The 71788-nt window shown below is 47.1% G+C and overlaps 2 protein-coding genes across 4 annotated transcripts; one reads left to right on the forward strand and one right to left on the reverse strand.

The window, feature by feature from the left end:
* Positions 1-24158: 24158 nt before the first annotated feature.
* On the reverse strand, positions 24159-35282 carry LOC144097356 (tubulin beta-4 chain-like). 2 transcript variants are annotated; one of them, XM_077630095.1, is made up of 7 exons: positions 34929-35282; positions 34075-34183; positions 32541-32648; positions 28605-28849; positions 28045-28244; positions 24535-24971; positions 24159-24397 (listed from the first exon to the last, which is right to left on the reverse strand). In XM_077630095.1, the coding sequence occupies exons 1-7, from the start codon at positions 34983-34985 to the stop codon at positions 24225-24227; spliced, it is 1329 nt and encodes a 442-aa protein (XP_077486221.1). In that variant the 5' UTR covers positions 34986-35282; the 3' UTR covers positions 24159-24224. The 2 variants fall into 2 exon arrangements, with proteins under 2 accessions (XP_077486221.1, XP_077486220.1); XM_077630094.1 differs by having other exon boundaries at positions 32541-32651.
* Positions 35283-45574: 10292 nt separating this feature from the next.
* On the forward strand, positions 45575-56499 carry LOC144097357 (tubulin beta-4 chain-like). Of its 2 annotated transcripts, none has more exons than XM_077630097.1 (7): positions 45575-45739; positions 46485-46593; positions 48021-48128; positions 51816-52060; positions 52421-52620; positions 55728-56164; positions 56302-56499. In XM_077630097.1, exons 1-7 carry the CDS (start codon positions 45683-45685, stop codon positions 56472-56474), a joined length of 1329 nt encoding a protein of 442 aa, XP_077486223.1. In that variant the 5' UTR covers positions 45575-45682; the 3' UTR covers positions 56475-56499. The 2 variants fall into 2 exon arrangements, with proteins under 2 accessions (XP_077486223.1, XP_077486222.1); XM_077630096.1 differs by having other exon boundaries at positions 45576-45739; positions 48018-48128.
* The last annotated feature ends 15289 nt before the right edge of the window (positions 56500-71788 follow it).

Raw genomic sequence — 71788 nt, forward strand, 5'->3', positions numbered from 1 at the left:
GCAAAGCTGGAAACATCCGAAGGTCCCGGCAAAGGATGAGTCGACTGGCAACAGAACAACTTGTTTATTCTGGCATCGCAAAAGAGCAGCCGGTCAGGGCGACCACGTTACTCGAAGGAAGAAATCGGAGTCTCTCGTTGGCGTCCGGGGCAGCTCCCTTATATACCCTCGGAGTCGAGGGCAAGAAGGAATCGCTCGAGATGAGTCGCACTAGACGGCGACGCACGGACAAGTCGAGACGTGGAGAGACGCGTCCGCCGGGCCGGCGCCGGTCAGACCTCCTCGCCTCCCAGTTGGGGAGCTCCTCTCCCCGCCGCTCCCCGGCTGCCGCGCTTTGACAAGCGTGAGCACCAACATGCACACACACACACACACGCACGACGACACGTGGCACTGAAACCTGCCTGGACGCGCTTGGCGGGAGGCGTTGCGGCAGCGATGAACGGGCCCAAAATGACCGCCACTTTGAACGAAGCCGCGGCGTCCGTTGCATCCGCGCCGGCTATACCGCGCGTCGTAGGCGAGACGTAACAGACCGCCCCGCCGGGAGAAGGAGATCCCGATGGTCAGGGGAATGCATCCGCTGTCCAGAGGGATGTCGCTCGATGATGCTCATAATCGAAACCGGTCGTCCCTCGACGTTGCTTGAGCGCAGCGCACAGAGAAGGCCTCGTTCTCATGTTCAGGATCACACAGGACACTGCAAAGTCACTTCGGGAGAGTTGCCATTTTTGTGCTCGTTCCCAGCAAGCGTTAGAACTACGCCGAAACGCAACCGCTCAGTCAGCAAGCACGAGACAACCCTCACTAAGCTCTGCCAGGCTCTTTCCCCTTTTATACTACTGCCTACTTCCTTACAGTAGTCAAGCAGCACTCAGAATGCGTCCACAAATTGGAAAATTGCACTAGAAAGCACATAATCACTTTGAAACACTAAACAAAAGCAATATGTTAAAAATCCTGCCTCAGGAAGAAAACATCAGTAACCAACAACTTTGAGGCGGATTCCTACGTTAGGGGCTTCGACTTAAGCCATCGGCGTTACCGTTGAGACTCCCCTTTTTGTAACGCACCTCAAAGGAATATTGTTGCAAAGCGAGGCTCCAGCGCAGGAGGCGGCCATTTTTGGGAGATATGGTCTGCAGCCATTGGAGAGGGCAGTGATCCGTCTCAATGATAAACCTCGAGCCGGCTAGGTAGCATGACAATTTCTGAACGGCCCACACGAGACACGCACACTCTTTCTCGGTGGCGCTGTACGCCTGCTCACGACAGGTCAGCTTACGACTAGCATACAGGACGGGGTGTTCCACTTCTCCATTGTCCCTTTGGCACAGTACAACGCCCATGCCTCGCTCACTAGCATCGCACTGAACAACGAACCCTTTTGTGTAGTCTGGCGATCGTAGCACAGGCTGGCTTGTTAGGGCGCTCTTTAGGGCGCTAAAAGCTCTTTCCTTTGTCTCGCCCCAGACGACTGTTTGGGGCTCTGTTTTTCTTAGAGCATCCGTCAGGGGAGCCGCGATATCGGAGTACCTGGGGATGTACCTCCGATAGTAGCCGGCTACACCTAAGAACGACCGAATATCGGTCTTCGTGCGCGGTTGCGGGAAGTCTCGCACAGCGGCCACCTTTATTTCAGAGGGGCGGCGACGACCCTGTCCAATCACGTGACCGAGGTAGACAACCTCGGCCTGTGCTAATTGGCACTTGGGAGCCTTGACTGTCAAGCCCGCTTCGCGCAGGCGGGTTAGCACTGCCCGCAAGTGTGCCATATGCTCAGACCAGGATGCGGAGAATATCGCTACGTCGTCTAAATACGGTAAAGCGAATTCTTCCTGTCCCCGCAACACTTTGTCCATGAGGCTTGAAAAGCAGTATGGCGCGTTCTTCAAACCAAAACTCAAAACTTTAGGACGGAATGTTCCCATTGGTGAAATGAACGCCGCATACCTACTAGCCTCTTCTGTAAGTGGAACCTGCCAATAACCCCTGACAAGATCTAGGGTGGAAATAAACTGAGCGCTACTAACTTTCTCAAGGCGCTCCTCGATGTTAGGGATCGGATAAATTTGATCCTTAGTGATGGAATTAAGCCTGCGGTAGTCGACGCAAGGACGAGGTTCCTTGCCCGGTACCTCAACTAAAATCAAAGGGGAGGTATAATCACTCTCACCCGCCTCAATAACACCGAGCTGTAGCATTTTCTTTACCTCAGCCTCCATAATATCGCGCTGGCGGGGTGACACCCGGTACGCCTTGGATCGTACTGGCTCTGGGGAGGTAAGTTCTATATCATGAGTAAGGACAGAAGTCCTGCCAGGCCTCTCAGAGAACTGACCTTGAAACTCTTGTAAGAGTTGGTGTAGTTCGGTTTTCTGCTCAGCCGACAGCGGTGCTTTAATGATTAAGTCACTAATGACCTGATCAGTGTCTTCCCTGTTCGTCACTGAGCCTAGTCCCGGAAGCTCGACCGGAAGCTCTTCTAACTTGCCCGTGTCGGGCATTTCCTCTCCAGTACCTGGTGCCTTCAACGCTACAGGCTCAATTTTATCCAGTTCTGACGTGCTCGGAATATCAGCTTGCTGCGCCTCCGACCCTTTTTTATTGTTCGACAACGTCGGCCCCGCAACTACCGCCTTTGCAGCGAGCTCCCGAACTCTCGGTCTGGTTAAGGCCTGAACGCTAGCCTCACCAAACAAAAGCCCCTTCTCGCGAAGGAGGTGATCGGACCTGTTCGAAAATAGGTACGGGTACTGGGGGGGCAGCATAGATGACACTACGGCCTCCGTCTCAAGTGCTCCGAAAGGTCCTTCAATAAGCACTTTTGCTACGGGCACACACACGCTGTGAGCTTCCACTGCTTGCTTGATCCATGCGCACTCGCCCGTGAACATATCGGGTTCTACGTAAGAGGGGTGAACTACATCCATTGTAGCTGCGGAATCACGAAGCACTCGGCACTCTTTCCCGTTCACGAGGAAGTCTCGCATGTAGGGCTCGAGAAGCTTCATGTTCTCGTCAGTGCTGCATAATGACAAAAACACGACTTTTGTTTTTGTTTCTGGACACTGCGCCGAAAAGTGACCCGGCTTCTGGCACGTATAACACACGCGCGCTTGCCTCGCCTCGAACCGCTTTCTGCGTTCGGCTTCGGCTGCCGCCGTCTCCTTACGTTCCGTCGGACTGCTTTCACTCGCATCCGCACTACGCGTGTCCCCCCTTGCTCTCATGGGTGTGAACTTCGGCCTCTCAGACTTGGAGCCAAATTCACCCTTTTGACCGTCCTTAGCTCCGCGAGCCCGACGCGTCACAAACTCCTCGGCTAGCTCGGCGGCTTTAGCCACTGTACTAACGTCTGGCCTATCCAAGACCCAGTACCGCACGTTCTCAGGTAACCGACTATAAAACTGTTCCAGCCCGAAACACTGCAGAATTTTCTCGTGGTCACCAAACGCTTTCTCTTCTTTGAGCCACTCCTGCATGTTTGACATAAGCCTGTAGGCAAACTCTGTATATGACTCATTTCTGCCTTTTTCATTTTCCCGAAACTTCCGACGGAACGCCTCCGCTGACAGCCTGTACTTTTTTAGCAGACTTGATTTCACTTGGTCGAAATCCTCTGCCTCCTCTCTCTTCAAGCGAGCGACTACGTCGGCCGCCTCGGCGGGTAACAAAGTGAGCAAGCGCTCTGGCCACGTTTCTCGAGAGAACCCCTGCTTCTCGCACGTTCGCTCAAAGTTAACCAGGAACAAACCAATGTCCTCTCCAAGCTTAAACGGCCGCATCAGGTCAGTCATTTTGAACGATACCCGTTCTCCTGCACCGTGTGCCTGACTTCCATTACGAGCGCGTTCCATCTCTACCTCGAGACGCTTCATTTCCAAAGCGTGTTGACGGTCGCGCTCGTCTTTATCTTTTTGTTCTTTACGTTCGCGCTCGTCTTTTTGCTCTTTACGTTCGCGCTCCCCTTTTTGCTCCCTCTCCTCAATGGTCTCAAGGCATTCCGACAGCTCGTCATCCTCAGCCTCCAACTCAAGAATCGCCCTTAGCAGTTCTGGTTTTCTGAGTTTGTCTGAGACATCAAGACCCAACTCTCTTGCAAGCTCCAGCAATTTCGGTTTGCGCAACGACTTCAAATTCATGGCTGCTCCGAATGCTGCTTTCTCTACTGCCTACTATTGTCTTGCCGCAAACTAACCCGGCAGCAACGACAACACAATTACCAGCTCTGTTTCTGACACTAACAAAAGCCTGGCAAAACTCAGAAGAAGAAAGTCCCGCACTCACCAAACCTCGCAGCCAAGAATTCAGCGCAGTCGTTCCGCTGCAGGCAACCAGTCATCACACAGGGCTCGTTGCACTGCTCCCGGATAGTCGTTGTGCTGCTCAGCATACAGTTGACCGCATATCTTCGCTGCTGGCCTCCGTTGTCGGGATCTCACCGCTGGCAACCAGTTGTTGCATTTGGGTTGCAAGCCCCAAGGGTAGCGTTGGCCTGGCGGCCTGGGGCAAAGCTGGAAACATCCGAAGGTCCCGGCAAAGGATGAGTCGACTGGCAACAGAACAACTTGTTTATTCTGGCATCGCAAAAGAGCAGCCGGTCAGGGCGACCACGTTACTCGAAGGAAGAAATCGGAGTCTCTCGTTGGCGTCCGGGGCAGCTCCCTTATATACCCTCGGAGTCGAGGGCAAGAAGGAATCGCTCGGGATGAGTCGCACTAGACGGCGACGCACGGACATGTCGAGACGTGGAGAGACGCGTCCGCCGGGCCGGCGCCGGTCAGACCTCCTCGCCTCCCAGTTGGGGAGCTCCTCTCCCCGGCTGCCGCGCTTTGACAAGCGTGAGCACCAACGTGCACACACACACACACACACACACGCACGACGACACGTGGCACTGAAACCTGCCTGGACGCGCTTGGCGGGAGGCGTTGCGGCAGCGATGAACGGGCCCAAAATGACCGCCACTTTGAACGAAGCCGCGGCGTCCGTTGCATCCGCGCCGGCTATACCGCGCGTCGTAGGCGAGACGTAACAGGACATAGAAAGAAGCCATCGAACGTTCCCGGAGCTGTGTGTTCGTATATGCTACAACGCCTAGTAATGCTACCTCTGCGTACAGCTTTCTAAAGAATGAGGATGTGACATGCGTGCAACAGCCAATGTAACAGCTTGCCGATGTTGGGGCAGGGTTGAGCTTGCCATCTGCATTATGGGTATTTCTATACCGATGTATTGTTCCCAGCAGCAGTTGGTATTTTTTGTTTTTCCCATAAAGTAACTTTTCGATCGTGGTTGATGTGGGGAGAAATTCAGATTTAGGTCATCTCACGAAATAGGTTTCTGCGATCCAAGGTAAAATGAAGGCTTGGATCTAGGCTTGAGCGCCTGCCTAGAAATCACTTTTATACATCAACAAAGTTTTGTGGGGATCTAATAGTTCTTCCTCTAAGCCGCCGCGGTGGCTCAGTGGTTATTGCGCTCGGCTGCTGACCCGAAAGGCGCGAGTTCGATCCCGACCGCAGCAGTCCAATTTTGATGGAGGCAAAATTCTGGAGGCCCGTGCTATGTTCGATGTCAGTGCACGTTAAAGTAAGCCAGATGGTCGAATTTCCGGAGCCCGTCATTACGGCGTCTCTCATAGCCTGAGTCGCTTTGGGACGTTAATAAACCCCTATAAACAAAACCACACTTTTCCTCTGTATGACCAAAACGGCACAAAGATTTGCCTTGCGACAGTTAATATTTTGATGTGATGTACTTAAAGCCTGCCAATTTCTTCATAGAATGTGGAGTGTCATAGAACAATGGTTTCGCTGTTGCAATACCCTGCGCAGATTCTATTCGGTTGTTTGGCCGTTTGAGGTCATGGCATGACAGCCTCCAAAATGCATATGCTTCTTTTAGTTCCGCAAGGAAATAATAAACAAAGTTGTTGTCTTGTGAAATACAGTCCTGGCCATAATATTACGGAGCACGCTTTGGTGATTCGAACTCTCCCCCCTACCTTACTTAACCCAACTTAGGAGGTACTTCTTACACAGCTTAGCACACGTCAATAGCACGTTCACGTATGAATAGAAGGCACACTCATATCTCCTCTACAGAACACGTGAGAAAATTTTTGAACGCCGAAGCATGCTCCGTAATATTTTAGACGTACCTGTACATCGGTGATAAGTGATCAGCGGTGTTGCTTCTCCCAAAATCCGGTATGCCGTACTCTACGTGATGGTGTTCCTAAGTTGCCTTTATCAAGAATGTTGATGTTTTTAACGTAAATTAAATGCGTCCCCTTGTTTAGTTCGGGATGCAATGAGTGTTTCGAAGAAAAATGATATCGGCATAGTAAAAAAAAAATCAACACTGGAAGGACGCCATTGGATAGGGTACAGATATAACAATGGTGCCTTGTTTCCACGTGACGCTGAGACCGGCGGTCTTTACGATTTTAATGAGCGCCACACGCGTATTCATTTCTAATAATGTGTCTTAGCAACAGTGGTCTGTGAAACAATAGCAGAATGTGGTAATTGAGTTGTGAAAGTTATATGCGTTGCAAGTGGAGTGCTGATAAAAACGAAAAAAAATAGAGGCCCTCAGTAGTGTTTATTTGTTCTGTGTGAATAGCGGTCCACAGAATAGATATCCCCATTGCGTAACACTGTCTGAGTTATCTGAGCAGAAGAAAAACAGGAAAATATCTTTCCGGATGACAGGCCAGAGTACGTGGTTGGTGGAAAGAACTGAGTGTCTCAAAGATGTAAATATTCATCACACAGAGTGTTTGCTCAAACTGAGGCCTAGGTGCCCGGTGCTGACAGCGTAAGCGCATTCGAAGCGAAGCGGTAGAGATCTAACTCGCAGGTTTCAAAGCCGAGCCCTGGGCAATGCTGAATGCTGAATCAAGAGGGGCCCTATTGCGCAAGTTTATCCAGAGCGCGAGTCTGGCTGAACCTGTTCTGAGTGAGGCCCGCTCGTTGAGGCGCAATGCGAGGCGTCTCCCAACAGTCTGAGAACGAATCGTTAGCTGCCAGCTTCACTGAGCAGTTTCATCACTCGTGCGAAGCATCATGGCTTTCAAATAAGCACAAGGCGGTGCACTTTGCGATGTCCTAATCTATTGTGATTAAACTTTATGTCCGCTCTCCGATTCGTGGAACGCCGAGAGTAGAGCATATTTCTAAAGGGGCACTGAGGACAACTATCCCCTGTCTTTGTTCCGTAGTACTGGTTTTCTGGATATGTTGGAGTTGTTTGAGCAGCAAAAATTGCTTCAAATGGCGAAAAATGTGTTTTTAGAAAAAATCTTTCTTTTTGATCCCACACGAATTCGACCCATGACGTCAAGGACAAACAAACTTTGTAATCACCTTTGGTGAATTAATGATGGGTAACTACCCCAAGGAATGCCACAGAAAAAACGCCGGGACACTCTTCTCCTTGTAGACTATCTGATAAAAAATGCAGACTTGATAACGTCGTTCTACACCAGTGAACGCGGCATTCGGTGGCGTTATGTGTATTTCAGTTTATAACCTCTTGTAGTGAAGAAAAGCTGTTTTAACGCGATAGCGTTAACGGCCTCGTTCCCCGGAAAATCCGTCGTCGGCGTTGTCGACGTAGTGAGCGAAAAATCGCGAGCATGTGTATGGCAGGTGGTAGCTGCCGGCTGACATGGCCGGGCACAGATTGGTCGTATGCATGTGTGACGGCATGTGGCATGGACGATTTGGGAGGAGCTGCCAACTCTGGCTTCTGAAATCAGATGGGAGGCTGAGGGAAATCAACACCTTTAGCACCGTGCTATTCCGAGTTGTACAAGTTCCCCTATGCCACGCAGGCACGGTTGCTTGGCTTCGTTATGCGGGGCTTTGTATGAGCGTTAACTCTTTAAAGCTATCGCGTTGTGCCCGTAAGGCGGAGCTTAGGTGTTCCATCCAATGTTTCATAGAAAGTAACTTTGTCGTAAGAACACTGTACTCTATCGATACCAAGCAAGCTGAATTTCTGCTCAGGTTTCCTTTAAAAGGGAGCCGGTAGCACGAGCTGAATCGTTAGTTTTGACGACGGATTTCGTGTAACCTGATACAGTTTCATAATTTCGGGCCAGACTGTTCGCGTCGTGCTCAGTAGAAACGAAAAAAATTAGGGGTCTGTCTGTTTGCACCGCACAAGCACGAATACCTACTAAAGATTGGGGCCTTGGAAAAAAACTTGCTATCCTAGCTCTACAATTGCGCAAGAGCAAGGAAGTGACAATTTCAGCTTGAAAAATCTGAAAAACAATTCGTACGTGTTGCTCGAACCAGCTAATCTGACCTTAATGCCCTGCTGCCAACGGTAGATGTCACAATAATTGAATGTACTAAGCCGTGTGAAGCCTCACAGCATTTCGACGCTACAGTGACTAATGTGACAGATACTCCTACGACCACGCCTGTAGTAAATGTCTGCCCGAAATAGGTGCGCGATATCAAAACTTTTACGTGGTGGCAAGCAAAAGGGCATCACTAGGCGAGCTTTAGTTGAAAAACGGTGTCAAGCTCTGAGGGATACCGTGTCTGCTGCGCCGGTATTTGATACCGCCTCAATCGGTTCAGTGGCTGACTCCTAGGCAGGTTTTTGCATGTTATTGAGATCTTCCGAGGGCCATTTTGAAGCGTTCGGCAGCATAGCATGACCGCTCACCCAATTCAATGGTAACAAAGGCGGTGACAATTGCCCAAGGCACGGCTTGTATGCACATAGTGATCACCTGACCACGGGTGAAGAGCTCCATGCCGATGGCGAAGGAAGGTGAGCGCGCGCCCGAAGCAGCCCTGCGAAGAGCGAGTTACAAGCCACGCGTGTAAGCCCTGCGGGTATCCTCCCTGAGAAAGCTCTCCTTGTAAAACTAGCGCAAAGAACATGTTTCATTTCATTTCATTTCATTTATTTACCCTCAGGGCCGTTAGGCGTTAAAGAGGGGAGTGGGAATAACATATAAGTACAAAAAACAAAAACAGCAGCTAAAAATTTTGAATATAGTTACAGCACACACTGATTTAAGATTAGTAACAGCACTAGCAAAAGGCAGCATTACACAAAACAAACCACAAAAGAAAACAGCAGCAAATAAAATTAAACATAGATATAAACAGAGACTTATATAAAATTAGTAACAGCGTTTCGAAAGGCAACAGTATCGGTAATTTCAACAATATCGTGGGGAAGGTGATTCCAGCTGACACAAGTTCTGGGTATGAATGAATCGTGAAAACATCTCGTGCGACAAGGAGGGACCCAAACTTTGTGGCGGTGATCCATGCGTGCTGAAATATATGATGGTCTTTTTAACAACCTCTCTTTAAGATAAGGATTATGATAAATTTTGTGAAAAGTACATGATGAAGCTATTGACCTGCGATGGGAAAGAAGCGGTAGAGAAAGGTTAGCTTTCATGGCAGTTACACTACTAGTACGATGATAGGTGGAAAGCATGAAACGACAACCGCGGTTTTGAACTGATTCTAACTCAGAAATGAGAGATTCAACCCCAGGGTTCCACACCGATGAAGCATATTTCAATTTAGAGCGGACCAAAGTTTTGTAAAGTAAAAGTTTTAATGAACTCGATGCATATGAAAAATTTCTGCGAAGGTATCCAAGGATGCGGTTAGCGTTATTTATAATGTAGTCAACTTGAGGTTTCCAAGACAGGTTAGACGAGACATGAACACCCAGATATTTATAAGACGACACAGTTTCAAGAGTGATGCCATTAATGCAGTAGGTAGAGTGTGTAGTAGACAGACGAGAAATGGGCAAATGCTTGCATTTAGTAATGTTTAGCTTCATATTCCACAGGTTACACCAATCCAGTACCTTATTATTATCTGACTGAAGAACAGCTGCATCATTATTGTCATTAATTTCGCGGTAAATAACACAGTCATCGGCAAAAAGACAAACGGAAGACGATATAGTAGTGGGTAAGTCGTTTATATAAATGAGAAAGAGGAGGGGCCCAAGAACGGACCCCTGAGGCACACCAGAGCCAACAGGCGAGGAATCTGAATTGACGTTATTTGCTGTTACGAACTGACTTCGGTTTGAAAGAAAGCAATACAACCATGCAAGTAATGTGGAATCGATGTTAAGGCTGTTTAGTTTAAGAAAAAGAAGCTCATGTGAAACCTTGTCAAATGCTTTAGAAAAATCCATAAATATAGAATCAGCACGGGACCCGCGATCTAGAATGCAATGCAAGTCATTTGTGAAGCATATGAGTTGCGTTTCCATTGAAAATGATTTACGGAAGCCGTGTTGGGCATTACTGAAAACGCAATTCGATTCTAAAAAGGTATCAAGATGAGAGTAGATGACATGTTCCATGATTTTACATGGAATGCTGGTGAGCGACACAGGGTGAAAGTTATCAGGGCAATGTTTATCGCCAGACTTGTGCAGCGGAATCACCCTCCGAACCTTCCAGTCATTGGGAATACAGCCTGTTTCCAGAGACTGGTCAAACAGTTTGGTAAGGATCATTGAACTGTACATCTTTGTATTAATCACAAATTTCGAATTAATGTTATCCACGCCACAGGAGGAAGAAATCTTAAGGTTCTCAATTATTCTCAGGATGCCAGTTGTGTCAAAAAGAATTGGATCCATGGGAAAAGCATCCAAGACCGGACACTCCTGATTGGTAAGGCAAACATTGCCAGAAAAAGCAGCAACAAAAACACTATTAAGAACACTAGCGCATTCATTAGGTGAATATGCAACGCCGTCAGAAGATGTAAGTAGTATTGACGAACTATCTTTCTGGTTCACAGTGTTCCAAAACTGTCTAGGGTTATTAATCAGCAGAGCAGGCAAAGTACTGTTAAAGAAGGAGTCCTTAGCATTTTTCAGAGCTTATTTGTACTCAGCGGCCGCAGAAAGGTAACCGTCCCATCGTTGTTGCGAATTCGATGATTTGGCCGAGCGAAACAAACGTTGTTTCTTATTGGATAGCCTTTTTAAAATGTTATTGAACCACGGTGATTGGCTATTACGCCGCAAAAGTCTTAGTGGCACAAATGTATTAGTGAGACGTTCAACAGTGTCCCTAAACAATTCCCAATTAGTTTGGACAGAACGCTGTGAAAATTCTGGTAAATAACTCTTTAGGAAAAGAGCTAATTCACGATTAATGGCATCATAGTCCGCCCGTTTGTAATCTCTAATAGACTTGAAAATGCTCCGGCGATTAGGAATTTTAATTTTTACATCGAAATGAAGCAAGGAGTGATCACTAAGACCAGGTAAGTACGAGATTGAAGGGATAAGATCCGGCGCGTTGGTTAACACAAGGTCTAATACACTGGAACATGATGGCGTGACTCGAGTTGGCTTAGTAACTAGCTGCGAAAGGTTGAAATCCAAACAGGTTCGCAAAAAGTTATTGCATTCGGTAGAAAAGGGGCGAGGATACGGCGATGTATTAGCCCAAACGATGCTGGGATAATTGAAGTCACCAGAAGGAAGGATTGCCGCACCCGGATAACGTACTGAGATCATGTTAAGAGCATCATGCAAATCTTCAACGAATGTTGCACACGAAGACGGGGAACGGTAGCATATGCCCAGAATCAGTTTCCTGAAATGAACACGAAGTTCAACCCAAACCAACTCTAAGTTGTTAGAAAGACTAATGGGCGAAGACAATATTATAGGCGATGGCTATTAAAACACCTCCTCCACTTCTGTGACCTCTATCAGAACGACAAACATTGTAGCGCTTCTTGCAATCGAACAGTTCCTTGCTCTCTATCTTTGCAGAGAGCCACGTTTCGGTCAGCAATACAACATCGGCATCACATGAGTCGATGACAGAGCTTAGATCTTCCCGCTTTGGTATTATGCTTCTGATGTTTGTGAAAAGAATTGAAAGCGCTGTCTTATCTCCAGTCGCCCGTCCACTGCCCCTCCCGTATCTCTATGGCGAAGCGTGTGGCGAGCCAGAAGCAGAAGCAGTGCGATAAGGGGCCACTAAAGATCCCGGTGGGCCAGCTAGCTCGAAAATGCTATCGCGAATAGAGTCAAAGGCGTAGAATTTGTTGTTACAATACAGTTTGTTATACCTCAGCTTATACTTAAAGTCAGCATCCTTCGCGAACTGCACAAGCTTCTTTCGAGCGACACGTGTCTGCAAAGAATAATCTTCACTTACAGTGACCTTTTTATTTATAAGTTTGGTAGACTGCACTATGATTTGTTGTTTTGTTTTGAAAGACCGGAACTTCACAACAATCGGACGACACTTTTTATCCGAGAACACACCAATCCAGTGTGTTCGTTCAAACATGTCATTCGTAAGAACAGGATCAAAGCAGCCTGAAACAAGGTTCAATAATTTTTCTTCCGTTTCATCCCACGTTTCGGACAAACTGTCGGGTACGCCGAAGATCAGAAGATTATCCCTGCGCTGCCGGTCTTCCAGCTCAGCCTGTCCAAGACGTAACTTGTTATTTTCATTGACAAGCTGATCGGTTAGCTCACGCAAAATCCGCAATTCCCCATGCGCCACATCGCTGGCGGATGATTTAGATTCGACTGCCGACAACCTCGCGTCAATATCGGCAATGTTACTAATCATAGATTCCTGATTCAGTTTCATTTCACTTATAGAGGCTATTAAGTGTGACTGCTCTAACTACATTTTAGCGGTCCTTGAATTAACGCCTTCTAACAGAGTCGTTAAGCTGTTTCTGCAGAGAAATATCAACAGCGCTGTCTTTGGACCGCGTAGCAGCGCCAGAGCCCGCCCCGCAGCCAGGATTAAGCTCAACATCCCCCGACACCAAAAGTAGTTGACGAGAAACATCGAAGCACTGGGCGAGCAAAATCAGCAGCACTCCCGGGCGTGGGAACAGGAGCAGGCACATATTGCTCGATTTCTTAGCAAACATGGATTCCTTATTACCAACCTGCATGAAGAAACGCATTCCGTGAAGCAGCCGCATGACGACGCTGTCCCCACGCCCAATGAAAGGCGCAGGCCACTGCAGCCTGTTTTTATCCAGATGGAAAGGTGATGTCGTGGACGATGCGCAGGACTTGTACGATGGAGCCATAGTGTAGCAGGGTTGCCAGAGTTCTCCAATTTCCACGCTGCCAACTTGAACGTCGACAGTCACAGGCGTAGCCGGAATGGCATCAGCCGGTGCCATAGGTCCCGCGCTGAGATGAAGCATTGCCGTTATCTGCATGAAGAAACGCATTCCGTGAAGCAGCCGCATGACGACGCTGTCCCCACGCCCACTGAAAGGCGCAGGCCACTGCAGCCTGTTTTTATCCAGATGGAAAGGTGATGTCGTGATCCTCAATGAACCGGCTTCATTTTTGGCTGAGTGGTGGCAAAGACGACGGAAACTCTCCCGCGCACTGTGCTTTTGGCGAACAATCGTCGTCTTCCGCCGTAGCCTATGTAACAGCGGGACAGAACGCTTCGGTTAACGCCTAGGTGGAGCTTGAGGACAGGGGCTTCTTTAAATGACCAGGGCAAGCCCTGTTCTTTCTTTTTATTGCAGAGCGGGTTCTGGTGAACTTTTATCAACAGCTAATACAGATAGTGGCTATTTGTTCGTACATGCCTGTTCATTGATTTCTGGTCATCATATTGAACCAAACATGAATGCGAAAACATAAACTCAAATATTTTTTGTATTTGTGCTCTCTTCAACTAAAGTTAAAGTACATTTTGCTGTATTAATTTATTAAAAGGAAACACTGGAGTGCACGAGCTCTATTTTATTATTATTATTATTTACAGCGTACCCTGAAGCGCCGAAGCATTGCAGCAGGAGAGTGGGTACAAATAATAAAAACAACACAAATAAAGAAACTGTCAAACAGTCAGCATATGAAAAAGACATTCGCAATTTTAAAACCTGTTATGCAATACACAAGTATAACATTGGACGGAATATTCAAATAATTACAATTTATCGATAAGTCGAGCGAAGTAGACACCATCAGCTGTGACGACCTCTTCTGGTAAAGTACTCCATTAAGATATCGTTTTTGCGAAGAAAGAGAATTTCATGTAATTTTTGCGACATTTAGTTTCTCTGGTTTTGCAGCAGCTGTGATCCCTCCTACTTGAGAGGTGGTGGGAGGAGAGGCTGGATATATTTAAATTTGTTGATACGAGGTGAGTTATTATAAATTGCATACATTAGTTTCAGCCGGTTTTCCTTCCGCCTTCTGTCAAGAGGCTCGATTTCAATGCTAAATTTCATTTTTGTGACACTAGCTCCTCGGGAATAGTGTATTAATATTAACCACTCCAAATGATGTGAATACTATCGATTTTATTGATGCTGAATTTTTGATGGGGGTCCCACAAGTTGAATGCATATTCTGAGTGTGGTCTTACTATTGCTCGGTATTCCACCATTTTCAGTGTTTGAGGGGTGCCACGAAGATTTCTAATACCGAGGGTAAACATGCTTGCAACTTTTTTTGTATTGTTATTAATATACTGATTAAATGAGAGATCCTCAGAAAGAAGCACTAGTAGATGCTTGACTTCGGGGACTTTGCTAAGTACTTTATCACAGACAGGACATTGGCTCTGTATATTGGCACGTTATGACACACAGTACAGAAATAGGAGTTGCCTTCTATCTAATCTAGTTCTTAAAATAGTGCCGATGCTTCTCAAGAAAAGAAATCTATTTAAAACAAATAATTTAAAAAATATTGTGACTACCTTTTCAAAATTTTTGCTGTGCCAATGTTTGCTGATGAATTTATTCTGCGGGCAACACTTCCGCAGGCAACTTGATGCTCGTTCAGCAGAGTACCCTCGATGGCAGTCACGTTTTCTTAGGTCGCGCAGAGTACTACGACCTCACTTCCCCCCAAATGCCTCTAAGATCTTGGCTCTTGCTCTGTTGGCGTCTTTGAATAGTATAGCAGTACATATTGATCATACCACTAGTTCCTCCTTTATCGGAGGCATTTTTAGAGGTTTGCTTCCAGACGATGCTGCTGAATAACTCAGAGGATAACATGCAGACTGTGAGCTTGAACACTGTTGCTAAATACGTTTTTATTCGAACTGAACTCAGAAACTTTCACTTCCAAAAGTTCCAGGAACGTGATTTGATATTCAAGGTAAAACGTGGCCTGCACAATAAACTCGAGGCCACACTTAAGCTCCGTCTTTAAGGATTGACGAGATAGCTTTATTGAGTTAATGCTCATATATGGGGAAGTCATTCTCTACTCGACATCTATCATCGTTGGGAGTCCTCATATGACTCCTGGCGCAGTTGTGTAGCGGTTAAGCGATGCTCGACTGCCCCTGCAGATGGCTGTTTCAAGAACAACCATTGGGTGCTGTTGCGGGTGAAACTCTAGCGGCGATTCATTCAACTGGCGCCGGCCACGGTGTGCAGTAGGCTCACAATCCGGTGAGCAGGTCGCCACCTCCCACGGTGGGCAAGTTGTGATGGCATCACAAGGTAACATGAGTTATTGGCCGGGCGCCACGTTCCCCATGCGTGCTCCGTCCGCTCAGGCTGCGAGGCCTCAAACGGTCGCCAACGCCCACGGCGGACAACTTTCTGACGCTAGTGTACCAACGCTCTCTCCTTAAAATGGCGACCTGGCCGCTCACTTCGTCGTTTTGAAAGCTATTCTTGAAACAACATGAACGGCGAAGGAAAACTGCGGCGCTAGAAAAGATCTAGAGAGGAGTAGCAACATTTTTGTTTTGTCGACTTCGCAAGTTTGCACTGGCGTGGGAGGTGTAGTCCCATCAATTGAGCATGAGCGTTTGGCCCGGAGTTGGTACCTGGGTCGGTGGGGAGCAAGGCAGCCTCCCACTGTTCCGCATTAGAAAAAAGAAACATGGCTCCAATCTACGGTGTGAAGGTGGACACCCAATTAGCCATTGCGACGTCACTTGTAAATTCACACACGTGGCTCTACAAAAAGCGAAATGTACTTATAATAACCTTTATTATTTCAGAACGACATTTACGACCGCTCTATAATCAATATATATATATATATATATATATATATATATATATATATATATATATATATATATATATATATACTGAGATTTTCGGTTCTAACTGTAGTGACATTCTTTTCTAAGGTTAAATCAATGCATGAACCGTGACTGGTGGTTGGTTGAGTTGCATTGGTAAAATGGTGTTTCCATTGTTCACACGCGCCTTATCATGCACCACGTGGTTTTGATGCATGCTTAGTGTTTTTTCTTAATGAAGACGAGTACTGAGCTGCACGTGTGCTGTGTGTCAAATTTCAAAAATAGACCCTTTATCATTTTTATTTTGTTTTCATTTTCTTATTTTTATTTCTATGTCCTTTTTTATTTTTATTTTGTTTTTATTCTTTCTTTACTTTTGTATTTTCATTTTATATTTTTAATGTTTAAATTTTGTGTTCTTTCTTTATTTTTTTTACATTACGACTGCTTAATGATCAGTATGATATACGATTTCTATACTGTCGGGTACTTTTCCACACGGAGTATCATTAACTTTTAGCCTGCAGTTTTTTTTGCTCACGACGCCGACGACACGAGCATTTCCTTGGACGGTAGACGTATACAGCTTCGCTGTAAGACCAAAGCCCGGTGAAGGGCTACTCTACTCCGATAAAATTTGGAGTAGAGTGGCATTTTGACCACATAGATTAAAGGAGAAGTAAAGCACGGGATATTTGTGGGTACAGTTATCGCGGGATGCGGCAAAGAGTTGGTTTGGAGTTGCGTATTAGTACTAGTGGTGGTGGTGGTGGTGGTAGTAGTAGTAGTGGTAGTAGTAGTAGTAGTAGTAGTAGTAGTAGTAGTAGTAGTAGTAGTAGTAGTAGTAGTAGTAGTAGTAGTAGTAGTAGTATCTGTGGTAGTAGTGGTAGTAGGTGGTAGTAATACTAGTAGTAGCAGAGAGAGGTCTACCCAAGCAATAGTGCATTTTGATGTAGTGGTATGTAAACATACGATCTCTCGCTGCCCGAAGAAGAGGCGGACCACAACCCGGAAGGCGAAATCTCGAGCATAATTGTGAGCCATATCGTTAACAGTACGGGATGAGTGCGCAGGGACCCAGGTACGCTTACCCTTAGTAGATAGTGAGAAGATTATGGTTCTACAAGTTTCTTAACGCTGTTTGAGAACACGTTTTCGTTTTCAGTATGCGCGGTTTGAGTAATCAAAGCCACCGGTTCGTTTTGCAGCCTGTAGGTGAACATATATATGTCGATGTCAGTAGTGGTGAGCAAGTTATGTTTTCTGCGTGTGAGACAGTTTTAAAACTTTCGTACCCCTCTTTGCGGTGCCACAGCATTGGCTGGGCTTTTTATTGCCACAATTTTCTGCGCTATCGCACTGTTTGCTTTATGAACAAAAATTCGGTTTTCTTACATCTCGCTGCATTGCGGGATTCCCCGGCTGATGGGGAAATTGTCATTCGATTATATTGTTACAGGGAAATGCTATTAAAATTTATTTACAAGTGTGGGGGGTAAGAATAAAGAGTTCCTAGCAGGGAGCACCAACACGAACAAGGAGCCTCTTCTTCTTCTTCTTCGTTTGTACTTTCACGCGAGAGGCCACTTCGTCTTCCACTGCATGCCACTTCGTCGTAACAATATCTTCTAGATACCAGTGCTTGCTGCGACACGACCGAAGTGTGCCACTTTCTAACTAAGAATGGGAAGCATAATATTTCAATAGAAAGGCCCGAATGCTGGGTTGTGATGTGGTTTTGAGTGTTTTTTTTTGATGAACGGAATAATACTTATCTTTCGGCATTGCATTACTTTTCGAAAAAGCGTCATCCTCATCGTTGCGGACATTTTCTCTTGGCTGAGTGTTTGTTGAAACAAAGTTCAATGTAAAGCTCTTAGAAGGAATTTGAAACAGCGCGTGCGCGCTGTTGACTACACACATTTAGCCCTGTCAAAATTACTCTAATACCTTGTATTTGAAGTGGCTCCTTAAGCACTGATGCTATATGCCATAACAAAATATTTTACTCAAAACGCAAAATCTCTATATAAACCACTTTTCTTTTCGGCCTTTTTGAAAAACCACTGCGCATTTCCTTGCGTTGGTTTACACTGTTGTACTTTAATATGGACGGTTCATCGGAAATAATGAAAGGCCAGGTATCAATCGTTGCGCGAGGCTGCGTTTTGCTTTGCGCATTTCACCCCGTACTTCAAAAAAGGCAACTCGTGAAAAAAGTTGTCCGATATTACAAAGAAAATCTACGTGTTAGAACGAGAAGTTAAGAATATAGCGTCAACTTTTTTTTTCAATCATAATGCACTTTTTTTTTTGCGACAGTGTAGCTGCCGGCGTAAGATGAGCACGTAATATAAAAGCTGGTGTCAAGTAGTGTTGAGGCAGATGTTTGGAACGGTCTCGAAGGATAATGCTTTTATTAGGTAAACTTCATGGTAGCGAATCGATAACATCTCCTTGAAGGCACCAGCGCACACGCGAATGACTAGCACAAACATACACTGCGTACGTGGTTTTTAAATTAAACCTAGTGTCATCTTGAGATCTCTGTCGTATTTACTGCCGAATGGTTGGCGCGCTGCCCAGGTCGATGACTAACTTCGGGGACTGGCATGAAAAACAACGTTAAGCTGGGAATATCACATAGGTAGCTCAACAAAAGCCATGAGCCGCCAGCATGCGAATAATGTGATCGACCCTGCGTATCACAAATCACCAATGCAACGACGCCCCGCCACGCACGCACCCGGCGACAGCGCCCTATTCAACACGGAGCAAGCACGAGTGTGAGGAGGACGGTAGATGGAACCAACTTTTTTTAGTTGAATTAATGCCCCGCAGACAGGGTAAACGCCCTCCCCGCCCCCTATGCCTTTCTTTATCGGCAATAATTTATAGAACTTGTTTGCGAAATTTTGAGCTGGAAAAGAAAATTCTCTCTTTCTGAGACTGACAATAAAATTTTACAAAACCTCGCGCAGATTATATCTTCTATTTGTGCCTACCTTTTGTCTGAAAGCTCTCAGAAAACAGAAAATTTGTCTACTTAAAGCTGACTGGCTTTAAACCCGCTACGTTTGAGGCGACTGAAAGAAATCTTCGCTTTATAGGTATCTAAAGAGCCAGTATATATGTGAATAAACGCACTGACTTAATATCAGGGAAAAGTGGCATCCTCTTCAGGCTGAAACTTCACGGCTGCATACGCTTTTTCTCCCCACTGAATTTCGCATTAGGTTTCAAGGTGCATTGCCATAATCTTTGAAAAAACATAAATGTCTAATAGCCATATCGGGCTTTATGAAGGTTTAAAAGAAGTATGAAGGAAGCCGCCGCCCACAACGCGAAGCTCTAATGTGAAAAGGAGCGGTAATCAAGTGCGCTGCTCCTAAGGCTTTGAAAATCAGACTTTGCAAGAGCCATAGTGCATGCGTGCTCGGATTTAAGCTTTTGTCTTCTTATCTGCTCAATTATTCGCGTACCTTCAAGCGAGCTTCTCAATCAGAAAGACAGGGTTTTGTTACAAATGTTTTGGCATCTGACGGGATGAGGAACTGAAGAAATATTTCGAATGAATACACATTGCATTACATCTGTATAGTGGTAAAACATGCCAAAGTCAACCAAAACAAGACTGCTGCACAATTTTGATTTCAGCTTAAGCCTTACAGAAAGCATTTTAAATCAGCCGTACTTAAAAAGAGGCAGGCCACTGGCTCTACATGTTTAAAGCTTCAATATTTGACATTTCATCACAATATACAAGTATGGACTATATTTTTGTTCCGAGATGTGCCCGGAATAGAATGTCATGTGCAACATACTTTCAGTAAAGGGTTCTCTTCATGTTTCCGCAGTTGATCTCTCGCTATCTCGTCGCCTCGCTGGTCGGATGTGCACCCCCTTACTTACTCTTATCTTTACTGTAAAAACTTCGCTCACCTTCGCTCACCTTATTCAACCAATTACATAACAAAATAGTTTCATATTTCGTACCAAAATAGTACTACAACCAGGAATGTTGTTTTTGAAATAGGAGATGCAAATTATGCCTACGAAACGCAAAACGGGCCCGTGTGTAGTGCGATGTCAGAGCAATGTCAGTTCATGTTAAATGTCTCCAGGTGGTCGAAATTATTCCGGCGACCTCCACTACGTCACCTTTTTCTTCCTTTCTTCTCTCACTGCCTCCTTCATCCCTTCCCTTACGGCATGGTTCGGACGTCCGCCGAGGGATGTGAGACAGTTACTGCGCGTTTGCTTTCCTCAAAACGAAGTTTCAATTTCTTTTTTTAGTACCTTACTGCAAAAACCAAATTTCAACGCTAAGGCGCCCGTGTGCTGTGCGATGTCAGTGCACGTTAAAGATCCCCAGGTGGTCGAAATTATTCCGGAGCCCTCCACTACGGCACCTATTCTTCCTTTCTTTCACTCCCTCCTTTATCCCTTCCCTTACGGCGCGGTTCAGGTGTCCAAAGATATATGAGACAGATACTGCGCCATTTCCTTTCCCCAAAAACCAATTATTATTATTATTATTATTTTGTGAGTTAGCCGAGGCGGAGAGCCTCAGTGGTTACAGCTGCTGAGCTCTAGCACGCGGGATAAAGCGGCCGCGTTAGCACAGCGTAAAGGCAGAGTTTCCCGTGTGCTGTACGATGTAAGCGAACGTAAGAGAACCCAGCCGGTAGAAATAAGTCGAGACCCCTCCATTACAGCACCTGTTGATCTGTGAAATCTTTCACTCCTTTTTTCATACCGACCTACATGACGCAGCTGAGGTGGGCACTGAAAAATGACAATTACTGTCCCTTTTCTTTCTGTTATCAATTTTCTTTTTTTATTTTTATGGTTCTTTTACTTTCAACCATGGTGAAACTTCAATAGTGCTACAAACCTTTGTGTATCATGTGGGCAAGTTGAAACGATAGATCATTTTCTCCTCTCTTGCCGGCGGTTCGCCGTTCAGAGAAAACAGTATTTGGAGGTCCCTCATTCGAGGTTAGGACCACTGTCCCTTCCAGTTATTCTTTCGTTCGGTGCGAGTGCAAAGGGATTCCCGTTAAGCAGTGTCTGCGGCTACCTTCATGATTAGATAAGTGCAACTGATCGATTACCTTGTTAGCTGTATACAAAATTTTGCCGCAGGTCCAAGAATGCTCGATTCTATTCCTGGTAATTCATATTTCTTTAATTCATTTGACTGTTCCAATTTTTATATTGATTTAGTCTTCTCACGCCTTTTTTTCCTCGCGCAAATACCTCATTGGGATTATCTACTGAACCTTGGTCAATGCCCCTGCGTGGGTATGTGCCGTGCTTACTAAGGAGAAGAAGAAGAAGAGTCGCGACGACCGTGAGGACCCCCATAGATTTGTCGTAATGTTTTCCCTTCTGCTGTAGCATGGGCTTACGGCTTGCGCTAGAATATTTACAAAGGCGAGAGCTACCCCATACACGATCTGCGCTGAAAGGGGATTGTGATCTATGACCAACCGTAGGAGGTTTTTGTTTGTCTCGAAAAGTTCATGACTCGTGCCCATTAAAGGGTATCAGCTCAGAATCCGGCGAAGGCCAAGTACTGCGCAAAAAGTGTACCTTATATTACGAATGAAAGCATCGCGGAACGCCGCAAACTTTGTCTTCCTCTTCTTTGAGTGAATCATGAGGTTGCCGTTAAAAAGTGAACACTGATCAAATTGTTTGTTTATGCAGTCGAATGTAAGTAAATAAATGGTATTTGACTCATTCATTCGTTGTGCTTACCCAACTGAAGCTTTAGAATTTGCATCCCGTCGGAGTGACTTGTGCTTGTCGGCGAATAGAACGAGGGAAACGCTACTGACGAGAATAATGGGCGCAGTGGACGTCGTGATGTCTAATCTGTAGCATATTACTTGCCATGGGATGCTCAATGTTTCTTGCACATGAGGAAGGAATACGTTTATTTATAAGTGTCATCCCGAAGGCCGGGGGCTGCTATAAGGGGAGGGGCGGAAATTCTGTAAAATGTACCATTATTTCTAATATACATTCCACAGGTAATACATGCTTAAAAGTTGAAATTTTGCACTTTGCTGACCACCTATAAATGAGGACTATATTGCATTTTTTTCTATCAGTACCGCCGAATGTGACACAAAAATCGCGACGCTTACCCTATTGTCATGTTTTGTGATACTTGAGCCGCACCAATTATAATTATATGCGCTGTTTGCACTCCTGACTCTGGTAATCAATGTAATGGGTGTGGGCATTCTAGTAATTTTTTTTGCAGCCAAAATTGAGCACTGTGGACTATACACTGCGTGCGGGCTCTATAGCGGACATTACGGTACGGCGATAAATATGAAACGAGTTCTCGCCGAATTTCGCGTTATATTGCCACGACCGGGAGGACATTTGAGCGCAAAAGTCCTTGCAGCCGCCGACGGCAACAGACGGCACAGATCACGGGACAGTAATTTCAGACTCCCAGACAATCAGTCGTAATTACGCAAGCGGTGGCCTCATCAAGAATGTTTTCCAAAGATTTCGTCATGAAGGCACCAGCTGAGAACCATATACCATGACATGGGCCCCAGGACACGCCGCACCCACCGGGATCCAAAGCACAAACGCCACAGCTCGCGCACACACTAACCGAGCGCTGGGTGACGAAGTGGGAACCCATCCAGTAATGCAAACGCGAGGATACATACTTGAGCCTCTCAGGGCCAACAGGAAGCGCTTCCCTACCCTCTATGCGAAAATTGGAAGGGACACTTAAGCTCCGCCTGAAGGAAATGACACGATAGTGTAATGGATTATTTTCCGTACATACAAAAGGTCATTCTCTACTTTGCATTCAAAATTACCTGGGACTTCTCCTACCCCACCTGGCGCTATGGTGCAGCGGTTAAGCGATGTACTACTGCCCTCCGATGGCAGCTGTTGCCAGCGATGGGCCTTGTGCAACCCAGGGTGCTCTTCCCGAGCGACCAATCATTAATTTAGCTGCCACCTGCCACGGTGGGAAGTACGTGGGAAATTTGCTCACTATCCGGTGGGCAGGTTGTGGTGACCGCAAGGTCACGCGACCTAGGTGGCCAACCTTCCTGCTAGAGTGCTCTCTGAGCACCACCTGCCGGATTCATGCTCGTGATTTTCGCTCACAAAACCAAAAACTCCATTGTCGACACTGGATTTTCGGGTGAACGGGGCCTTTAACGCTATAGTGTTACGAGCTGGTGATGCTGACGCTAAACTGCTATAGAGACAAACAGCTGTTTTCCTCAGCCTCTCGCCGGAAATATCGCTCCCATTTTTTGGTGGAACGTGCTTAGCCCCAGTTAGTGGTTACCGCAGAACTCAACACATGCGACGTTGGTAGAGACGTGAGGGTTGAGGGCCGCTCACACTAGCGAATCGCCTAATCTTTTCGCGACGAACCTTTCTGCGCAGCGTCCCAGGTTAGGGCTATGCCGCTCTCAGAATAACGAGATGTGGGCCTGATGGCTCGATCGCAACAGGTTCAGGAGCTCCGAGAAGCGCGAGTATTGCTATCAAGCAGTCTCAAACACCAGTTGCTTTCCGGTCGGTATCTTCTCAACGTGCTCTCTCTCCCTGAATGAGGACGGCCTCTCATAAGTTTCATGCTAAAAAACGTTAAAATGTGAGAGTTAAAGATGACAGGTCGTACGAAAAAAAACCCAGTCACGTGACACTGAAGGTACCGAGCGCAATGGTATTCTTCGTATTGCGCTGTTACATGTTCTAAAAACCGGCTAATCTCACTCGAGTTTCCACAGCGCAGAAAAGATGCCTCATGTACACCCAGGACCTTATGAGACCAATAGCGGCTTATCAAAACTTGATCACCTTGCGACCGCTATAAGACTGGTTCGGCACGTACATTTTGAAGCGATTTCAGAACTGCGTCGCAATGCCGAAAACTCCCGAGACGCAGCCGGTAGCAGAGCGAAACTGCCAGTGTAACGCCGGTAACAGATTTTTACAGATGTGCGCATATTGCAATAGAGTAAGGTGTCGTTACATCTCGTGGCCATCCTTGTGACGCAGTCCGAACCTATGACGTACTAAAGAGTACAGGCACCTCGCTCGAAAGGAAGGATCGATGACAAACATCAACTTTACTCTCAAGCGAAAGAAAAAGCACTGCCTGTACAAAAAAAAAAAACTAGGCCTCTGCTTGGGTCTCTTCGAACTCTCCCTCATCATCAGCTGTGGCCTCCTGGTACTGTTGGTATTCGGACACCAGGTCGTTCATGTTGGACTCTGCCTCGGTGAACTCCAACTCGTCCATGCCCTCTCCAGTGTACCAGTGCAGAAAGGCCTTGCGGCGGAACATAGCTGCACAAAAAAAAATATATATCAAGCAGGCGGGGTCACACTACATTAAATACGTCGATCCACACAATAAGCACAAACAAGCTTTAAAAAAAAACATTTGCTTTGAAGAACCATCTTCAAATCACAGACGTAGTTACCGGTAAACTGTTCGGAGATTCGCTTGAAAAGCTCTTGAATGGCTGTGCTGTTCCCAATGAAAGTAGCCGACATCTTCAGACCTCGAGGCGGTATGTCACAGACTGCAGTCTTGACGTTGTTCGGTATCCATTCCACGAACGAGCCAGAGTGCTTGTTCTGGATTTGTAGCATCTGGTCATCCACTTCCCGCATGCTCATTCGGCCTCTGAAGACTGCAGCCACTGTCAGGTAACGGCCCTGGCGGGGGTCGCAAGCAGCCATCATGTTTTTGGCATCGAACATCTGTTGCGTCAGTTCCGGCACTGTCAGAGCCCGGTACTGCTGGCTGCCTCGGGAAGTGAGCGGAGCGAAGCCAGACATAAAGAAGTGGAGGCGCGGGAAGGGCACCATGTTCACGGCCAATTTGCGAAGATCAGCATTCAGCTGTCCAGGGAACCTGAAAGAGCAGTGAAAAGCCTTGATAAATGTGTACATAAATGCCAGTATAGGAGAATTCCGATTGCGTCGTGCAGCAACATAACCATATAAAATGGCTTGATGTTGCACAGCGGGTTTATTTAGGTTATTGCATGGAATATTGCGGTATTCCGGTATTCAGAAATTTCGTGCAAACGATTTGGATGTGCTCGAGACCTATCACAAAAAATTGCACTGATTTTCTGCCTGTTCGGAGTCTATAGAATACTGGTCGGCCAATATATTCAATTATTCCGACAACTCAATTTAGGAGGTACTTCAACGGACTTTAAAGCTGCTTAGGAGGCGCGAATGTCTTGGACCACATTGTCTTGGACCACAGTCGCAATTTCATATAATTTTTTTTCCTTGACTTTTCCAAAGCGTTCGAGCGGGTGTCGCACCAAAAATTAATATACAAACACAAGTATTTAATTGGTGATGGTCCCGTCCTACAATGGATCAGCAGTTTTTGTTTGAACGTTAAAAATTTGTAAAATTCGACGGAAATACCTCCGACATTATTCCCGTTTTATCTGCTGTCCCCCAAGGATCTGTACTGGCGCATCTAATTTTTTCTATTTATTACTCATATAAGTAACGAAAATGAAGCAAAAAAGGGACTGTTTGTAGATGATTGCATTCTTTATCATAAAAGTAAACTTCAGTCTGACCAGATCAAAATAAATAGCGCTTTGCATAAAGTTTTTCAGTGGTGCCATGATTGGAGTATGGTCATTAACAAAGACAAGACTGTTTCTATGTCCATCACAAAGAAAAAAATTCCGCTTAAGTTCACTTATGGTTCTGAGCACTGCGCTACGAACTGCTAGGGAATACCGATGTATCCTTATCTCATCCGACCTGAAGTGGACAACGAACGTTCAGTATGTAGCAAATAAGACAATGAACGAACTGTTTTTTCTCAAAAGAGCCTTGGAAAACTCGCCTCCCGAAATAAAGCTTCTGGCATACACTACGCGTACCCGCCCGGTATTAGAAAATGCTAACATTACACGGTTCGCTTATACAGGCACTAGCGTAGCCGCACTGGAAAGTGTGCAGCGAAAAGCTGCGCAATTTATCTATAACCAGTACAGACCCACAGATTCACCTACTGAACTTTTGCATCGCGCAGGACTTCAGCCTTTATCTATCCGATCGAAACTGCACCGCTTGAAATTCTAGTTTCTTCTGCACAATTCATTTAAGCTTAACTCTGAAGTCTTCGTCAATATAAGCCACTCCAGAATCACCCGCCGTAAACATGCTCTCACACGTGATGATTTTTTGGTTGCAATAACACATTCTATTTTTCTTTTTTTCCGCGAGAAGTGCGCGAATGGTATGCACTTGACGCTTCAAATTGTAATGCAGCCAACCGTCCTCAAATTTTTGGAGCTTGCCGAGCGGTGTATATTGCCACAAAACTGACTAAATATTGTTAAAATGTTGGTGATATAAACTTTGTTCTCTATAACTAATTACCTCGAATTTGTTAGTTCTTGTCTTGCTTTAACTAGACCCATCCTTTTCATTGTACAACTGCTTACTGTTTAACTGTTTTATCAGGACGTTATGCATTTTTTGAAGGGCGCTCACCCCTGTAAAAACCCCGCTTGGGGTTGACAGTATATCGAAAAAAAAATGAAAATAAAAAATAAAATATAGATTATGACTAAGTGCAGTTTGAGCCATTTAAATTAATAAGAAAAAGAACCATACCGCCACCGTTACTGTATCGTGGGTATCATTTAAAACGGCCAAAATAATATGCGAAGCCATTCAGGCAAGTGCAGATGCGTTCACGCGGCTGATGGGGCCAACGCTGTCGCTCAACAACATAGCTAAGTTTCCCCCTTACCATCGAGGAGATCGAGCCTAGCTCGTCCACTTCCTGCATATATACGGCGTCTTCTAGAAATATTCGCACCTTACACGACAACCTGCCTTGTACTCGTTGCTGTAAACATTCGAAAAAATATGGCAAGGCCCTCACCATGTATGAACCGTATGTCACCTCGAATCACGCACGCCCTTTACCACGCTGCTTTCTGAAAAAAATATTGTTCATCTACGATGCAGAACTCTTGATGAAAACCCAACATAATTTAGCGTAACTGAAGAATCAAGCATATTTCTTGAATTGATTTGAATGGGCCTGCATAGTTCCTTCGACCCGACGACATCCGATGTGATGACAGCGGCAACTTCATTTACCCTCTGCCCGGTAGCGTAGTACCCCATGGCAGCGAAGTTAATTATACGATTAGACCTCTATGAATTGGAATCGTTGGCATAGATACTAATCTTGTACTACAATGAGACCAGCCACGGTACGACAACTGCCTGCCGTCCACAGGCCAGCATACTGACGCAACGCTTACAACATAATCGTCGCCATGCTAGCCTTCTACGCTGACACTGAAGCACCTGTATAGATCTGTGCAGGTCTGCAAGATATGTAACACCATCGTGCAGCCCTTCGCCACGCGGAGTGATCGTACGGATGTAACGCTGCCAGGTACCCGGTCATGCTGTAGTTTTCCTATTAGAAATTTGGTTATTTTACTGCCCAAAAAACAACTCGCTTTTCGGAGAATCTGCGTGCTTGCTAGCCTGACTGCCGACTCAGGGACAACTGCGGTGAAGGGCTGCGCGCCTGTCCCGAGACATGCACGACTTACATAGTTGTCCCCATAACAGACTGCGGGGCTGTACACCTATGCAGCTGTTTGTTTTTCGAATTTTTGACCGATGATCATATTGCGCTTGTGCCGCCGCGGTGGCACCGTGGTTATGGCGCTCAGCTGCTGGGACGAAAGACGCGGGTCCGATCCCGGCCGCGCAAGTCGAATTTCGGTGGAGGCAAAATTCTGGAGGCCTGTGTACTGCGCGATGTCAGTGCACGTCAAAGAACCCCAGGTGGTCGAAATTTCCGGAACCCTTCACTATGGCGTCTCTCATAGTCTGAGTCGTTTTGGGACGTTAAACCCTCATTATCCAAACCAAACCATATTGCGCTTGTATACACGCGGAAGCTGAGCACTCACCGAAGGCATGTGGTCACACCAGACATAGTTGCGGAGACCAAGTGGTTGAGGTCTCCGTACGTTGGAGTAGTGAGCTTCAGCGTCCGGAAGCAGATGTCATAGAGCGCCTCGTTGTCGATGCAGAAGGTCTCGTCGGTGTTCTCTACAAGCTGATGCACAGAAAGGGTAGCATTGTAGGGCTCGACGACGGTGTCCGAAACCTACAGAAAACGGCAGAAGGACCGCGATGACCAGGTGCAGGTAGGCATAAATTAAAATTATACGAAGACAAGAAAGTAAAAAGATAACATATTTGATGTAAAGCTTCGGTCACCGTTACCGTGAACACGCGAGCGAATTCTGTTCGATGTTATTCTGATACTTTCTTGCGCGATTCGAGCGATCATCACCGCTATTAAGAAACCGAAAGTAGCAGATGACGCGGTACAACAACACGCGCCGCGAAAGCGTGTAAATGACGTGGTGCACAGGAAGGACATGAACCCCTGTTCGTGTTAACGCCGATCAGCGCTGTAGCACAACTAACGTCTAAATTTGTTCTGATGGGTACTGTCACACACCTTTGGAGAGGGCACTACACTGTAGGTGTTCATGATGCGATCGGGGTACTCTTCACGGATCTTCGAGATGAGCAGTGTGCCCATGCCAGATCCAGTACCTCCGCCTAGAGAGTGGGTCAGCTGAAATCCCTGCAGGCAGTCGCAGGACTCCGCTTCCTTGCGCACGACGTCGAGCACCGAGTCCACCAGTTCGGCACCCTCGGTGTAGTGGCCCTTAGCCCAGTTGTTGCCCGCACCTCCCTGACCTGAAGAGGTAACATTGTCAGAGGCGTACACTTGTGAAAACTCTATTATGAAGCTAATCAGTACTAGAATCAGCAATTAAGGAAAGCCATGCACTGGGCGAAATGCACACAGCAGCCTGGAACGCGGAAAAAAACTAGACTTATGCTTTGTGGTGGACGTAGCGAATAAAGGGATAAGCAACGCACAACACAGTTGAAGTTAACAGCTTGTTCAAGTTTACGATAATGTTGCGTGTGAAAGAAGTTGAAAATATATGTTCACGTCTGCAAACAATTCAACAAGTCATGGCTTGTATTGTACTCGGCTACAAAACCCAATCTCTCCAGCGAGTCACTATGTAAACGGGTGACAAATGACGTGAACACCGGGGCGAGAGAACCTCCTCCTGTGCTCATATCCTGTATTATATCTGTCTGTAATCTTTTGTTTTATACCGGATGGTCCCCGCAGGGGGCCACCTCGCTTCCTTGTGTAATGCGCCACCTATCCGTTTTGCTGAGTGATGTGGTGTTGTGTGAAAGGCGGATGGAAGCTTTTGTAGCGAGAGCTACGCTAGGGTATAGCCGGCCCATTTCGGGTAAGCGTGTCTAGTCACTACTAGTTGCACCGAGCCATAGGTGTTCCGCCGCTGCGCCGCGCCGCACCTTTCCTAAAAATTCGATTTTCAAGTAGCTCTTTCGGTTTTTATTCTTTCCATCCCTCCTTTATCCCTTCCATTATGGGCCGGTTCTAGTGTCCACCGAGACACATGAGACAGTTACTGCGCCCTTTCTTTTCCTCAAAACCAAACAAAACAAGTGAGCCGCCGGCGCTCATTTGGTTCATTGGTGTTTACAACGTAGAAGCCGTTCATTTTTACGAAAGGAAACGCGCACAAGTGGCTCCCTGGGTCAGTGGACACCTCACTTTCGCTTTCGTGTAACGTGGCGGTGGCATCCAAGTGCAAAAACTTAGTTTGGATTAGTTCAGTTAATCCAGGGTATACAAAGCGAAAGGTGTCGGCGTTCACTGTGTTCTTCGGCGTTGAAAATTTTCAAGACGGCATTGGCTTTGAACAAAGGAAGGGCGCATAACTGGCTGCCTGGGTATGCGCGCGCCGCATTCGTGCTTTGACGCATGTGGCAATGGTGAGAGAGAGGTGTGGCCTGAATGCAATAGTGCTGACAGCGTTGTGTCTGACATGCGGCAGTGAAGCAATGGCTAGGCCGCAGCGTTCGTTTGGTTATCAATATCTCGCGATCAACCATTAATTGCATGCCACCTCCCAGGGTGGCAGGGAGGGCGCGCTGCCCATACAATGTGGGGAACGCATTCAAAGCAGTCTTTTGCAGTAGACACCAAAGCCACGTACATGAAAGCGAGATTTAGGTCTCCACTAACCCACGGAGCCGGCTGTGCGCCGTGGTGGCTCAGGGGTTAGGGCGCTCGGCTACTGATCCGGAGCTCTGGAGCACTAGGGCATATAATCAGGCTTGCGATGATTATATCCCCACTAGATGCATGCGAATGTCCGGACCCCGCAGAGTATCTGTTACGGGTCCAAATGGACTTATTTTTGGAAATGTGGCGGAGAGTTTGAAGGATGCTTCACTCCCGCCATCGGTTGGCCCGGTATTGCACTACCTCCGGGATCGGCCTTGTCTTTAGCGCGTCTTAACTATCCTGTCATTCTATCCCATCTTTCAACTCTCCTACTATCTGGCACGTGGTAGCGATTGTGGCTCGGCTAGAGCCAGTGAGCAGGTCTGTGCACTTTCCTTTTCTTTCCTCCTGGCAACAACAGACAGACAGACAGATCCGGAGCTCCCGGGTTCGAACCCGACCGCGGCGGCTGCGTTTTTATGGTAGAAAAACGCTAAGGCGCCCGTGTGCTGTGAGAGGTCAGTGCACGTTAAAGATCCCCAGGTGGTCGAAATTATTCCGGAGCCCTCCACTACGGCACCTCTTTCTTCATTTCTTCTGTCACTCCCTCGCTTACTCCTTCCCTTACGACGCGGTTCGGGTCGCCAACGATATACGAGACGGATACTGCGCTATTTTCTTTCCCCAAAAATCAATTATTTTTATTATTACGCCTATCCTTTCGTGAAAATGAACGGTCTTTTCAAAGTTGTCAACGCCAATGAACTATGAACACCGTCGGCTGACTAGTTTTGTTTGGTTTATGAGGAAAGGAATTGGCTCAGTATCCGTCTCGCATATCTCGGTGGACACCCGAACCGCGCCGTAAAGGAAGGGGGTAAAGGAGACAGGGAAAGAAGAAAGAGAAAACTCAAAATTGAAAGTTGGATTTTGAGGAAAGGCGTGGCACTGCGCAGCGGCGCAACACATGTGGCTCGGTGCTACTAGCGGCGCAAGCACAGTAGTGACTGGGAGCAAACGAGAGAGAGAAATATACGCGGTGTGGCGCGCGTTGTGACGTTATGTGCTTCCTCGGAGCACCGCCATGGCGAAATCGCAAGTTTGCGGCCAGTAAAGGTTTCGTTTTAAAACCCCCTTTGATTGCCTTTCGCACTTTGAAATGCAGCGCGTCCACCCTGCCTCTGTCTCAGGTGGCAGTTGATGATCGCGAGAGGTTGATCACCCAATGAACGCTGCAGCCTATTGCTGCAGTGCCACGTGTCGACCACGAAGTGCTAATGTATGCAGCCCACATCTCTTCACCATCGTCACGTACCTCGAAGGGCGAGCGAAGCGTCCACTGACCCGCGGAGCCAGTTTACGCACTTCTTTAAGCGTCTATAACGGTGTCAACGCCAAAGAACACATTGAACGCAGACAGCTTTTGCATTGTATATCCTCGATTAATGGAGCTAAGAATAATTAGTTTTTGGGGAAAGGAAATGGCGCAGTATCTGTCTCATATATCGGCGGACACCTGAACTGTGCCGTAAGGGCAAGGGATAAAGGCAGGAGTGAAAGAAGAAAGGAAGAAAGAGGGTGCCGTATTGGAGGGCTCTGGAATAATTTCGATCACCTGGGGATCTTTAACGTGCATTGACATCGCACAGCGGCAGTGCGAGAAAAAAGGGAGGCTTCCTTGATGACCTTTAAGGATTGGCTACAAGTGCTACTTAAGGAGTTACCAGTAAATCTGTAAAAAATAACATGTTTCATAAATGTACATATATGCAAGCTGTCCTCAAAATGTTTACCTCAATACCGCACTTGTGGCCTAGTGGTTTGAGCAACCGCCTCGCATGCGGGAATTCGAGGGTTCGGTCCCCAGGGCCGCTGGGTACCCACCAGTGATATAATAGGCACAATCTTCCTCTTGCCTGACGCTCGGATTTTCTAGAGTGAAATGCTTCGGAAATGGGTCTCTGACCCCATCTTACGTTTTATTTTCATTTTATTTTTGAAATGGCGCATGTGTTGCCTCTCTCGTTGTATGCTCTTTTCACGGCACACTATATTCTTGATGAACCGCCAAGCTTGCGTCTCAATCTTGGTGGACTAGGTTTCGCAAGGAATTAATGAGAATGCCCATAGATCAAACTCGAAATACTTGATTCCGTGGCTGTATTAAACTGACTGCCACTCGGACTGGATTATAATCAGCGAGGATTCGCTGTGCGTACAGAGATGTGCGCACAAATTTAGCCAGTTGTGCGCTTTTAAGATTAGTCTATACTGTGCGCTCTTGTGGGTGTGTTTATGTAGTAGGTTTTAAGCCGAGCAGCCCCTTACCGAACACAAAGTTGTCCGGCCGGAAGAGTTGTCCAAAGGGTCCCGAGCGGACGGCGTCCATGGTTCCCGGCTCCAGGTCAACCAGGATGGCCCGAGGCACGTATTTACCTCCTCAATGAAAAAAACAAAACAAATATCACTTAGGGGCAACAAACATACCGTACAGTTATTACAAGTACCCGCGTCACAACAAAGCCAGTTATAGAAGCAATGAAAATAGAGCGCGCCAACTGAAGATGTCATAGCAAAATAAAAGCGGCACTACTGGGACCTTGCGCCACCTCCCGGTTTTTAAATAGCAGATCCAATTATATTTAATCACAGATTTCAATAACTTTCAGCAGAAAAACACAAGCTGAAATGTTGATAGATAATTTGAGATGGATCAAAATGCTGTTACTACATTAAAGTCCTGTTGCAACTCCTCTTGCGATTCTGTTCCGTATTACGAAACTTACAGTGTAGTATATGGGATTAATTTTCCGAATACTGTACATGGGCTGTGATCAACGCGGTAGTGCAGGCCTCTGGATAAATTTGCACCACCTGGGGTTGATTTACGCGCAATAAGATCGCAGAACACACGGGTCTTTAGAATCTCGCCTCCATAGAAATGCGTCTACCGAATCATGGATTTCATGATCAAGCCCCTTCCAAATGAAGCACAGCGGCGGTATTATTAGCAAACATAGTTAAAAACGCCTTACAAACTCACTGCAGCAAGAGGAAACGTTGGAGAGGGGAGACTTACTATGTCCTCGTCAAACCTGACGAGGGAATTCAGAACTCGGGTTTGAACCCGACCGCGGCGGTTGCGTTTTTATCGAGGCAAAACGCTAAGGCGCCTGTGTGCTGTGCGATATCAGTGCACGTTAAAGATGCACAGGTGGTCGAAATTCTTCCGGAGCCCTCTACTACGGCACCTCTCTCTTCCTTTCTTCTTTCACTCCCTCCTTTATCCCTTCCCTTACGGCGCGGTTGAGGTGTCCGCCGATATATGAGACACACTGCGCCATTTCCTTTCCCCAAAAACCAATTATTATTATTCAGAACTCATTCTGGTTGTTAACATTCATTGCCTATGAAAAAAAAAAGCCTTTGATAAAGAACCTTCAAACTAATCCCTGCGGGACTTCTGGCAATGCAACCTGAAAAGCTGCAATGGCCTAACATAACATGCCGCAAGCAGAAGAGGCCACTAGACGTTGCGCTGTGATCTAACTAAAAATGCGCGATCGGTTGTACCATTTAAAGCTCAAAGATCAAAGGCCTGCCGTTGAAGAAGCTCCATTGAGAGTCCAGATAACAGCTTAACACCACAAACTGCGCTGTTAAGACAGGACCGAGAATATGAGACACCCATACACACAGCATTCGGTTTGTCTTTCGCTTGCTGTTTTTCTTGAAGGCATCTGCCAACCGACCCGGCAAATTTCCGTAATGCTTAGCAGCGCGAAACAGCCGCAAGGCAAGTTCAACGCGACGGGCAAGCTTCAAAGTGAAATGATCAACCGAAATACTGCCAGACGCGTACCGGAGGCCTCATTGTAGTAGACATTGATGCGCTCCAACTGGAGGTCCGAATCGCCATGGTACGCCCCGCTTGGATCGATGCCGTGCTCATCAGAAATCACCTCCCAAAACTGCAGATGGGAAAAGATATCAGTAATCAGAGTGGCGTCACATCGCGCAGTGGCGACAGTCAAAGCATATTTACAGGCTGGAATTCACAGCGAAAGCAACATAACTGCTACAGTTACACTTGTCAACTGGTGTTTGTACTCAACTCGTCAACTGCCATCGATTCTCACGCGTCATGCATTTTGCTGATGGCGGAAAGCCGGCAGGACCTAAGACCACTTGAGGCCTTTGAATTACGTCATACGCGAAAACTAGGTCATACGAAAAAAAATTCCGGCAAAGAATTCTCGCCGATCGCTTTGCGGCAGTCATTTGCCATAAGACTGTTCCATGTCACCTCTCCGCCAAGACCGATTGTCTCGAATTTTCTTCCAACCGGCAATAACGTCTGAGCTATATGGCATAAAACAACAAAAATATTATAACGCTCTCAAAGTGCGAGCAGTAATTAAAAGGTCAGAGCGAGAACAGCGGTCAGGAATAAGAGATTTGATGCGCATTAGGGCATATTATTGTCCCACGCAAAGAGGCCACAACTAAAAACTAAAGCAGTAAGTCTGCAAAAAGCCGCGACTGCTTCACAGGTAATTACTTTCGCCCGTATCCTGAAACGAGATTCTTGAACGCGGCGTTTAGGACGAAACGTAATCGCCAACGTAAAACGCGCCGGGACAGGCACTGGGACCGAATGGCTATCGCGATCCTTTGAGCCGTGAAATAACCCACAAGGTGGTAGAGGTGGCTTACCTTCGCCCCAATCTGGTTGCCACACTGGCCTGTCTGGATGTGCACTATCTCGCGCATGTTGAATGCCACTCCGAGACTCAGCTGTCAAGATGCCGACTGGCTGCTCGGGTCAAGGGTCCACTTATTCGTAGCCTTGCGCCGCATCAACGCTCACTTCTTCCTCAACAGTACATGCTCCTATGTGTACGCGTGTCAACTCAATAGCACCTAAGAAAGTGCCACAGCCTGTTGCTGCCATGGTAAATGCGTTTCTGAGCTCATATATAAGACCTTCAGTTCACGTACCGGATGCCGTGCAAAGGATATGCGCCGTACAACGCGTACTATTTCTCGTTTCGGAAGGCATCCGACCAAACGGGGTTCTCTCAACTGACTGCAGGGGCAAACTCGGCTTCTTCTGCTTTCATTTCTCGGTGCTCGAAATCAGTTTCACTCGAAGGAACTCCGCGTGCATTCTTGAGCATCTTTTTTCATTTTTGTAACTTTTCGACTCGTGCACGTGCGGTCGGTTCTAAAATTTGAATCTAACCGAAAGATTGCAAGACTTTGATTCATCATCATCATCAGCAGCAGCAGCAGCCTGACTGTAGCCCCCAGAGGTTGGAGACCTTAGTCCATGGCCTCATTAGTTTTTCCAATCGGGTTTGCCTGGTCGATCAGTCTGCGCTGGTCATCCTGGTGTGTGCTCTCGTAACAGCGGTTTCCCATTGGGAGGGAGGGGTTGGGTGTGGATATGGGAGGTTGGGTTGGGGGTTTGGATAGGTTATTATCATCACCGTCGTCATCAGCCTGACTACGCCCACTGCAAGGCAAAGGCTTCTCCCATGCCTCTCCAATTATTCCTGTCCTTTGCCAGCTGCGCCCACCTTATGCCTGCAAACTTAATCTCATTCGCCCACCTAAACTTCTGCCAAACGTTGCCAGGTTGAGACTGGGTGGTTATGTGCCAATATATGCCTGGTGAGCAGCAAGCTATTAACACAGACAATTTGCGCAGAATTTGTTCATTCTGGCAGTGATTTTACTAGGTATAATGTTTGATACTTTTGATGGATCATGGAATGCTTTAGTAAATGTGGATTCACAATACGGGCCTCTTGCCATTCCTTGGTCCGGGCGGCCTTCTGCTTTCGGTGCGTTAGGTATGCACACTGCCCGGAGAAAATTGTCTGATGTTGGTGAACGTAGCACGGCGACAGGCCGTGCGTATGACTAATCCACTTACAGCCGCTTGCTCCGACCTTCAGCACCACAGGTGCTGATAACAGGATTAGACATGCGCATGACCTTTCACTGTGCGACGTTCACCAACATGGCAGCCAAAGATCCGGAGTCCGCCGTCACAAAAAAAGGATATCGGAATTTCTGCTGGAACCCCTGGTGCGCAGATAACCGGGGCCAGGCCAAATACGGGCCAGGCGCGAACTTAACGAACTGAAAGTAGAACTTCACGTGAAGCCTGTTTCGCGACACAATGACTGGTCTCCAGATTTTCTTTTTTTGTAATTGCCGAGTTTAACGTCTCGAACCGACACATGGGGTATGACGAACACCGTAGTGGAGGGCTGCAGAATAATTTAGCCCAAATGGGGCTCTTCAACGTGCGCCACTTGTCGGTGCAGCACACGGGTATTTTTGTATTACGCCTGCATCGAAATATAGCCGCCGCGGCATTAATCGAACTCGCGACCTTGGTATCAGCAGACGACCGCCAAAGGCACTGCGGCGTCTCCGATATGGGGTTCAACGTGTAAACAGACCTTAACATAACGTAAGAGGAACAAAACTGGAGCCTTCCTCAATAGCCATGGATATCCGTATACCTAGTGTACAAAATTAAGGGAAAATGGTTGCATTTCCGCCTTCCCTGTACTGTGCATCAAAACAGGTGTTTAAAATAATTTCCTGTGAATTAAACATCAGGCCCCTGCAGCAAAAGAGACAATTCCTTAACAGCATTTGTAACGGTGGCAAGCTGAGTGCGATTTGGAATGGGCCTCCTTACGCTCGAAATTGTTCATAAAGTGGATTAAATATGCTGAGGATTTTTTTGTGAGAACATGACTGTGAACCCTATCTCGCGAAATTCAGTATATACAATTTTAAAAGCTTTTCAGAGTATGTTGCGCAGCTTGCGCATTGCTTCCCGCATTAAGGCTTCCAGGATGCCCGCAGCATCGAGCAGGCGTGTCCATTACGCTCGTCCAACCAGGATCAGTTGTAACGATACTCACGCATTGTAAAAACGAAGTGAGTACACAAAAAGAGACGCGACGACACTCAGGAGAGCGATGGATTTGTCGTAATGTCTTCCCTTCTGCCGTAACATGGGCTTACACTTTTCGTTGGTATATTTACAAATGCGACACCTACCCCAAACCCGATCTGCGCTGAAGGAGTTGGTGATTTGTGGTCAACCGTCTTTGGTTGTCGTTGGTCTCGCAAGGTGAATGACTCACTCCCATTAAGAGGGATCAGCTCAGAATCCGGCGAAGGTGGTGGTGGTGGTAGTGGTTTTTGTTAAAAATAATAGTAAAAAGGAAGGAAAAGATTTTTGCTAGCCCCGGCATCTGCCATCGATACTGAAGCACCTGAGCTGGGGCAGCGGAAATAAAGGATAGCAGGCAGAATGGAGAAATGAAATGAAAGAGGTGAGGGGACAGGAAGAGAGGATAGGGTGCGTAAAAAGTGTACCTTATATTATTTAAAGGAAATTTGAATTTTTAGAGATGAACACATCGCGGAACACCACAAACCTCGTCTTTCTCATCTTTGGGTGAGTCAAGAGCTTGCCGTTAAAAAATATAAACACTGATCGAACTGTTCGTTTATGCGGTTGAAAGTAAGTAAAAAAAATGTTATTTGATTCGTGCTTACCCAATTGAAGCTTTAGAATTTGCCTACGCTCGGAGTGCGTTGTGCTTGTCAGTGAATGGAACGAGGAAAACGCTAGGGACGAGGATGATGAGCGCAGTGTAGGTCGTAATTTCTAATCTGTAGCATATTTCCTTGCTATGAGATGCCTAGCATTTCCTGTTAGCATTCAGGTTAGGAGACGCCTTCTTAGATTGTCACCGATTCTCTCTCTCTCTCTTCCTTTGTAAAAAAAAAATATCTTCATGGTCTCTTCCTTCTCCCCCCCCCCCCCCCTAGTTTTTGAACTCTTGCTTTGCTGTATCTTTGTACCTTGCGCACGCTCTATAAAAGCTGCGTGTTTCAAACGCTGTACTACACTCGAATTAGGCTGGTCCTCCATCCGAAACGTCGTGAAAAGCGCTCGTGGGGTCCCATTCTTCCTTGTCCCTGTTTGTTCTGCGCTTGTGCATGAATGTCGTGAATTAAATCCTGTTATGTTTCTTCAATTTTTGGTGATTTTATATTATCTTGACCAAATCAGATGCCAGAAGTCACAGTACAGTATTACGACAAACGCGACTGTTCGTTTTAAAGGTGTATTGTGCCAACAGTTTCGGGAAATGTGTTCCCTTAGTTAGGGCAGGCTTACAATGAAACAGTCTTGTCAATATAAGGACACAAAGCGGGCGAGGATGTATAAACTCTGCCCTCAAAGCAAAATTTAGAGTGAGGGCAAGGGGCCGTATAATGGACCGCGCAGCAGCTCTCACAGGGGCAGTGGCTGAATGAAACACAGAAAAACGCAGAACGAAACGGGGAGGGGGAAATAGTGAAGGACTAGAAAAGACAACGAATTTGAACAGCGGTAGAAACGGATTTTGACAATATGCCAGCACGTGAGCATGCCTCTTCTGTCTGTAAGTGACGGTTCGTTGTTTCAACATAAAGACTGTTTATAGGTGACGTCGTGTAAGCACCAGTTGAAAGGCGGAAACCTAACTTGTGCACTGGGTCGATTCGTTTCAAGTACGATGGCCTTGCTGAACCATATGATTTACTGCCATATTCTAAGCAGGATCGTACCACAGAGCGGTACATTTTTAGAAGGCTTGCCCTGTCAGAACCCCACTGATTATGTGAGAAGACTTTGGGTATGTTCAATGATCGGGAAGTTTTCTATCTTAAAGCATTAATATGAGGCAGGAAAGTGAGTTTTTTTGTCAAACGCTATACCTAAAAATATGTGCTCATCTTTTACGGGCAACTCAGTTTCGTTCATATGTGGGGTCGAATATGCCTGTAGTCCTCTTTTCAGTGAGAAAATAATGGCTACTGTTTCCTGTGCAGAAAATCAGAAGCCATTTCTGTCTGCCAATGATGCCAGTTTATTTATGGTGAATTGTATTTGTCTTTTACATGTTGATACATTGGAGGATGTACAAGCTATTTGAAGTTCGTCTACATAGACTGAGTACATAACGGACCTTGGGAATATTTTTCTAAGATAGTTCATTTTTACAACAAAGAGGGTAGTGCTTAAAATAGTCTTGAGGTACTCCCTTTTCATGAATAAAATTTCTCGAAAGCGTTGAGCCCAGGTGGACAATAAATGAACGCTTAGGCAAAAAGTCTTTAAGGGAGTTCAGCATTCTGCCACGGATGCCGAGCTCAGCTAAGTCTTGGAGACCCCATGTTGTATCATAAGCTTTTTCTAAATTGAAAAAGACTGCAAGACAGCATTGTTTGTAGATCAAAACTTCTCTGACAGTATTTTCTAGACGGACTAGGTGATCAGTTGTGGAGCATCCCTTTTTAAAACCGCCTTACGGGGACGTCCCTGCGATTGCTCGGGAACCCGTGGTGTCGCCACTCACCAACGCCTGCAAGCTGCAGACGCCCTCCCTGCGGGGCCCGAGACCAAGAATGACCGCCATATTTGCAGTGCTCAGTGCTACTGGCACTTGAAGCAGTTGCTTTTAGAGGTGCCAGAACTCTCGACTACTACAAAATTGGCTGACCAGAATGCTAGTGGCCCTGACAGAAATGTTTCAGCCTTTCTTGCCCTTTCCCAGCGAGAACGCGCCAGAGGAGCGTCAGCGGCCTCGGAAAAACGCCAGCATGATAACTGCATGGCTGGTGAAGACGATGACGCCAAAAGTGCTGTGGGCGGCCACATCCGAAGGAATCACCGCGCCGGTGATATGTGTGGCATCACTTGGCTAATGGCGCAGTTAGAAAAATTGATGACGGCCTAACCTTGCTAGGCCAGGATATATAGGTAGCGTGAGCACGGCGACATCTGGTTGCGAAGAGTTAATACGTAAAAGGCGAGCATTCACTCATCATCATCATGATCATCGACCTGCTGGCACCTACTGCAGGGCATAGGCCTCTCCTATGTTTCTGTAATTAACCCTGTCATTTGCCAGCTGCGGCCACCCTATGCCTGCTAACTTCGAACTCATCCGCCCACCTAGCCTTCTGCCGCCCCCTGCTACACTTGCCTTGTCTTGAAATCCACCCCGTTACTCTTAAGGACCAGCGGTTACCTTGCTTTCGCAGTACATGCCCTGCCCAAGCCCATTACTTCCTCTTGATTTCGACTTGGATGTCATTAACACGCGTTTTTCCGTCACCCACGCGGCCCGCTTCCGGTCTCTTAAAGCTACACCTATCATTTTCGTTTCCATGGCACGCTGTGCTGTCATTAACTTCAGCTGCAACCTTTTCGTTATCCTCCACGTTTCTGCCCCTTAGGTGAGTACCGGTAGGATACGGTTGTTGCACACTTTTCTCTTGAGGGATATTTGTAACCTGCTATTCCTGATCTGAGAGAACCTGCCGTATGTGCTCCACCCCCTTCGGCTACTTCGGCTACTTTAACTATCTTATCCGTATTATGTGCTGTGTTGTGCTGGGTTTTAAGGCACATTGGCGGCTAAGGCCATCACGCCCCAAACGCAAGGTACAGAAAATTGGCTTGTGCCGGGTTTTATATGACAGATTCGAAACGTTGGTGTACAGGACCTAAATTGCTACGGGTGGTTTATGCTGGTTTAACGTCCCATAGCGACTCAGGCTATGACCAAGACATCATTTCGCTTCCGCTTTAACAACCACAAAGCTCATGTGTCATCATTACCCAGCTTACCCCTTTCAAAGCACCTGCGTTTGCCACTCCACAGTTTCAAAAACATCCGCGTCATCTTTCTCCAGTCCGGGTTCCCTAGCACCTATTACTGGGAACAAAGGGAGTCATATCTCATTCACAAGTTTGGCACATTCTCCCATGGCATGAACGCTACTCCTGGGGGGCTCTCCTGCTTGAGGGAGGCAACGTAGGAAATTTTACCCGTCATAGGATTTGGACAGCATTATAAATCAAAATGCGCCGGATGTTGCTCTTGACAACTTCAACCACGCTCTAAATGGCTGGGAATGTAGCTGTTTATTTTGTCAGTAATCTCCTTTGTTCAACTTACAGCCAGCTTCCATGTTCTATCTGGAATAGACGCCTATATTCTAACTCTATCACTTAGCCCACTGGGACCACGCGGCAGCCGTGCGGGCCGCAAACCTTTCACGGTTTCCGCACACATGTATTATTATTATTTTCTTCTTTTTTAACTTCCGTTTGATAAATTTCTTGTATTCTGCGCAATCTCTTCCGCGCCTTATTCATTCTCATTAACCATTTGGTATTTGTTTGGCGCCACATTCTATTAATTTTTTTGTGTGTTAATATTTTCTTCTTTCAAAGTTCTCTTGTGCTAATAATTTTTCTGCTCTTTTTCCTTTTCGTTTTCTCTCCCAAATTCCTCTCTGCCTTCTCATTACGCACTCGGGCTTCGCTCAATATTTGTGGTCTTTTTCCCCCACGGCTGCCACTTTTTCACGGGAAGCGCACTGCCGGACACGGGTTGAAACGGCCTAGTATATTTATGGGAAGAAGGGCACCAGGATGTCTGGTAGAAAAAGCCCGACGGAAGGGCGTACCGAAGAAAAGAAGCAAAGATATGCATACGACACGGTTGCAGGTTGCCGCTGCGGCGCGCAACAAGTGTCTCTCGTGCGCGTCCCCAGCAAGCGTCTCAGGATACTTGATACGGGACGCCCGCGGGGACCCGGCGGCGTCTTGCTGGAGTTTCGTAGAGAGAGAGAAGGGGGGGGGGGGGGGGGGGGAGTGCGGCCTCCCGGAGCGCCGAGAGCCGTGTTTAACGCTCCTTTCCCTTTTCTACCGCTGTTCAAATTCGTTGTCTTTTCTAGTCCTTCACTATTTCCCCCTCCCCGTTTCGTTCTGCGTTTTTCTGTGTTTTATTCAGCCACTGCCCCTGTGAGAGCTGCTGCGCGGTCCATTATACGGTCCCTTGCCCTCACTCTCAAGTTTGCTTTGAGGACAGAGTTTATACATCCTCGCCCGCTTTGTGTCCTTATATTGACAAGACTGTTTCATTGTAAGCCTGCCCTGACTAAGGGAACACAATTCCCGAAACTGTTGGCACAATACACCTTTAAAACGAACAGTCGCGTTTGTCGTAATACTGTACTGTGACTTCTGGCATCTGATTTGGTCAAGATAATATAAAATCACCAAAAATTGAAGAAACATAACAGGATTTAATTCACGACATTCATGCACAAGCGCAGAACAAACAGGGACAAAGAAGAATGGGACCCCACGAGCGCTTTTCACGACGTTTCGGATGGAGGACCAGCCTAATTCGAGTGTAGTACAGCGTTTGAAACACGCAGCTTTTATAGAGCGTGCGCAAGGTACAAAGATACAGCAAAGCAAGAGTTCAAAAACTAGGGGGGGGGGGAGAAGGAAGAGACCATGAAGATATTTTTTTTTACAAAGGAAGAGAGAGAGAGAGAATCGGTGACAATCTAAGAAGGCGTCTCCTAACCTGAATGCTAACAGGAAATGCTAGGCATCTCATAGCAAGGAAATATGCTACAGATTAGAAATTACGACCTACACTGCGCTCATCATCCTCGTCCCTAGCGTTTTCCTCGTTCCATTCACTGACAAGCACAACGCACTCCGAGCGTAGCCAAATTCTAAAGCTTCAATTGGGTAAGCACGAATCAAATAACATTTTTTTTACTTACTTTCAACCGCATAAACGAACAGTTCGATCAGTGTTTATATTTTTTAACGGCAAGCTCTTGACTCACCCAAAGATGAGAAAGACGAGGTTTGTGGTGTTCCGCGATGCGTTCATCTCTAAAAATTCAAATTTCCTTTAAATAATATAAGGTACACTTTTTACGCACCCTATCCTCTCTTCCTGTCCCCTCACCTCTTTCATTTCATTTCTCCATTCTGCCTGCTATCCTTTATTTCCGCTGCCCCAGCTCAGGTGCTTCAGTATCGATGGCAGATGCCGGGGCTAGCAAAAATCTTTTCCTTCCTTTTTACTATTATTTTTAACAAAAACCACTACCACCACCACCACCTTCGCCGGATTCTGAGCTGATTCCTCTTAATGGGAGTGAGTCATTCACCTTGCGAGACCAACGACAACCAAAGACGGTTGACCACAAATCACCAACTCCTTCAGCGCAGATCGGGTTTGGGGTAGGTGTCGCATTTGTAAATATACCAACGAAAAGTGTAAGCCCATGTTACGGCAGAAGGGAAGACATTACGACAAATCCATCGCTCTCCTGAGTGTCGTCGCGTCTCTTTTTGTGTACTCACTTCGTTTTTACAATGCGTGAGTATCGTTACAACTGATCCTGGTTGGACGAGCGTAATGGACACGCCTGCTCGATGCTGCGGGCATCTTGGAAGCCTTAACGCGGGAAGCAATGCGCAAGCTGCGCAACATACTCTGAAAAGCTGTTAAAATTGTATATACTGAATTTCGCGAGATAGGGGTCACAGTCACGTTCTCACAAAAAAATCCTCAGCATATTTAATCCACTTTATGAACAATTTCGAGCGTAAGGAGGCCCATTCCAAATCGCACTCAGCTTGCCACCGTTACAAATGCTGTTAAGGAATTGTCTCTTTTGCTGCAGGGGGCTGATGTTTAATTCACAGGAAATTATTTTAAACACCTGTTTTGATGCACAGTACAGGGAAGGCGGAAATGCAACCATTTTCCCTTAATTTTGTACACTAGGTATACGGATATCCATGGCTATTGAGGAAGGCTCCAGTTTTGTTCCTCTTACGTTATGTTAAGGTCTGTTTACACGTTGAATCCCATATCGGAGACGCCGCAGTGCCTTTGGCGGTCGTCTGCTGATACCAAGGTCGCGAGTTCGATTAATGCCGCGGCGGCTATATTTCGATGGAGGCGTAATACAAAAATACCCGTGTGCTGCACCGACAAGTGGCGCACGTTGAAGAGCCCCATTTGGGCTAAATTATTCTGCAGCCCTCCACTACGGTGTTCGTCATACCCCATGTGTCGGTTCGAGACGTTAAACTCGGCAATTACAAAAAAAAGAAAATCTGGAGACCAGTCCTTGTGTCGCGAAACAGGCTTCACGTGAAGTTCTACTTTCAGTTCGTTAAGTTCGCGCCTGGCCCGTATTTGGCCTGGCCCCGGTTATCTGCGCACCAGGGGTTCCAGCAGAAATTCCGATATCCTTTTTTTGTGACGGCGGACTCCGGATCTTTGGCTGCCATGTTGGTGAACGTCGCACAGTGAAAGGTCATGCGCATGTCTAATCCTGTTATCAGCACCTGTGGTGCTGAAGGTCGGAGCAAGCGGCTGTAAGTGGATTAGTCATACGCACGGCCTGTCGCCGTGCTACGTTCACCAACATCAGACAATTTTCTCCGGGCAGTGTGCATACCTAACGCACCGAAAGCAGAAGGCCGCCCGGACCAAGGAATGGCAAGAGGCCCGTATTGTGAATCCACATTTACTAAAGCATTCCATGATCCATCAAAAGTATCCAACATTATACCTAGTAAAATCACTGCCAGAATGAACAAATTCTGCGCAAATTGTCTGTGTTAATAGCTTGCTGCTCACCAGGCATATATTGGCACATAACCACCCAGTCTCAACCTGGCAACGTTTGGCAGAAGTTTAGGTGGGCGAATGAGATTAAGTTTGCAGGCATAAGGTGGGCGCAGCTGGCAAAGGACAGGAATAATTGGAGAGGCATGGGAGAAGCCTTTGCCTTGCAGTGGGCGTAGTCAGGCTGATGACGACGGTGATGATAATAACCTATCCAAACCCCCAACCCAACCTCCCATATCCACACCCAACCCCTCCCTCCCAATGGGAAACCGCTGTTACGAGAGCACACACCAGGATGACCAGCGCAGACTGATCGACCAGGCAAACCCGATTGGAAAAACTAATGAGGCCATGGACTAAGGTCTCCAACCTCTGGGGGCTACAGTCAGGCTGCTGCTGCTGATGATGATGATGATGAATCAAAGTCTTGCAATCTTTCGGTTAGATTCAAATTTTAGAACCGACCGCACGTGCACGAGTCGAAAAGTTACAAAAATGAAAAAAGATGCTCAAGAATGCACGCGGAGTTCCTTCGAGTGAAACTGATTTCGAGCACCGAGAAATGAAAGCAGAAGAAGCCGAGTTTGCCCCTGCAGCCAGTTGAGAGAACCCCGTTTGGTCGGATGCCTTCCGAAACGAGAAATAGTACGCGTTGTACGGCGCTTATCCTTTGCACGGCATCCGGTACGTGAACTGAAGGTCTTATATATGAGCTCAGAAACGCATTTACCATGGCAGCAACAGGCTGTGGCACTTTCTTAGGTGCTATTGAGTGGACACGCGTACACATAGGAGCATGTACTGTTGAGGAAGAAGTGAGCGTTGATGCGGCGCAAGGCTACGAATAAGTGGACCCTTGACCCGAGCAGCCAGTCGGCATCTTGACAGCTGAGTCTCGGAGTGGCATTCAACATGCGCGAGATAGTGCACATCCAGACAGGCCAGTGTGGCAACCAGATTGGGGCGAAGGTAAGCCACCTCTACCACCTTGTGGGTTATTTCACGGCTCAAAGGATCGCGATAGCCATTCGGTCCCAGTGCCTGTCCCGGCGCGTTTTACGTTGGCGATTACGTTTCGTCCTAAACGCCGCGTTCAAGAATCTCGTTTCAGGATACGGGCGAAAGTAATTACCTGTGAAGCAGTCGCGGCTTTTTGCAGACTTACTGCTTTAGTTCTTAGTTGTGGCCTCTTTGCGTGGGACAATAATGTGCCCTAATGCGCATCAAATCTCTTATTCCTGACCGCTGCTCTCGCTCTGACCTTTTAATTACTGCTCGCACTTTGAGAGCGTAATAATATTTTTGTTGTTTTATGCCATATAGCTCAGACGTTATTGCCGGTTGTAAGAAAATTCGAGACAATCGGTCTTGGCGGAGAGGTGACATGGAACAGTCTTATGGCAAATGACTGCCGCAAAGTGATCGGCGAGGATTCTTTGCCGGAATTTTTTTTCGTATGACCTAGTTTTCGCGTATGACGTAATTCAAAGGCCTCAAGTGGTCTTAGGTCCTGCCGGCTTTCCGCCATCAGCAAAATGCATGACGCGTGAGAATCGATGGCAGTTGACGAGTTGAGTACAAACACCAGTTGACAAGTGTAACTGTAGCAGTTATGTTGCTTTCGCTGTGAATTCCAGCCTGTAAATATGCTTTGACTGTCGCCACTGCGCGATGTGACGCCACTCTGATTACTGATATCTTTTCCCATCTGCAGTTTTGGGAGGTGATTTCTGATGAGCACGGCATCGATCCAAGCGGGGCGTACCATGGCGATTCGGACCTCCAGTTGGAGCGCATCAATGTCTACTACAATGAGGCCTCCGGTACGCGTCTGGCAGTATTTCGGTTGATCATTTCACTTTGAAGCTTGCCCGTCGCGTTGAACTTGCCTTGCGGCTGTTTCGCGCTGCTAAGCATTACGGAAATTTGCCGGGTCGGTTGGCAGATGCCTTCAAGAAAAACAGCAAGCGAAAGACAAACCGAATGCTGTGTGTATGGGTGTCTCATATTCTCGGTCCTGTCTTAACAGCGCAGTTTGTGGTGTTAATCTGTTATCTGGACTCTCAATGGAGCTTCTTCAACGGCAGGCCTTTGATCTTTGAGCTTTAAATGGTACAACCGATCGCGCATTTTTAGTTAGATCACAGCGCAACGTCTAGTGGCCTCTTCTGCTTGCGGCATGTTATGTTAGGCCATTGCAGCTTTTCAGGTTGCATTGCCAGAAGTCCCGCAGGGATTAGTTTGAAGGTTCTTTATCAAAGGCTTTTTTTTTCATAGGCAATGAATGTTAACAACCAGAATGAGTTCTGAATAATAATAATTGGTTTTTGGGGAAAGGAAATGGCGCAGTGTGTCTCATATATCGACGGACACCTCAACCGCGCCGTAAGGGAAGGGATAAAGGAGGGAGTGAAAGAAGAAAGGAAGAGAGAGGTGCCGTAGTAGAGGGCTCCGGAAGAATTTCGACCACCTGTGCATCTTTAACGTGCACTGATATCGCACAGCACACAGGCGCCTTAGCGTTTTGCCTCGATAAAAACGCAACCGCCGCGGTCGGGTTCAAACCCGAGTTCTGAATTCCCTCGTCAGGTTTGACGAGGACATAGTAAGTCTCCCCTCTCCAACGTTTCCTCTTGCTGCAGTGAGTTTGTAAGGCGTTTTTAACTCTATGTTTGCTAATAATACCGCCGCTGTGCTTCATTTGGAAGGGGCTTGATCATGAAATCCATGATTCGGTATACGCATTTCTATGGAGGCGAGATTCTAAAGACCCGTGTGTTCTGCGATCTTATTGCGCGTAAATCAACCCCAGGTGGTGCAAATTTATCCAGAGGCCTGCACTACCGCGTTGATCACAGCCCATGTACAGTATTCGGAAAATTAATCCCATATACTACACTGTAAGTTTCGTAATACGGAACAGAATCGCAAGAGGAGTTGCAACAGGACTTTAATGTAGTGACAGCATTTTGATCCATCTCAAATTATCTATCAACAATTCAGCTTGTGTTTTTCTGCTGAAAGTTATTGAAATCTTTGATTAAATATAATTGGATCTGCTATTTAAAAACCGGGAGGTGGCGCAAGGTCCCAGTAGTGCCGCTTTTATTTTGCTATGACATCTTCAGTTGGCGCGCTCTATTTTCATTGCTTCTATAACTGGCTTTGTTGTGACGCGGGTACTTGTAATAACTGTACGGTATGTTTGTTGCCCCTAAGTGATATTTGTTTTGTTTTTTTCATTGAGGAGGTAAATACGTGCCTCGGGCCATCCTGGTTGACCTGGAGCCGGGAACCATGGACGCCGTCCGCTCGGGACCCTTTGGACAACTCTTCCGGCCGGACAACTTTGTGTTCGGTAAGGGGCTGCTCGGCTTAAAACCTACTACATAAACACACCCACAAGAGCGCACAGTATAGACTAATCTTAAAAGCGCACAACTGGCTAAATTTGTACGCACATCTCTGTACGCACAGCGAATCCTCGCTGATTATAATCCAGTCCGAGTGGCAGTCAGTTTAATACAGCCACGGAATCAAGTATTTCGAGTTTGATCTATGGGCATTCTCATTAATTTCTTGCGAAACCTAGTCCACCAAGATTGAGACGCAAGCTTGGCGGTTCATCAAGAATATAGTGTGCCGTGAAAAGAGCATACAACAAGAGAGGCAACACATGCGCCATTTCAAAAATAAAATGAAAATAAAACGTAAGATGGGGTCAGAGACCCATTTCCGAAGCATTTCACTCTAGAAAATCCGAGCGTCAGGCAAGAGGAAGATTGTGCCTATTATATCACTGGTGGGTACCCAGCGGCCCTGGGGACCGAACCCTCGAATTCCCGCATGCGAGGCGGTTGCTCAAACCACTAGGCCACAAGTGCGGTATTGAGGTAAACATTTTGAGGACAGCTTGCATATATGTACATTTATGAAACATGTTATTTTTTACAGATTTACTGGTAACTCCTTAAGTAGCACTTGTAGCCAATCCTTAAAAGTCATCAAGGAAGCTCCCCTTTTTTTTTGCACTGCCGCTGTGCGATGTCAATGCACGTTAAAGATCCCCAGGTGATCGAAATTATTCCAGAGCCCTCCAATACGGCACCTCTTTCTTCCTTTCTTCTTTCACTCCTGCCTTTATCCCTTCCCTTACGGCACAGTTCAGGTGTCCGCCGATATATGAGACAGATACTGCGCCATTTCCTTTCCCCAAAAACTAATTATTCTTAGCTCCATTAATCGAGGATATACAATGCAAAAGCTGTCTGCGTTCAATGTGTTCTTTAGCGTTGACACCGTTATAGACGCTTAAAGAAGTGCGTAAACTGGCTCCGCGGGTCAGTGGACGCTTCGCTCGCCCTTCGAGGTACGTGACGATGGTGAAGAGATGTGGGCTGCATACATTACCACTTCGTGGTCGACACGTGGCACTGCAGCAATAGGCTGCGGCGTTCATTGGGTGATCAACCTCTCGCGATCATCAACTGCCACCTGAGACAGAGGCAGGGTGGACGCGCTGCATTTCAAAGTGCGAAAGGCAATCAAAGGGGGTTTTAAAACGAAACCTTTACTGGCCGCAAACTTGCGATTTCGCCATGGCGGTGCTCCGAGGAAGCACATAACGTCACAACGCGCGCCACACCGCGTATATTTCTCTCTCTCGTTTGCTCCCAGTCACTACTGTGCTTGCGCCGCTAGTAGCACCGAGCCACATGTGTTGCGCCGCTGCGCAGTGCCACGCCTTTCCTCAAAATCCAACTTTCAATTTTGAGTTTTCTCTTTCTTCTTTCCCTGTCTCCTTTACCCCTTCCTTTACGGCGCGGTTCGGGTGTCCACCGAGATATGCGAGACGGATACTGAGCCAATTCCTTTCCTCATAAACCAAACAAAACTAGTCAGCCGACGGTGTTCATAGTTCATTGGCGTTGACAACTTTGAAAAGACCGTTCATTTTCACGAAAGGATAGGCGTAATAATAAAAATAATTGATTTTTGGGGAAAGAAAATAGCGCAGTATCCGTCTCGTATATCGTTGGCGACCCGAACCGCGTCGTAAGGGAAGGAGTAAGCGAGGGAGTGACAGAAGAAATGAAGAAAGAGGTGCCGTAGTGGAGGGCTCCGGAATAATTTCGACCACCTGGGGATCTTTAACGTGCACTGACCTCTCACAGCACACGGGCGCCTTAGCGTTTTTCTACCATAAAAACGCAGCCGCCGCGGTCGGGTTCGAACCCGGGAGCTCCGGATCTGTCTGTCTGTCTGTTGTTGCCAGGAGGAAAGAAAAGGAAAGTGCACAGACCTGCTCACTGGCTCTAGCCGAGCCACAATCGCTACCACGTGCCAGATAGTAGGAGAGTTGAAAGATGGGATAGAATGACAGGATAGTTAAGACGCGCTAAAGACAAGGCCGATCCCGGAGGTAGTGCAATACCGGGCCAACCGATGGCGGGAGTGAAGCATCCTTCAAACTCTCCGCCACATTTCCAAAAATAAGTCCATTTGGACCCGTAACAGATACTCTGCGGGGTCCGGACATTCGCATACATCTAGTGGGCATATAATCATCGCAAGCCTGATTATATGCCCTAGTGCTCCAGAGCTCCGGATCAGTAGCCGAGCGCCCTAACCCCTGAGCCACCGCGGCGCACAGCCGGCTCCGTGGGTTAGTGGAGACCTAAATCTCGCTTTCATGTACGTGGCTTTGGTGTCTACTGCTAAAGACTGCTTTGAATGCGTTCCCCACATTGTATAGGCAGCGCGCCCTCCCTGCCACCCTGGGAGGTGGCATGCAATTAATGGTTGATCGCGAGATATTGATAACCAAACGAACGCTGCGGCCTAGCCATTGCTTCACTGCCGCATGTCAGACACAACGCTGTCAGCACTATTGCATTCAGGCCACACCTCTCTCTCACCATTGCCACATGCGTCAAAGCACGAATGCGGCGCGCGCATACCCAGGCAGCCAGTTATGCGCCCTTCCTTTGTTCAAAGCCAATGCCGTCTTGAAAATTGTCAACGCCGAAGAACACAGTGAACGCCGACACCTTTCGCTTTGTATACCCTGGATTAACTGAACTAATCCAAACTAAGTTTTTGCACTTGGATGCCACCGCCACGTTACACGAAAGCGAAAGTGAGGTGTCCACTGACCCAGGGAGCCACTTGTGCGCGTTTCCTTTCGTAAAAATGAACGGCTTCTACGTTGTAAACACCAATGAACCAAATGAGCGCCGGCGGCTCACTTGTTTTGTTTGGTTTTGAGGAAAAGAAAGGGCGCAGTAACTGTCTCATGTGTCTCGGTGGACACTAGAACCGGCCCATAATGGAAGGGATAAAGGAGGGATGGAAAGAATAAAAACCGAAAGAGCTACTTGAAAATCGAATTTTTAGGAAAGGTGCGGCGCGGCGCAGCGGCGGAACACCTATGGCTCGGTGCAACTAGTAGTGACTAGAAACGCTTACCCGAAATGGGCCGGCTATACCCTAGCGTAGCTCTCGCTACAAAAGCTTCCATCCGCCTTTCACACAACACCAGATCACTCAGCAAAACGGATAGGTGGCGCATTACACAAGGAAGCGAGGTGGCCCCCTGCGGGGACCATCCGGTATAAAACAAAAGATTACAGACAGATATAATACAGGATATGAGCACAGGAGGAGGTTCTCTCGCCCCGGTGTTCACGTCATTTGTCACCCGTTTACATAGTGACTCGCTGGAGAGATTGGGTTTTGTAGCCGAGTACAATACAAGCCATGACTTGTTGAATTGTTTGCAGACGTGAACATATATTTTCAACTTCTTTCACACGCAACATTATCGTAAACTTGAACAAGCTGTTAACTTCAACTGTGTTGTGCGTTGCTTATCCCTTTATTCGCTACGTCCACCACAAAGCATAAGTCTAGTTTTTTCCGCGTTCCAGGCTGCTGTGTGCATTTCGCCCAGTGCATGGCTTTCCTTAATTGCTGATTCTAGTACTGATTAGCTTCATAATAGAGTTTTCACAAGTGTACGCCTCTGACGATGTTACCTCTTCAGGTCAGGGAGGTGCGGGCAACAACTGGGCTAAGGGCCACTACACCGAGGGTGCCGAACTGGTGGACTCGGTGCTCGACGTCGTGCGCAAGGAAGCGGAGTCCTGCGACTGCCTGCAGGGATTTCAGCTGACCCACTCTCTAGGCGGAGGTACTGGATCTGGCATGGGCACACTGCTCATCTCGAAGATCCGTGAAGAGTACCCCGATCGCATCATGAACACCTACAGTGTAGTGCCCTCTCCAAAGGTGTGTGACAGTACCCATCAGAACATATTTAGACGTTAGTTGTGCAACAGCGCTGATCGGCGTTAACACGAACAGGGGTTCATGTCCTTCCTGTGCACCACGTCATTTACACGCTTTCGCGGCGCGTGTTGTTGTACCGCGTCATCTGCTACTTTCGGTTTCTTAATAGCGGTGATGATCGCTCGAATCGCGCAAGAAAGTATCAGAATTACATCGAACAGAATTCGCTCGCGTGTTCACGGTAACGGTGACCGAAGCTTTACATCAAATATGTTATCTTTTTACTTTCTTGTCTTCGTATAATTTTAATTTATGCCTACCTGCACCTGGTCATCGTGGTCCTTCTGCCGTTTTCTGTAGGTTTCGGACACCGTCGTCGAGCCCTACAATGCTACCCTTTCTGTGCATCAGCTTGTAGAGAACACCGACGAGACCTTCTGCATCGACAACGAGGCGCTCTATGACATCTGCTTCCGGACGCTGAAGCTCACTACTCCAACGTACGGAGACCTCAACCACTTGGTCTCCGCAACTATGTCTGGTGTGACCACATGCCTTCGGTGAGTGCTCAGCTTCCGCGTGTATACAAGCGCAATATGGTTTGGTTTGGATAATGAGGGTTTAACGTCCCAAAACGACTCAGACTATGAGAGACGCCATAGTGAAGGGTTCCGGAAATTTCGACCACCTGGGGTTCTTTGACGTGCACTGACATCGCGCAGTACACAGGCCTCCAGAATTTTGCCTCCACCGAAATTCGACTTGCGCGGCCGGGATCGGACCCGCGTCTTTCGTCCCAGCAGCTGAGCGCCATAACCACGGTGCCACCGCGGCGGCACAAGCGCAATATGATCATCGGTCAAAAATTCGAAAAACAAACAGCTGCATAGGTGTACAGCCCCGCAGTCTGTTATGGGGACAACTATGTAAGTCGTGCATGTCTCGGGACAGGCGCGCAGCCCTTCACCGCAGTTGTCCCTGAGTCGGCAGTCAGGCTAGCAAGCACGCAGATTCTCCGAAAAGCGAGTTGTTTTTTGGACAGTAAAATAACCAAATTTCTAGTAGGAAAACTACAGCATGACCGGGTACCTGGCAGCGTTACATCCGTACGATCACTCCGCGTGGCGAAGGGCAGCACGATGGTGTTACATATCTTGCAGACCTGCACAGATCTATACAGGTGCTTCAGTGTCAGCGCAGAAGGCTAGCATGGTGACGATTATGTTGTAAGCGTTGTGTCAGTATGCTGGCCTGTGGACGGCAGGCAGTTGTCGTACCGTGGCTGGTCTCATTGTAGTACAAGATTACTTTAGCAAGGTCTGCCGTAAATCCAGTATCTATGCCAACGATTCCAATTCATAGAGGTCTAATCGTATAATTAACTTCGCTGCCATGGGGTACTACGCTACCGGGCAGAGGGTAAATGAAGTTCCCGCTGTCATCACATCGGATGTCGTCGGGTCGAAGGAACTATGCAGGCCCATTCAAATCAATTCAAGAAATATGCTTGATTCTTCAGTTTCGCTAAATTATGTTGGGTTTTCAGCAAGAGTTCTGCATCGTAGATGAACAATATTTTTTTCAGAAAGCAGCGTGGTAAAGGGCGTGCGTGATTCGAGGTGACATACGGTTCATACATGGTGAGGGCCTTGCCATATTTTTTCGAAAGTTTACAGCAACGAGTACAAGGCAGGTTGTCGTGTAAGGTGCGAATATTTCTAGAAGACGCCGTATATATGCAGGAAGTGGACGAGCTAGGCTCGATCTCCTCGATGGTAAGGGGGAAACTTAGCTATGTTGTTGAGCGACAGCGTTGGCCCCATCAGCCGCGTGAACGCATCTGCACTTGCCTGAATGGCTTCGCATATTATTTTGGCCGTTTTAAATGATACCCACGATACAGTAACGGTGGCGGTATGGTTCTTTTTCTTATTAATTTAAATGGCTCAAACTGCACTTTGTCATAATCTATATTTTATTTTTTATTTTTATTTTTTTTCGATATACTGTCAACCCCAAGCGGGGTTTTTACAGGGGTGAGCGCCCTTCAAAAAATGCATAACGTCCTGATAAAACAGTTATAGAACAGTAAGCAGTTGTACAATGAAAAGGATGGGTCTAGTTAAAGCAAGACAAGGACTAACAAATTCGAGGTAATTAGTTATAGAGAACAAAGTTTATATCACCAACATTTTAACAATATTTAGTCAGTTTTGTGGCAATATACACAGCTCGGCAAGCTCCAAAAATTTGAGGACGGTTGGCTGCATTACAATTTGAAGCGTCAAGTGCATTCCATTCGCGCACTTCTCGCGGAAAAAAAGAAAAATAGAATGTGTTATTGCAACCAAAAAATCATCACGTGTGAGAGGATGTTTACGGCGGGTGATTCTGGAGTGGCTTATATTGACGAAGACTTCAGAGTTAAGCTTAAATGAATTGTGCAGAAGAAACAAGAATTTCAAGCGGTGCAGTTTCGATCGGATAGATAAAGGCTGAAGTCCTGCGCGATGCAAAAGTTCAGTAGGTGAATCTGTGGGTCTGTACTGGTTATAGATAAATTGCGCAGCTTTTCGCTGCACACTTTCCAGTGCGGCTACGCTAGTGCCTGTATAAGGGAACCGTGTAATGTTAGCATTTTCTAATACCGGGCGGGTACGCGTAGTGTATGCCAGAAGCTTTATTTCGGGAGGCGAGTTTTCCAAGGCACTTTTGAGAAAAAACAGTTCGTTCATTGTCTTATTTGCTACATACTGAACGTGCGTTGTCCACTTCAGGTCGGATGAGATAAGGATACCCAGATATCGGTATTCTCTAACAGTTCGTAGCGCAGTGCTCAGAACCATAAGTGAACTTAAGCGGAATTTTTTTCTTTGTGATGGACATAGAAACAGTCTTGTCTTTGTTAATGACCATACTCCAATCATGGCACCACTGAAAAACTTTATGCAAAGCGCTATTTAGTTTGATCTAGTCAGACTGAAGTTTATTTTTATAATAAAGAACGCAATCGTCTACAAACAGTCCCTTTTTTACTTCATTTTCGTTACTTATATCAGTGATAAATAGAAAAAATTAGATGCGCCAGTACAGATCCTTGGGGGACACCAGATAAAACGGGAATAATGTCGGAGGTATTTCCGTCGAATTTTACAAATTGTTAACGTTCAGACAAAAACTGCTGATCCATTGTAGGACGGGACCATCACCAATTAAATCCTTGAGTTTGTATATTAATTTTTGGTGCGACACCCTCTCGAACGCTTTGGAAAAGTCAAGGAAAAAAAATTATATGAAATTGCGACTGTGGTCCAAGACAATGTGGTCCAAGACATTCGCGCCTCCTAAGCAGCTTTAAAGTCCGTTGAAGTACCTCCTAAATTGAGTTTTCGGAATAATTGAATATATTGGCCGACCAGTATTCTATAGACTCCGAACAGGCAGAAAATCAGTGCAATTTTTTGTGATAGGTCTCGAGCACATCCAAATCGTTTGCACGAAATTTCTGAATACCGGAATACCGCAATATTCCATGCGATATCCTAAATAAACCCGCTGTGCAACATCAAGCCATTTTATATGGTTATGTTGCTGCACGACGCAATTGGAATTCTCCTATACTGGCATTTATGTACACATTTATCAAGGCTCTTCACTGCTCTTTCAGGTTTCCTGGACAGCTGAATGCTGATCTTCGCAAATTGGCCGTGAACATGGTGCCCTTCCCGCGCCTCCACTTCTTTATGTCTGGCTTCGCTCCGCTCACTTCCCGAGGCAGCCAGCAGTACCGGGCTCTGACAGTGCCGGAACTGACGCAACAGATGTTCGATGCCAAAAACATGATGGCTGCTTGCGACCCCCGCCAGGGCCGTTACCTGACAGTGGCTGCAGTCTTCAGAGGCCGAATGAGCATGCGGGAAGTGGATGACCAGATGCTACAAATCCAGAACAAGCACTCTGGCTCGTTCGTGGAATGGATACCGAACAACGTCAAGACTGCAGTCTGTGACATACCGCCTCGAGGTCTGAAGATGTCGGCTACTTTCATTGGGAACAGCACAGCCATTCAAGAGCTTTTCAAGCGAATCTCCGAACAGTTTACCGGTAACTACGTCTGTGATTTGAAGATGGTTCTTCAAAGCAAATGTTTTTTTTTAAAGCTTGTTTGTGCTTATTGTGTGGATCGACGTATTTAATGTAGTGTGACCCCGCCTGCTTGATATATATTTTTTTTTGTGCAGCTATGTTCCGCCGCAAGGCCTTTCTGCACTGGTACACTGGAGAGGGCATGGACGAGTTGGAGTTCACCGAGGCAGAGTCCAACATGAACGACCTGGTGTCCGAATACCAACAGTACCAGGAGGCCACAGCTGATGATGAGGGAGAGTTCGAAGAGACCCAAGCAGAGGCCTAGTTTTTTTTTTTTTGTACAGGCAGTGCTTTTTCTTTCGCTTGAGAGTAAAGTTGATGTTTGTCATCGATCCTTCCTTTCGAGCGAGGTGCCTGTACTCTTTAGTACGTCATAGGTTCGGACTGCGTCACAAGGATGGCCACGAGATGTAACGACACCTTACTCTATTGCAATATGCGCACATCTGTAAAAATCTGTTACCGGCGTTACACTGGCAGTTTCGCTCTGCTACCGGCTGCGTCTCGGGAGTTTTCGGCATTGCGACGCAGTTCTGAAATCGCTTCGAAATGTACGTGCCGAACCAGTCTTATAGCGGTCGCAAGGTGATCAAGTTTTGATAAGCCGCTATTGGTCTCATAAGGTCCTGGGTGTACATGAGGCATCTTTTCTGCGCTGTGGAAACTCGAGTGAGATTAGCCGGTTTTTAGAACATGTAACAACGCAATACGAAGAATACCATTGCGCTCGGTACCTTCAGTGTCACGTGACTGGGTTTTTTTCGTACGACCTGTCATCTTTAACTCTCATATTTTAACGTTTTTTAGCATGAAACTTATGAGAGGCCGTCCTCATTCAGGGAGAGAGAGCACGTTGAGAAGATACCGACCGGAAAGCAACTGGTGTTTGAGACTGCTTGATAGCAATACTCGAGCTTCTCGGAGCTCCTGAACCTGTTGCGATCGAGCCATGAGGCCCACATCTCGTTATTCTGAGAGCGGCATAGCCCTAACCTGGGACGCTGCGCAGAAAGGTTCGTCGCGAAAAGATTAGGCGATTCGCTAGTGTGAGCGACCCTCAACCCTCACGTCACGACCAACGTCGCATGTGTTGAGTTCTGCGGTAACCACTAACTGGGGCTAAGCACGTTCCACCAAAAAATGGGAGCGATATTTCCGGCGAGAGGCTGAGGAAAACAGCTGTTTGTCTCTATAGCAGTTTAGCGTCAGCATCACCAGCTCGTAACACTATAGCGTTAAAGGCCCCGTTCACCCGAAAATCCAGTGTCGACAATGGAGTTTTTGGCTTTGTGAGCGAAAATCACGAGCATGAATCCGGCAGGTGGCGCTCAGAGAGCATTCTAGCAGGAAGGTTGGCCACCTAGGTCGCGTGACCTTGCGGTCACCACAACCTGCCCACCGGATAGTGAGCAAATTTCCCACGAACTTCCCACCGTGGCAGGTGGCAGCTAAATTAATGATTGGTCGCTCGGGAAGAGCAACCTGGGTTGCACAAGGCCCATCGCTGGCAACAGCTGCCATCGGAGGGCAGTAGTACATCGCTTAACCGCTGCACCATAGCGCCAGGTGGGGCATGAGAAGTCCCAGGTAATTTTGAATGCAAAATATAGAATGACCTTTTGTATGTACGGAAAATAATCCATTACACTATCGTGTCATTTCCTTAAGGCGGAGCTTAAGTGTCCCTTCCAATTTTCGCATAGAGGGTAGGGAAGCGCTTCCTGTTGGCCCTGAGAGGCTCAAGTATGTATCCTCGCGTTTGCATTACTGGATGGGTTCCCACTTCGTCACCCAGCGCTCGGTTAGTGTGTGCGCGAGCTGTGGCGTTTGTGCTTTGGATCCCGGTGGGTGCGGCGTGTCCTCGGGCCCATGTCATGGTATATGGTTCTCAGCTGGTGCCTTCATGACGAAATCTTTGGAAAACATTCTTGATGAGGCCACCGCTTGCGTAATTACGACTGATTGTCTGGGAGTCTGAAATTACTGTCCCGTGATCTGTGCCGTCTGTTGCCGTCGGCGACTGCAAGGACTTTTGCGCTCAAATGTCCTCCCGGTCGTGGCAATATAACGCGAAATTCGGCGAGAACTCGTTTCATATTTATCGCCGTACCGTAATGTCCGCTATAGAGCCCGCACGCAGTGTATAGTCCACAGTGCTCAATTTTGGCTGCAAAAAAAATTACTAGAATGTCCACACCCATTACATTGATTACCAGAGTCAGGAGTGCAAACAGCGCATATAATTATAATTGGCGCGGCTCAAGTATCACAAAACATGACAATAGGGTAAGCGTCGCGATTTTTGTGTCACAATCGGCGGTACTGATAGAAAAAAAATGCAATATAGTCCTCATTTATAGGTGGTCAGCAAAGTGCCAAATTTCAACTTTTAAGCATGTATTACCTGTGGAATGTATATTAGAAATAATGGTATATTTTACAGAATTTCCGCCCCTCTCCTTATAGCAGCCCCCGGCCTTCGGGATGACACTTATAAATAAACGTATTCCTTCCTGATGTGCAGGAAACATTGAGCATCCCATGGGAAGTAATATGCTACAGATTAGACATCACGACGTCCACTGCGCCCATTATCCTCGTCAGTAGCGTTTCCCTCGTTCTATTCGCCGACAAGCACAAGTCACTCCGACGGGATGCAAATTCTAAAGCTTCAGTTGGGTAAGCACAACGAATGAATGAGTCAAATACCATTTATTTACTTACATTCGACTGCATAAACGAACAATTTGATCAGTGTTCACTTTTTAACGGCAACCTCATGATTCACTCAAAGAAGAGGAAGACAAAGTTTGCGGCGTTCCGCGATGCTTTCATTCATAATATAAGGTACACTTTTTGCGCAGTACTTGGCCTTCGCCGGATTCTGAGCTGATACCCTTTAATGGGCACGAGTCATGAACTTTTCGAGACAAACAAAAACCTCCTACGGTTGGTCATAGATCACAATCCCCTTTCAGCGCAGATGGTGTATGGGGTAGCTCTCGCGTTTGTAAATATTCTAGCGCAAGCCGTAAGCCCATGCTACAGCAGAAGAGAAAACATTACGACAAATCCATGGGGGTCCTCACGGTCGTCGCGACTCTTCTTCTTCTTCTCCTTAGTAAGCACGGCACATACCCACGCAGGGGCATTGGCCAAGGTTCAGTAGATAATCCCAATGAGGTATTTGCGCGGGGAAAAAAAGGCGTGAGAAGACTAAATCAATATAAAAATTGGAACAGTCAAATGAATTAAAGAAATATGAATTACCAGGAATAGAATCGAGCATTCTTGGACCTGCGGCAAAATTTTTTATACAGCTAACAAGGTAATCGATCAGTTGCACTTATTTAATCATGAAGGTAGCCGCAGACACTGCTTAACGGGAATCCCTTTGCACTCGCACCGAACGAAAGAATAACTGGAAGGGACAGTGGTCCTAACCTCGAATGAGGGACCTCCAAATACTGTTTTCTCTGAACTGCGAACCGCCGGCAAGAGAGGAGAAAATGATCTATCGTTTCAACTTGCCCACATGATACACAAAGGTTTGTAGCAGCGAACCCAGATCTGCATAAGTACAAATTTAAGTGAGGGATTCTGCATCGCAGAATCGTCATTGCCACCTCACAAAGCCTTGATTTACACCACCGGATATTCCATAGGAACTTTAAGTGGCTAAAATCTACGGTATTTAGCAATGGATCACTCAGGTTGGCTGAAATATATTGGAAGCGCTCGAAACGTGAAGTTTCTAACAGAATGAGGTGAGGGACGGGATAGATTACAGGAGCGCTGAGAGCTGACCTTGCCAATAAATCAGCCACCTCGTTAAAATAGACGCCCGAATGTCCAGGTACCCAGACAAAGCGGATCTCAGGCACTGTGCGCGGAACAAAAAACTTAAGCGAACTATTCAATAAAGATATTCCCGAATTTTGGAGAGAGACTAGAACTGAAAGGCAGACTGCAAGGATAAGAACCCATGCTACAAGCCTAGGAAGTTTGAGAAGAGCTAAACCAAGGGCCAGAAACTCTTCGAAGAATATACGAGTATAATCTGGGATACAAACAGAATAGCTCCAAGCCAGCTCCTGCGAATATATCCCAACCGTCGCCTTCTCACAGCTGCTGGAGGCATGAGTGGAGACAACAGTATGAAGAGGAAAATTCTGTTGGTGTTCAGAAAGGAGACCATTTAGGATATTTGTGGGCATATATTTCGCATAGGAAGCTAAAATATGGTCATAATAGAAGGCGGGGTCAGCCTGCGTATTTGCAACGTGTTGCAAGGAGATCAGATTAACCTGAAGCGGGGCTAACAGATTCCGCGTGAACCTAACTTGCGGAAGCTGATAGCGTGGTCAATGATTAGTGAAAAACAGGTGTGGTTGAGATAGAAAAATGGGACTACGAACGCCGGGGCCGGGTCAAAGGACCTGAGGAAAGTACGCACCGTTAGTAGTTGGAAGCGGGAAAAGAGATCGGGTATACGGGCTTCCAGATAAAGGACAGCGTTTGAAGCTGATTTTGAGAGCCCGAGGCATAGCCGTAGGACACGCCTTTCCAGTAAAGCTAATGACTGCAGCTTGTAGTTAGCGCTACTAGAGAACAAGACAACCAAATTCTAGAATCGGTCTCATTAAAGCCTTATAGAGCAACAGTAATGTGTCACGACGCATGTCAAACTTTTTATTGTCAACTCGTGTCAACCAGCCCAGAGCACGTTCCACTTTAATAACATTATTCTTAATATGGTGTCGCCAGTCCAAGCTTTGACCATAAGTAACGCCTAGGTATTTAGCCGACTGCACCTGTGGAATTGGAGTGGAGCGTTATACTAGCGAGATGTACTAAGAAGTGCCGGGCGGAACTACCAGCACGCCACATTTGCTGACATTAAGTGATAAATTAATTTGGTTCACGCAGACTTCGATAGCATTCAGGTATGCCTGCAAACACTAGTATAGTGCATGGGTATCATTTGCTGATGCGAAAAAAGCTATATCATCTGCGTATACATAAACTGCAGTGTTTGCATCAATGGGAATGTCCGGAACCTATAAGTTGAAAAGCAGTAGAGACAAAACAGATCCTTGCGGCACACATCTTGATTGAACATTGGTATTAGAACAGAAAGATCCATCTGTAGAGAAGAAAAATCTATCTTTTAAAAATTCACAAATCCAAGCAAAGATGTAGTGCGGTGGATGTAGCTGAGCAAGTTTGTTAATAAGGACCGTGTGTTCTACGCTGTCATAGCTTTAGCAACTACAGGTGCCAACAAGGCCGCAGCTTCTCTCTTGCGCATTGAGAGTCGTATTCGGCTCTCTAGATCCACATGCGTGGACCACAATGTGTGAGTATCGTTAGAACTGATCCTGGTTGGACGAGCGCAATGCACACGTCTCCTCGATGCTGGGGCATCTTGGACACCTTAGCGCGGGAAGCAATGCGCAAGCTGTACAACATACTCTGAAAAGCTGTTAAAATTGCATGTACGGAATTTCGCGAGAGAGGGGTCACAGTCATGTTCTCACAAAAAAAATCTTCAGCACGTTTAATCTAGCTAATGACCAATGCCGTGCGTAAGGAGGCGCGTTCCAAATCGCGCTCAGCTTTCCACCGTTACAAATGCTGTTAAGAAATTATGTCTCTTCTTCTGCTGGGGCCTGGTGTTTAATTCACAGGAAATTATTTTAAACCCCTGTCTTGGTGCACAGTACAGGGAAAGCGCAAATACAACCTTCTTCGCTTACTTTTGTACACTAGGTACGCGGATATCCATGGCTAATAAAGAAGGCTTCAATTTTGTTCCTCTTACGATATGTTAAGGTCTGTTTACACGATGAGCCCCATATCGGAGACGCCGCAGTGCCTTTGGCGGTCGTCTGCTGGTACCAAGGTCGCCAGTTCGATTCGTTCCGCGGCAGCCATATTTCGATGGAGGCGTAATACAAAAATACCCCTGTGCTGCGACAAGTGGCGCATGTTAAAAAGCCCCAGTTGGTCTAAATTATTCTGTAGCTCTCCACTACAGAGTTGCTCATACCCCATGTGCCGGTTCGATAGGTTAAACTCCACAATTAAAAAAATCCACACACCAATTTTTGGGCCGCGAAGCAGGCTTCACGTGTGTTCACGCCCTGCCCGTACCTGGCCTTGCCCCGGTTATGTCCGCATCTAGCATTGCAGCCGGTCATAAATTCCGAAATCTTTTTTTTCTGACGATGGTCCCCGATTCTTTGGCTGCCATGTAGGTGAGCGACGCACAGTGAAAGGTGATGGGCATGTCTAATCCTGTTTTCACCACATGTAAAATTGCAGGTTGGATGATGTGACGGTAAGTGCATTTGCATACGCATGGCTTTTCGCCGTGATACGTTCACCAACATCGGACAATTTTCCGTGGGCACTGTTGACACCCAACGGATAGCAAGCAGAACGGCGCTCGTAACGGTATCCACTCCGTTAGCCTTAAGGCCCAGCGGTTATCTTGCCTTCGGATTACATGCCACGCCCAAGCTCATTTCCTCCTCTCTATTTCCTTGGGTAGGCCAGGCCGACAACCAGGCAGACCTCTGCTGTTCCATTAAACTTCTCCTCTTCCTCCTCCTCCTCCTGCTCCTCCTCCTCCTCTTTATTTCTTATAGAATGTCATTAGCCCGCGTTTGATCTTTTTGCCCTCTTCCGCTGTGTTAACGTTACACCACTAATTTTTCTCTCCATAGCTCGTGGCGCTGCCCTAACTAATGTTGAACCTTTTCGTTAGCCTCCACATTTAATCCCTGTGAGAAACCCGCCAAATGGCGCCAGCTTCAAACTAACACCTTCTACAGTCCCGCGCTCAGGCACAACTTCTACCCAACCCGCTACCCAGAGCAATGTCTCTCCTGCGGAGGGGACCCAAATCTTTATCGCTTCATGTTGGAATGCCGAAAATCCAAAACCCAAACCCCCAACCCAGCCTCCAACACCGAACCCCTGCCAAATGGGAAGCCGCTGTTTCCATAGCACAGACCTGGATGACCAGCGCAGACTGATCGACCAGGCAACCCGGACAGCAACAGCTATTGCGGCCTTCGACTAAGGTCTCCTACCCCTAGGGCCTACATTCACGCTCATGATGATGAAATAAATTGTAAGAGCATTATATCTTATCATCACGTTTCGAAATTTCTTGGTGTTTGCTACCACCCTGAGATAACCGCGCCTTCTGTAGCAGGAACTAGAAAACTGCACATCTTGCGCTGAGACTTGTAGCGCCATCTGAAATGGTATTGTAGAAACAACCACCTGCCGCGTGTCAATGATGACGTCATGGTACAATATGGTGGATAGAGGTGTAACTATGTGAGTATAACGTCAGGGGACGAAGTGGCGGTATAGTTTCGACTTCTCGAATCCAAGTTGGCGGCCATACAGATTGGTTGTGCCCTCCCATTCCTTTCCCTCTCCCCAAAAACTATCATATAACGGGAGGAAAACTCTCACCACGGGACCGGTATATGTGTATACATTCGTTCCGCTGTATATACTCCGACAACAATTGGCACCCATCCGGGGACAGGTGTGTATGGAATTTGGTAGGCAAATAAAACCCTACGGATTATGGTCAAGAAATAAAATCACATTTATATAATAGGTAAACATGCAGTTACTAATTGCAGCGTTACCATGTCGCACTGCAAGCCGAATTCTATGCCCACCGTGACCCCCCAAACGAAGCAAATTCCGTTTGGGACGTATTTGAGGGGGTGCAACTCGACAACGGGCGCGTTATTCTTCGCTTTCTTTGCCTAGTAAACCAAACAGCTAAAACACATTCCTTCAACGTGTTCCAGACGGGGGTGGCCTTTTTCCAGAAGGTCAGTTAGATTCCAATTCAAGGACTGAACAGACGTGCACAAATCGAAACGAAACAAAAACGAAAAAATAAGCTTCAGAATGCACTGGGATGTCTTTCGAGCGAAAGCAATTTCGAGCACCGAGAAGAGAAAGTAGAAGCAGCCGAGTTTGCCGCTGCAGCCAGTTCCCCCTTCTTCAGGGTCTGTTGCAGGACCACCTAAGGTCCTTTCTCTCTCATGTTCTTAATGGTACCTATGCCTCGCAGGATCGCGAAAAGGCAGGTGTGGGAATTTTTTCGCCTTTACTGGATTGGTCTTTTTCTCTTTGTCTTCCTGGCTTCACTCTAATTTTTCTTGCTGAATTATTAGCAGTAATCGTAGCCTTACGAAAATTGGAAACTACCGTTTCCCTTGTCGTGGTTATGACAGACTCTCTGTCCATTTGCTATTTATTATCCTCACCCACTGAGTCTCGGGAATTACGCCTCTTTGTGTTCCTGATTTCGCTCTATCTAAATTCGGTAAGGTTGCTTTAGGTACCAGGTCATATGGGCTTTCACTTAAATGAGGTTGCAGATTCCTTAGCAAGAGCCTCTCTCTGCGGCCCAATTTTTGCTGTCCTGCCAACGTGTGCATATAGTGCTGCGGCGAGGTTTCGCAGCTACACAATATTTCAGGAATTTGCTGCCTCGGCTCCTACATCATCTCCAGAATATCAGCATCTTCTGCATCCTTCGAGTAGCAATGACTGGCGCTCGCGCAGACTAGAGGTCTCTTTCACACGTTTGCGTTGCCGGGTTCCCCTTCTCAATTTCTACCTTCACAGATCTGGCCTGGCGGCTTCCCCATTGTACCCTTTTTGTGCTGAACCTGAGACAATAGATCAATTCATGCTGTTCTGCCGCCGCTTCTCTCATTTGAGGAAGCGCCTTTTGTAAATTCCATTTCATCAACTTGGCTTGCCAGTGTCCTCCACGGTTGTTCTTTCCATTGGCGCTTCTTTGCTTGGACGAAGCGACAAGAGTGTGCGCTCTGCTGTGCAAAATTTTCTTCAAGAAACGCAGCGACTCCCACTCTAATTCCTTTTTCCCGCTCTCAGTGGGTACGACATTGCAACATTACAGGCATTGTGTACTATTTTGCACATTAAGCAATTGTCCCGTCTTCGATCTCCAAGTTAACTGGACCTTTTTCCTTCCCTCTTCCAATCTATCAGACTACATACTATTGCCACTGCTTTTCCCGTCAAAACTTTCCTGTATCCAGTAATTAACCGCCTGTGTCTTGGCCACTCCCCCGTAGTGGGTATGTGCCAGCAACGTCTGAGGTATTCCTTCCTTCCTTTCAGTCAGTGGGGCCCAGCTTTTTGTGTGTTTTTGCGTGCATACTGCGGGGACGCCGTCTCCCGTCATACAGCGATGGATGTTAACCCTCCGGGGCATCCGAATGGCCTGGCGGCCTCCTCCTCGAGCTCGTCGAGGAAGCGGTGCAGCCGTCCGAGCGACCCCGACAACGATGACACCATCGAGTACCTCAGCGACGCCAGCAGTGAGGACGGCTTTGAGGCTTACCTCAGCCGGAGGACCAAGAGAAGACTACTAAGAGCCGGGTCATCATCCAGTGAGTCCACTGTAAAAAAGAGTGGCAACACACCGGCACACACTATCCTCGTCCTTCCTGTGCAGCCAACCGACAACATGAGGCGTCTTAACAGGCAAGTCGTATCTGTAGAACTCGAGGCCCTAGTGCCTAACGAAATCAAAAACGTTCGTGTGAATGCGCGGAAGAACATTGTAGCCGTTGATATCCACCATGCGGCTGCGCTGTAACCAATGCGGGCCATAACTCAGCTCGGCGGGTTATCAGTACGTACTGTTATCCCCCTCGGCGGGAACGAGTTCTCTTCCGGCGTAATTTATGATGTCGACGAGGCTATCACGCGAGATGATTTGCCCATACTCGTGAAGCCGGCAAATAATGGCGCCATAATTCTACGGGTATCACGTCTGGGCAATTCTCGTTGTGTTAAGATATTGTTCCAAGGCGACAGCCTTCCATCACACGTGAAGGTGGGCCATTTCCGTCATGCCGTGCGGCCTTTTATTCCGAAACCCCTGCAGTGCCACAAATGTTTGAAACTAGGTCATGTCAGCGGGGTCTGCGACAACACGAGAGTGTGCTCTCGTTGTGCCGGAGCTCACAGCGCTGAGTCCTGTAATGCACAAGTGCTTAAGTGTTCGAACTGCAACGGGCCTCATGACGCCTCATCTAAGAATTGTCCGCGCTTAAAAAACGAGCATGCCGTTCTATAGCAAATGGTTCGGGACAATTCTACGCACCGTGAAGCTGCCGCGACTGTTCGGAAAAGGCGTTCTCGCCGCAAGAAAAACTCAAGAAAGTCTATTGCAAAAAGCAACCACATCGACGCGCCCACGGCACCTCCTTCTGAACCTCCTCCCGTGCCGCCACGTACAAGTGTGTCCAGTCCGCGAAATATCGCCAATGATAACTAGACCTCTTCGTGTGGGGATGCTTGGCCAGCGCTTCCGCCGTTACGTTCTGCTGAGCCTCCTCAGCGCAAGCTCCCATCGCCGAGCTCACCTGTCGTTAGAGAAAGGCTCCCAGAGCAAGGTCGCCAATCCCTCGTGATCCTCAGGACGGTGGGCATCGCCATTCGCCCTCTGATACAGGCCCTGGAATCATCAATCGCCTGAAGCGTCTTACTGGTACTGGACTCTCTGGTTCCAGCACTACAAGATCTTTAAAACAGAATGGCTGTCCAGCTTCCCACGTTTCGTGAGGAAGTCAGGGGCGCTGCCGTATCCAGTGGAACGCAAGAGACCTAAAGTCACGAATCGCAAGTTTTCGACAATAAGTTTTCAACAACCACTTCCCGATATTAATCATCTGTGAACCTAACTTATCCCAAGCAATCAGGCTTTCCGGGTACGAGCTCTTCTTTGCTCCGACATGCGGGGAGCGCAGCAAAGTTCTGGTCTACATTCGCACCGACATAACGTACGTTTGCTGCCCAGTTCAACCCCACAACGACAATCAGTACATGTGTTTCAGAGTCAAAAAAGGATCCATAGAGGTCGCACTGATTGCTGCGTATGTCTCCCCCTCCTCTCAATTGGACTGCGAGAGGTTGAAGACAATTATGGAGGCAACCCGGGCTCCTTGATTATTAGCGGAAACTTTAACGCCCACCACCAACTGTGGGGAAGTCCTACAGTCAACGCCAGAGGGAGGAATCTGGCTTTATTTGCTTCAGAAAACGAACTTTACGTGATGAATGACGGCAGCCCGACATACCTGCGAGGCAGTTCATACAGCAGTTGCCGAGACCTGACGCTAGTTTCGCGGTCTCTGCGCCGGCGTGTCCAGTGGTTTTGTGATGTGGAGACCCACAGGAGTGACCACATACCTACCTACCTCAAGATTCCAGATCTTGGGGCGTCCGGCCCAGCTAAACACGCGCACATCGACTGGACGGCATTTAAAACTCAAATAGAAGAGGTGTGCAAAGAAGCCCTCACTTCCAGTTTGGAGGACATTATAGCAACAGCAATGAAGGCTGTTAGAGGTTTCTTCACGTTAAAGTAGAATGCGTACCGAATTTGATGTCAAATAAGACCACCTACGTGCTATTCGTAGGCGTGCAGAAAGACGTTACAGACGGACCAAATGCGTAAGGGACCTGAAAGAGACGCGTCGTGTGCAGAGGAAAATCAAGCGACGAATGGACACGCTGGAGGAACAGCGCTGGAAGTCCTTCTGTCAATCTCTGGATCCTCGAAAGCCCATGTCCCTCATTTGGCGGACAGCGCGGGGGCTTCGAACGCTTCCACAGCAAAGACAGCCTTTCTATGCGTTGGCTCTACATCAAAACCGTCATCAGATTGAAGTTGCAAATGACTTCTGCAGGACGATCGCGGGTGCAGTGACTACCTCGGGTTCCCAGCGTGTTCCTCCTGCATCACGGGATTCAGCAATGGATGTTGCCTTTACACGTGAGGAACTTGATTCTGCCCTTGCAGAATGTAAGCGTTCTTCTGCACCAGGTCCAGACGGCATTACATATGCTGCGCTGTGCCACCTTGGCCACGCCGCGCGTAGAGAGCTACTCAGCCTTTACAACCACTCTTGGCAAGACGGAGTTGTCCCTCCCCAGTGGAAATCCAGTCGCTTGATACCATTACTAAAACCAGGGAACTCCTCGCTCGACCTGTCATCATACAAGCCAATAGCTTTGGCCAGTTGTGTGGGGAAAGTCAAGGAAAGAATGCTTCTGGCGCGTGTTGAGTGGTACCTTGAGCACAATAACGTGTATCCTAATGCCATGGCGGGTTTCTGACGGGGTCGCTCCTCTATAGAAAACTTTATTCATCTCGTGTCCACAGTACAGCAACAGAAACGCCACAAGCGCATGTGCGCGGCACTTTTTCTTGATATCAAAGGTGCATACGATAACGTGACATATGAGGCCATCCTTGATGCGCTAGAGGCTGTTGGAAGCGATGGACGGATGTATAGGTAGATCCAAAGCTATCTGACCAAAAAGGACATTTTTTATTATGTGTGAAAATGGCTCCACAGCCGTGCATTACACCTACCGGGGCGTGCCCCAGGGCGGAGTGCTCAGTCCTACTTTGTTTAATCTAATACTTATAAAACTCCAGGGGTACCTATCTAATACCGTCCATATCTCTATGTATGCCGATGACATCTGCATCTGGATCTCCTCAGTGACGCGTCTCCAGGTGCGAGCAAGACTTCAGAGTTCAGCAACGATAACTTCCTCCTATCTCCAAGAGCAAGGTCTGAGTATGTCAGCCGAGGAGTGCGCTATGGTGGCATTCACGCGCAAAAGTATGAATCGTTTTCCGCTAACTATTGACGGCCATGTCATTGCCTATTGTGCATCTCATCGTTTTTTAGGAATTGTTATAGATAGGAATTTATCATGGAGCCCGCATTGCAGCATTGTAAAGAAAAAAAACTAACCTCTATCACACGCATGCTCAGATTTCTTGGCGGCAAATCATGGGGATTGTCGATTCTATCAATGCTGCAAGTCTACAGAGCACTCTTTTTGGGATATTTTCGGTATAGTGCACCAGTGCTTTCAAGCACATGCAAGACGAATTTGCGTGCCCTGCAAGCTATACAAGGTCAAGCACTTCGCACATGCCTGGGTCTCCCTCGCAGCGCATCAACAGTTGCTACCATTGCAATCGCCCAGGACTACCCACTCTCGACGTATATGACCCTTGACACCCTGCGGATCCACATATGGCATCTAACAAAGATTCCGCAGCACCACCTTGTGTCAATGGTGAATCACAGATCACACGCAACGTTTTCAAAGGTTATAGCAGCCCACCAGTCGTCCATCCCATCACAGTTCACCCCGGCAGCCCGACATTCCTCTGCCGGCCTCTAGGGCTGCTGAGATCCTAGAGCATAGGACAAATGGGGCACAGAACGCCAAAAGCCCGCCAAGAATGCATTACAGATGACCAGGATCACATGATTAGCGCGCTGTCACGTGGGCGTAGTATTGGCGGCGCTCTACGGGATTTGGTTCCGTGCGCACGCCGTCCCGTGACCTTGCAACGTCATCGAAACATGGCCATCGATTAGTGAGAAAACTGCCAACTGTGGCGGGTGGCAGTTATGATTGGTCGCTCGGGAAGAAGGCCCTCCGCTGGGAACATGAATGATAGAAGTGAGGTACAATCAAATACTAAAGTGGATGCCGCTTGGCTGGCGTCACCGGAAAGAAGGTCGCAAAAGCTTGTTATTCCTTGCAGCAGGCTGACAGTTTAAGGCACAGAAAGCTTGTATGCACCTTCAGTCATGTTCAAAAGAGGTGAAGATTAAGAATTGATGAAGCGCGGCTAGTTCTGGCAGTTGGTGCATAGTTCATAGAAAAACTTGGAGAAAGGAATGCGTGCACAGGACAACGAAAAACCGCGCATTACGCGTGAACACAAGTACTGTTTAATGCTTGAAAAAAAATATGCCAACATAGCAGGACTTGCAGGTGCACAAGCAGCGCCATTAATAAAAAATAAAAAAGTTCAATAACGTAGAGAAGCGCTCGTATCGTATATGTGTGCACCATTGTTCTTTGGAAATTATTTTGATGAAATTTATTCGTTAAAAATATTTCTTTGCTGACCAGAACTATTCTGCTAAAACCACAGCTTGAAATTGAAATCGGTTTTTTGGGCAAGTAAGCGAACTTAAGTTCTTGGAGAGGGACATTCGTGCAAACATGAACGACGCCTGCGCTTCTTCCGTAGATTGGCAAGAGTTTTCATGTTTGAGTCGGATTATGGTGATCCTCGTGGGCATGCGCGCCCTGTTGTGTCGGCGAATCAGTAAAATCGATTGTGTTCCTGCGTCGTCCTGTGTATTAGTCCTTCGGGCTGGCTGTTTTCTTTTCAGCGACGACAAACTACGCAATCATCTCTCAAAAAAAGAACGACCAAATGCGCCATGAAAGCGAAAACAAGAACGAACGAGACTCAGGACGAAATGAGAAAAGAACACTACCCAGCAAAACAGAACCTTCGGTGAAGGTGAGTTCAAGGAATAAGGAATAAGCGTAGCAATCAAACGCAGAGCAAGAATACAGTGAAAAATTTGCTGCCTAGAGACAAGATTTACTGGTTACGTATATATGAAACTGAAGCGAGAGTCTGACTCCTGTCTGCGGCACAAAAAGATGCGCGAGCTTATCGACAAGAACACGGAGAAAAAAAGATGAGCAGCGAAAAGATGAGTGAAATATTCTCCGTGCCAAAGACATTAGGAGACAGAGCGCTCTTTCATTGGCGTCTTGCTGTACGTCGGGAGCAACGTCAGGGCTGACAGCGAAGCAATGAGCGTAAGGCGACAGGCGTTCATGCCTGTGCAACGATGAGAGAACAGCTAAAGGCAGACAAAGAAGTTTGTATCAATGAACGCGCGCTGTCTTATAGAAACAGGTCATTGTGCCCCCTCGGATCTTTTTATGGCTTAATGTATAGTGAGAAAGCCGCCTCCTTCACGAGCTGCTGATGGCGCTCTAGGGTGGCAATGTGACCTGTCGTTATTCTGCCGGATACACGTGTCTCTCTTTATGGTCTTTTTTAGTACAGCTCCTTTTCAGAAAAAGACACATAGTTGTTTGTACCTGTGTGTGTGTGTGTGCGTGCGCGCGTGTCCTCTTGAAAGCCACCACCGACCACAAATCCAGCCGCCTGCACCTTTCGGAAGCATCCATCCCTAAGAGACTCAGGCAGCAGCTGTACGATAAAAGAAACAGTGCGAAAGCGATCAATGTAAAAGCGAAATTCACATCTAATTCTGATACTGCCGAATTGGCGCAGGCCATCGTATGGTCCCCTTTGCGTTCTTCTTTTAGTTTTGCACTTAACAGTTATCGAAATGCAGACGCTGCGTCCGGGTTCGATCTCTCTTCCTTGGGATTACCAGTGGAATATCCAATAGTCGGGCCATCGGAGCCGGTGGTTGAATGAAACTTCAAAAGCCGGAATTCATATGTTCTGCAGCAGCGTGAAGAAACAAAAGCCCGTTTACTTTATAAAAGTCTTGCTTACAGCCGCTGGCACAAACCTCTCCACAACTTGACCCTAGAGAACACGATGCATATTTTCAAAGACGTTTGTGTTCGCAGAATAGGCCGTGCCAGACATGTTCTCAGCATATTTTTTTTTGT

This window comes from Amblyomma americanum, chromosome 7 (assembly GCF_052857255.1).
Source record: "Amblyomma americanum isolate KBUSLIRL-KWMA chromosome 7, ASM5285725v1, whole genome shotgun sequence".
Classification (NCBI taxonomy): Eukaryota; Metazoa; Arthropoda; class Arachnida; order Ixodida; family Ixodidae; genus Amblyomma; species Amblyomma americanum.

Bases quoted from the DNA above. Each gene is read 5' to 3' on its own strand.
- LOC144097356 (XM_077630094.1), bottom strand. From the start codon at position 34,985: ATGCGCGAGATAGTGCACATCCAGACAGGCCAGTGTGGCAACCAGATT. The intron at 28,245-28,604 runs GTGTGTGACAGT...CGTTTTCTGTAG, and splicing joins GTGTAGTGCCCTCTCCAAAG to GTTTCGGACACCGTCGTCGA. The intron at 24,398-24,534 runs GTAACTACGTCT...TTTTTTGTGCAG, and splicing joins AATCTCCGAACAGTTTACCG to CTATGTTCCGCCGCAAGGCC.
- LOC144097357 (XM_077630096.1), top strand. From the start codon at position 45,683: ATGCGCGAGATAGTGCACATCCAGACAGGCCAGTGTGGCAACCAGATT. The intron at 46,594-48,017 runs GTACGCGTCTGG...TTTTTCATTGAG, and splicing joins CTACTACAATGAGGCCTCCG to GAGGTAAATACGTGCCTCGG. The intron at 52,061-52,420 runs GTGTGTGACAGT...CGTTTTCTGTAG, and splicing joins GTGTAGTGCCCTCTCCAAAG to GTTTCGGACACCGTCGTCGA.